Genomic DNA, 71741 nt, shown 5'->3' with positions numbered 1-71741 from the left:
GCCTGTCCATGACTCCAGTCACAGCCAGGCAGATGCTCAGGCATCTTACAGTGCTCTGCTTGGGCGGGTTTCTTGGCTGCTCTTGCCATGGGTGGGTCTCCCACAGTGTACACCATCAAGGGCTGCAGCACCTCCCAGCAGCACTGTGGGCCACCGCGAGGTCGGCCACCTGCAGCCTCTGGTTTAGTCATCATGACCACTACCACATCGGATATTTAAGAAGGGGACATGAATTCAGACTTTTGCTTATTTATTTTCCAGTGATACTGACTTTAAATCTCATCCAATTGAAGGGAGAAACAGACACAATATCCAGGTTTATCTACCTGTAACAGACTGCCTGTGGCGTCCGTTCCCTCATTTCACCTGCACTTTCATTACTGATGAAGACCTTAGGGTTTATTATTCAATTTTAGGCAAGGTTCCCATCCCCACCTGATGTTTCCTTTTTTACTCTCAGGCCAGTGCCTCGGACAAGGACACAGATAACAGATTGATTGGGCAGCAGCTCTACGTTAACATCAAGGTAAGCCTTACTCAAGGAGTCTGCTCTTTACATCTCTGCAGCACTCATTGATCTCTTGCTTTGATTTAACATGATCTTTTGCTTTCACATGTAGGAAAACAACCGCTGCTACCTGATGAAGAGGGTTGTGGAGATTGTGGTAAAAGATGTTCTCCTCACTGAGGTCAAGAATCAGTACCCATATGTTGAGGAGGTTGCACAGTTCTTGGCATCCCTGACCTCGGAGCTGAGCAGATGCGTGAGTAACATTGGGTTTCTTTCCCTGCGAGTGTTGACTCTTGTTGCTGCTCCTGAATCTCAGAATGTTACAAACAGTGGCAAAAGGCAGTGATACGAAAGGAAACCTCAGATCAAAGATATGAAATTCAGAGTTGATAGAAAGGTGTGAAAAAGAAAAAAAACCAACAAGCACGTTGTTGCGTACAGCTGTCAATCTTATGTCTGGATGTTTTCTTTTTTTAGAAATTCTCAGGAAACAGAGAACACATTGAAAAGAACCTGGAACAAATGAAGAACAAAATGGAACAGGTACATTTTTTCCCAAACATTTAAAAAGAGCAGTTTCAAACCCCAATCATTTAGTTGGATTGAGTCTGACCTAACTATGAAGCAAACTCTGGAGATTATTTAGGAGGTGAAGCTTGCAGGGGCATTAAGGAGGGGATTATTAACATTTCCCCTTCCAACACTCCTTCGCTTGTCCTGGTAACTCTGCACATGTTATGGTAATTTAAACCTTAAGAAGTTATGTTGCAGGAACTGTATATGCTAGTCTAGATTTGAACAAGCTAGTTTTTATCTTATGGCATAATGACTAACAGAACTATGTGAGAGAATTAGGAAAGTTAAGTTCTTGATTCAGTTTCTGTGACAATCCTAATTTCAATTTTCTGAGAAATAATGAGTTGCTAAGACTTACATTCTGCTCTTTTCTAGTTGGGAGAAAATGGAAAGACTAAAGCCATTGGAGAATTGGATTTACTGTTTGACTACATGGAAAATGCCTGCACTGGTATCGCAAAGAAGGGAGGGAACAAGGAGAAAAACTGAGAAAATTTCAGATCGGGCTTGAAGAGATGTCTCTGAAAATCTCTTGTGATAACTCAAACTGATTAGCTGTTACAGCAACTACACCCATTCCCCCAAGATGCAATATGTTTTCCATTTGTGTCAAAACTAGCAAACTAAGTGGGCAGAGACAGGATGCATATTGCTGCCTTCTTTGAAAATGAAAACTCCAGGACACTGCAGCTCCATTTAAATACAGGCCATTAGTTATTTTCAAAGGCATGCTCCTGTCCTCCCCATCTCCATAGGAATGAGGCAACTGTTTCTGTCTTTTATATGTTGAAATTTGACACCTATGGATCAGCTTTGATCAAGGTAGGCAGTTAAAGGTAGCCAGGAAGTTTTGAGCCTCTTACCTGGAAGTCTATCTTGAATATGTTGTTCCTCTTCTGACCTTTGCCTGAAAAGCTGGTATTTCAGACTAATTCAGAAATATTTTTTGTCGTTTGTATTTAATGGTAACTTATTTTAAAGTAATAATTATACAATACTTTTATTTATATAGATTAGTTGAAAAATATTCAAGGAAATATATTTATGAAACTGTACCAGAAGGTTTTAGGTGAACTATGAAAGTAACACTGCTGTGTGATATTTATATGCAAATTGAATATTTTATAAATGCTTGCACTTTAATTTATTATAATAAATATTTTAGTCCTCAAACATTGCCATTTGCAGAGCTTTTATCTTTTCTTGAGACACAAGGGATATGATACACATTACGCCTGTGGTGTTGCTGGACTAATGGCTGTACTTTTGTATCTACAAAGCGTGCAACCTCCGTTTGGGGACATGCTTCTTTTCCATAAGGCTACAATTTCAACTTATCACAGGCCAGGGCTTAGTGAGGAGCATGTCAATCAGCCTTTCTTGTAGGGGGCAGTGGGAAAAACAACATCACTCCTAAGAGTCATTGGTTTGGTTCATTGGTCTGCCTCAGAATGCCCAGAGAAAAGATCCCATCTTGAATAGCTGCTGGTGAAAGGTCCCAAACTGTCCCTCTGGGTCAGATGAAATGGAGACAGTCAGGAAGCAGTTGCTAGTGAAAACTCTAGGATGCTGCATTCTCACTGATCTATCCATAGGCACGCTGAGCACAAACGGTGTTCTACAGCATTAGGGATTTGAAAGTCCTTCAGAAGAGAATGTTTGATACCTACTCTTGACACAAGCTCCAAGACAGAAAACGGCCCAAGTCACTGAAGAGCAGTTTAATCTGTCATTATCATGTCCTTCAGCAACGTCTCCTGGGCAAAGACAGAAGAGTTGCTCTAGTGCAGCTGGAGATATTGGTGACTGGACCAAGGTTAAGGTTTGAAAAGCATCCAAATAGTCAGAAAGCCAGAGGAGATATGTAATAGCAGATTTTCAGCAACTGCTGAAGTGTTCTTGAGCAAGGCCTTACCATTTATTCATCAGGGCAACAGATATTCTGTCCACATTTAAAAATTGCTGCTCCTGAGCCAGGGCAATTTAAAGATGCATCTAAAAGCATCCATCCATACCTATTTTGAACAAGGTTTATGTGAACTGAAATCGTAACACTTTCTTGTAGGAAATCACATATTAGACTGGCATATGATCCATTTGAGTGATGGATACCTGTCAAATTAGATGCATTCAACGTGGTTTACTTTTCTCCATACACTCTCATTTGCATCTCACAATGTATGATTTACGTGCCTGTTCACAGTCAAGGCAGAAGTGACCCAACAGAGACAGCCAGCCAAGATTTGGTACCACATGACAGTGTCAGAGGTTTAACCTTTTGCTGTATTCAGTGGAATACATATTTCCTTTCTTGTGGAATATGCAGTGATGTTGTCAAGAGCTATTGGCCAACATTCCTTTCTCTTATCACTCAAGCTTGTGTCAGCTGACAGCAAAGCGAGGGAATTTAGACATCAAATGAGCAGTTCACTTCACTGACCTTTGAAATACACTGTCTTTCCCCAGACTATGCCTGTCTCTCTTTATAGTCAGTGGAAGGTAAGAGGAATTATTCAGATGTCATTCCTCTGGTCTACATTAGAGGCTTACAAAGATTGTGACTTTTGACAGCATAGCATGACTTTGCCCTAAAAGTACCTGTTTTCTTCCTTAATTATAAATAGAGACTAGATCATGAACCACACACGGGCTATTCCTCCATGATATAATTGCTTCACAGATGGATAAATAACTTATTTCCCTGTTCTACTTCCTCTAGGCCTCTTCTACACTTTCCTTGTTGAGCTGCCCTACCCAGAAATTCCAAATCAATCTCTCAAGTTTTTCAATGCTTCATTTGGGCTAAACCCAAATGAAAACCCATTTGTCCACAAAAGTGTAAAAATGAAGTAAACTAATTCTTAACTTCTCTACCCTAAAACCACAACTGGAAGACTCTACCATGGAAACCTTATGAGCTGGTGCCCTGGAAATGCCACAGAGCAAATTTTGCAGAATTTCCTTCATAGGTTTTCTTGCAGAGTACGTGTGACTTGTGGGTGTGTGAAGGGTGGTGGTGATGGTCAGTTGAACAGATGAAGGAAGTAGAAGTAGGAGGAGGTTTCCCTTACAACAGGGGGAAATATCTGGGACAAAAAATTACTGACTAAAAGAAAATAAAAACATAGTTTCAGGAAAGCTGGGTTTCAATTCAGTTAATAGTTACAGCTCAAAAAAGGAAAATCATGCTGAAATGTTTCGTTTTGGACATTTTCTAAATAAATAGTGTTTGGTTTAGAATTTTATGTGCATTTCTTTCAAGGTTGAAAAGAGATTTGAAAGCAAAATGAGCTGTTCATTTTGAGTTGAACAAGTGCTTTGGGCTGACCCAAAATGAATTTCTGGTTTAATTTTTCAGTTGGGTCACCAAAAAGAAACTCCATTATTCATGCAATTCTAATTTCCATTGCCTTATTTTCCTTTCCATTCTCTACCTCCCAGTCATGAACTATTTGTAATTCCAAGAGGTCCTTGACCTAGCGCTGGTAGGGAAAGCACCTGATCCACATCCTTCACCGAGGACACCTCCACTGGAGAGGCTGGAGAACCTCTTCCCTAGCAAAAATTGACAGACCACCCTACTGTCAAATTTGCATTTTGTTGGCTCTTCTTCCCCTTTCTTACATTAGGTGACCAGAACAGGCACTTTTTTTGCTACACAGATAATCATAAAACATTTAAACTGCCTCTGAAACTTCATATCGTGAAGAGAGAGGAACCCAAAGCATGAACAGAAGTTGCCACATCCTGCTGAGTAAGTATTGGTGACAGTTTAAGAAACGCCTCTTAAATACGTTGCATGGAGTGTTATTCAGTTATGAGATTTACATATTCAGTGTATGAATGTATACTCCCCGAGTGACCTAGAATAATAAAGCGTTGATATTTCCAATTTGTCACTAGAGGTGTATTCTAGTCAATGTAAAATGCTGAAGCTATCCTGATCAGAAACCAGTGGCGTGTGATTATGTCAGCTTTTGCTTTAAAGTACAATTAGCTAAACAATTAGCTGCTCTGAAGAAGGTATGGACTGCACTGAACAGCAGTAAATGCCTGACAACCTTCTCAGTTGCAGCCATCATCACTATGGATGTTTGTAAAGTCAGTGTAATTAGGAGCAGAACTGGCCTGCTAAAGTGAAGTAAGATTGGCAGAGACATTAGAGTCAATTTCAGGCTCATATCTGATGCTACCAGAAAGAATATAATGACCATGGAAATAAAGAAAAACCTAGAGTGCACTTGTATGGAACCCAGGGCACTTTTGGGTACTACCCAACGATATATTTCACAAAACTGTATATTTAGGACAGAAAATAATGCAGCCTCTCAAGGGATCCAGACCAGGATTCTGAGCCATTCAAGAATATGTTAGGAAGTTGTAGTTGGATGAGGTAAATTACAAAACACAAACTATGCTAAGGTTGATGACATTTCTGGGGCTAAACATGACTCAGCACATATCCATTTGTAACACCTTTTTCTTGGTTAACACACAGCTGCAGATATTATCAGATTAACAGTATGAACTTCACCACTAATAAAAGTGTTAAACAGCTACGTAAGTGAAAAGATTTCTTTTGAAGCCTGGGAAATCACTCTGTTAGCCTTTAAATTCCAAATCCCTGGCTAAATTCACAGATGTCAATTTCTGTAATTTAATCTGGAACTTGCTGACGAATGGCTTAGAAAATATTTCTACTTATTTCCTTCTCTAAGGAAAAATTAAAATAAAAATTATTTTGAGAAGTACCATCCATTTAACTTCAGCAAATTAACCCATGAGACCCAAATGCAAACATTTTTTCAGTATGAAAGATTAAGGCAGAACATTAAATATTTCCAAGATCTGGCCATTTTTCTCCTTTAAATTTGAATTAAAAAAAAGGGCAAATCTAAACTAAAAACATTTTCTGTTTAGTGCAGGGCAACACGGGTCAAACTATTTTGAAAAAACCAGACCAATAAATATGTATTTAACTAAATGTCTTGAAACTGTTGTACAGCTATTTCTGCAAGAACCAGTAAGGTTTTTCAATGGAAATTGTAACCCTGGTTTCAAATCACTGAAAGTGATATGCAAAGGGATATTGTTTTCCAAAAACTGCAAAATTGCACCGATTTAAAGTTCATTTTATTTTACAATTTTCCAAAAGAGAATCACTTCTGAATCTTACAGCACATCTAAAGAATGGTGATGATGTTCATTAAGAAGTGAAAAGAATGGGGTAATTGTGTCTGTGGTAAAGTCTAAAAGCTGTGCAATCATGAAGACTGACTTTCTGATTTGTATTTTGCATTAGGTCTTGGCATGTAAGAACACTCCACTGGATTAGCTTATCCTGTATCTGGTCCTGCTCCACAGAAGATAGAAAGAAAACTCTTATTGACTTCAAAGTGTATAAGGTCAGCCTTGTAGTTTATGTGCTTATCAAGTTGATTATATTACAAAGAAAAAATGGAAGATTTCAACACAGATGCTAAAATGGAAGTGATGGATTGCACTGCTCCAATGAAAGGCTTGTTCCACAAATTCTCTTGTACTGACACTTATTTGGGAAGTAGAGGTCCCAAAATAAAGTTTAGATGCTGCTTGCCATTGCAGTGATCTTTTACTGTTGGTCTAAAACTATCCTGGCCTTGTCTTAGGTTAATAAATTTTATCAAACCCTTCTATAAAATTTCTGGTTTGACCAACTTCTCCTTTAGTAGTTATGCTTTATACTGTGACTCCTGGCAGTCTTGAATAGGAGAAGAAATTTCAGATTCTCTCTTTTTAATACTCTATCACCAAAGAAAATTGGATAGCTGAGGTTTTAGGTAGATATTCCCAGATTTAGAGATTATCAACTTGGATGCATTTTTTACTTCGATAACTCAAAAATGGAGAATGCCTCTTTGTCAAGCACATTTGACAAAAAATATGACTATGACTATATATAACTGTTTTGTAGTTATGAACATGTTAACATCAACGCAGTGATCATTTCTCCTGCATGTAACAGAGATTCCATTAAGTTTAGGAAAGTATCTTGCTTGGTTTGACGGGACCCATAAGTGGCTCAGAAAATGCAAGTCTTGCACATGGAATAGCTAGTTTAACTTGACATGTTAGGTTGAAGCTCCTAAACAGGGAGCTGCTCAAAATATTCATCATGCTCTCATTTTAGTGTCTGCCAATGCTTCAGTTGTTACATGACAGTGATTTCTGCGCAGATATTGGGAACAGAAGAGAAACCAGTGACCGGGACTCTGATCCTGCAAATTGCCAAAACACCACATATTTCCCTCATCTTGATGGTAGCCTGTATCAGTCATCTGCCCCAGCTTTGATGCCAGAAAATCAGATAGCAAACGCTGAGGTGCTGCCCACGAGCTCTCACAGAGCCCGTCTCTTAGCCCTGCCACCAACAAGGAGGTTGGGCAGGTGAGGGGAGGTGTTCTCTGAGGGCCTGATTCCCTCCATCAGCCCTGGGTAATCAGCACAGACTCAGGCATCCAACTTCTAGTGGTCTATTGTTGGGTGTTACAAATTCCAGGCATAGACTTCAGGGTGTTGTGTTGCTCATGGGTCAACCTACCAGCAAGTGAAAGAAGTAAAACCAAGCAGATTTGTGTCATTTTACTTTGGAAACCTTTTGGCAGTAAGAATGTAACTGCGTTGGATTTCGATTTTAATTTCTTAGCTGTTTTCCACTGGTACTTGCAATTATGGGCTTCACTTTCTGTTGGTGACCCACTGATGTCAGAAATGAATAAATACTAGAGAATATTTTTTAGGTGAGGTGAACATGTGAGGTTTCTCTGAAAATAGGAAGACAGGAGCAACTCATTTTTTCTGCACTTCTGAAAAGTAAACTGGAGAATTTCTTAGACCTGAAGTATGAAGTTTTGACTGGCAGGGTGAGGTTTATGCTGTAACATCATTATCAGAACTGAGATAAGAGAGAGGTGGCAGATTGGTAAATTATCTCCTGTTCCTTGCTCTGTGGTTACAAGAGTATATGTAAAAAGTTTGCTTTTCCGAAGTGACAGGTTAGTAAAAATAAACCTTAGTATATTCAAAGATTTGGGCAAACATTTCAGACCTAGGGTACTTTACAGGGCTTGCCTGAGAGTTTTGGAACATGTTGGCTGAAGATCAAGGCAAAAAAATGTGATTTTTATGGAGCTGCTAAGCTGAATGAAGGGAAATATGCTACAAAAGTGCCTTTTCTCAAGAAAAAGAGTTCTCATGTGTAAAAACTTGCTTTCAAATAATCTAATCTAAACTTGGAAATCTGAGGAAACTTTTTACAACCCCTGAAGAATGTACCTGGAGACTGATAAAAGCTTCTTCTGAAATGGGTACAAGTAATTGACAGTTTTTCTTAGAGATGGGAAAAAAGTAATTAAAATCAAGGCTGCCATGTGATTTTTCCAGCCCACACAGTGCCCTATGGAATGAGCCTCTTTCTGGTGATCCAAGAATACAAATAATCAGAAAAATTATGGCAAACAATTTTTTTTGGTAGGAAATGAAGCTTTAAATAAGACTGAAGGGTATTTTTTACTGGATTTTTTTTTATGTTTTTACTGCTTTTCTACATAAGTATGATTTTCTCCTGGAAATTCAAAAAATGAAAAGCCCAGTACTGATATTAAATTGTAAAGAAAAAAAGGTTTCCATTGGTTGTTCATAGGAAACTACACTTAAAAAAAATTTGAAGTATCTATTTTCTTATGGAGAACATCAAGAACTTACTCATTAGTTTTGCTTCACTCCTAGAAGCATATTAGATGATTTAAACTTCTATCACAGTTACAAAATTTATTGCATGTATGGGAATTTGTAAACTCAATGCTCAGGTCTCTATTTGTAGTTTTCACGTAAGAATTCCCTGAAAACCTTACTAAATCTACAAATATTAAGAGATGGAATATTTCTGTTTTGTTTAGGAAGCTCTAAAAGAAGATGTTTTTTAAAGCATTTACATAATTTCAAATGTGCATGTTTTTGCATATTGTGCTACAAATTAAGTGAAAAGTAAACCCTAAAAATAGACTAAAGATAATAAGCAATGCTGCCTTTTAGATGGTAACCTAAAGTTTCCCCATTGTTCTAATTGTAAAAAAACCTCAAAATTTTCCTGATCTGAAGTGAGAATCTCAATGCATATTTGACATCTCTGGCATCTGTTCTTCCTTTCTAGTTATATTTTGTGATATTTTATTTTTCTATTACTTTTATGAGTCTTTACAATACAATCTCTATTTTATAAATACTGCAAACATGAAACTCAGGTTTTACAGCATCATCAGGTACTTCTCTAGTGGCTTGTGCCATAGCATTTAACATGCTTTGGAATCTCTCGTAAGTAAAACATTATTTGGCTCCTATATAATTTCTAGGAAAAAGTGTCAGATGTGACCATATCTGATAACTAAATAATAAATTTCCCCCCCAAAATGCCCTACTGATGAGGTTCATTGAAAGCCCCACTTTACAAAGAAGGAAGATACACAGTGGGAAGCGGAGAAATCTGGAGACGTGAAGGCATTATTGAATGAAAGCTGGGGAGATGGCCCCATGGCAGCAATCTTCGACTGAAGGTCACAGACTATTCAGAGCTCAAGGACTGCTTATGAGGGAAAGATAACAGAGGGAAACACATTTATTGCCAAAAGGTTTAAGTTCATTGGAAGCAGAATGGCACTTCCAATGGAAAAACACTCTGGAAAATCGTTTTGTTGCCTACCGCACTGTTGTTTCTCTTGCTTTTGTTCTTGGTGCTACCATTGGAGAATCAAGGCTGCAGCCATTCTGCAGCAGTCAGACCAGCAGCATCCAGGATTTTGGTACAAATCTCACTTGTAAGAAAGCTGTCCCAAGAGATGACTTGGCAAGTATTTCACATTTGCCTGTGCAGGAGGTTTTTTTGGTGTTCAAAGTTGGAAGGCTAAAGCTAAGACTCAGCTTTCACTGAACAGAAAAGCTTTAGCTCCTAATGAAATGGATGACTTCAATTCTTTATTGAAACTATGGAAATACACTGCAAGCAAACATTTTTCTGCATAGTTTTTGGTTTGGTTTGGGGTTTTTTTGAGGAAAGACTATTTTTTCCAATAAAGATCAACTATAATGATTTTCTTAATATAGTTCAATTTCTTGCCTGTCATGTCAGCTGAAAAATTCAGTGCCAGTATTGTTCACCAATGTCTGGTTAGGTTACTTATACCTCTGTATGTCCTAACGTATCACTGTAGTTTCTGAACATCGTCCAGAAATTCTATTAAATTACTCTTTTAAATTACATTTCAAATTTGTTCTTACAGGAGACAGTTGCCTCTGAACAGTCTGCTCAGTTCATGTCTTAAATAATGTTCTTTTCCAACACCAAGAAATCTTTCCAGGATTTGGACTGTAGTTTCTGTAGCTTCACAGTCTCCCAGTTGATGTTGCTCATAGAGCTGCATGGGCAGCCTGTGTTGGCATTGCCAAGATGCTCAGGGATGTCCTGGGTTAAAAGAACAGAGAGGGAAAAAAATCCTTTAAACAAAACTGAAAAGAGAAGCAAGAAAAAAATCCTTTAAACAAAACTGGAAAGAGAAGCAAATCGTGAGGAGAGAGAAAACCAAAAAATGGTGCACAAAGGTAGAAGGAGAGAGAACTTTCCAGTATAGGAGTGGTGCCATGCAAACTGACATACTTCTACCAGCCTAGCAGCTGTGGACATCCTCCTCCCCCAGAACTGAGCCCAGATTTTTGTGTGGTTGGCTTTTTCCTTTCCTAATTTTAGTACAACCCTTTTATAAAGCCATGACGACATCACAAGAGAAATCAGGTCACAGACTCTTGAACACCCTGTACATCACAAGAGATTGGAGTTTGGAATAGCCACCTGCCTACGCTGGGTAAGCTGAGCTGTCTGTTGTTGCTGAACACATCTGTACACTCTGTAGTAATACTGCTGTACAGGGAGTGAGTTTGGTGGTGGCAGATGAATGTTTTCTGAAGAGTTTGGGGACTGAATCACTGTAGCTAAGTGAGATCACTTGACTGGTTAATAGGAACAATGTGAACGTGCTCAAACACTTTCATATCTGTTTCTTTCATGATCTCTCTTCTCAAATATAAGTCTACAAGAATGTGAATAGTAAAAGCTGTATACAGAAGGGTTTTATGTCAAATTCATCTCCTTGTCTAGCCATGATGGCTAATTTTTAACTACATAACTGGACATTTGAAAAGTATCTTGAATTATACTGGTGGTGCTGCACATTCTTTCAAAGCCATTAATTGCTGGCCATAAAAAGTGCTAATGCTTAGAGAACTTGAACTGTTGTCTATTTCTGTGCACAGAGGCAAAATTTTAGTATCTTGGTGTTTTCAAACTGGACTCTGAGTATTCTGTAATCTGTCTCTGAAAAAACTGAATGTACTAAACCTTCCTATCAGATGTCTGAAGTAAAAGTATCTTGACAGACAATTTATGACCACCTATCATCAAACTGAAACAACACAGCAGGCCAGTAGCACTGGGAAATCCACCACTTGAATCAGTCTGTGCTTTTTCTTGAGGATGAGAGCAGATAGACAGTATGCTTTACACCAACTCACATTTGAAGCTTACTCAAAAGTTGTTATTAATAAAGTGCGAAGAAATGCAAATGCCCAGAAGAAATGTAATTGGGTTTGGTTTTTTTATTTGCTTTGGTATGGGTTGGTTTGGTTTGTCTTCTTCATCTGAGTTTGAATCTGATTTCTGCTTTACTTAATACCTTAAAATTTTTATGAAGCTTGTCTAAGGCATAGAGTGAAAAAATTCCAAGTACCTTAGATATGTAATTAAATATTAGATGGTGAAGTAGCACAGAGATAAATAAGGGACTGGACTATCTGTTATCTGAGGTGAGGCAGTGAGAGATGGGACTATTCCACTTGGGGTAGAGTCAGGGAGATCTTACAATGCGCATAAATACCTGAGAATGGAAAGTAATGAAGAGAGACAATCTCCTCTCAGTGGTGCCCAGTGACAGGACAAGAGGCAATAGGCACAAATTAAAATCCATGAAAATCCATCTGAACATGGTAAGACAGTTTTATGCTGTGAAGGTGACCAAAAATTGGCACAGATTGACCAGAGAAGTTGTGGAATCTTATCTTTGGAGGTATTCAAACCCTAATTGGACACATTTCAAGGCAAACAACTGTAGGTGGCCCTTCTTGAATAGGAGTGTTGGACAAGATGACCTCCAGAGGTCACTTCTGACCCAAACCTTTGTTGCTCCTCAGCAAAGGCAGTTGAGGAGCACCTAGACAGGCACAATGTAATGTAGGTGTGTCATGAGAACAAACATAGGGATTTTGTGTTTAAGAATGGGAAAGGCACCAGACTGACATCCAGTCCTAGGCATTCAAAGTTTTTAGTTTTCTTTGCAACGTCCCAATTTCATATATATGGGGTTTTTTTCCTAACCAGAGCAGTGTATGTATAATATGTAAGCTGGAGCTGCTAATACCATCTGTTTGCGTTATTCTGTTCTTCCTCTGACTTTTATGACTATTGAAGCTGCTGGCAGTGAATTGTCAGGTGTCTATGTGCTGAGTTTGCATGGGTAATTTAGGAACCTTTGTCTGAAAAATTGGCTTATAATTGTTCTGTAATTGTACAAAGTCTATAGCAGCTCCAAAGGTTCCTATTATACTAATAGAAGGTTACAAGAAGCAGAGGTTAAACACTGGTGGGTATGGAAGGCTTACCTACATGCCTATATTCATACAACCATTTCAGAAAATTGCAGAATCAGTTTTGAATGCTGGGAGCTTCTCTGATCCAAACTTCTCTCTCCAATGGAGGCACTATGGTATCTCAATTTTCTTATGTCCTAACAGTGGTGTTGTCATGCTCAGTTTTTGTAAAATCTCACTAAACTTATTTTTTACTTATCAAATCACATTTCTGAAGACAAATACTACAGCTCTTCATGTAGACCTCTTTTTTTCAGAAGACCAAAGTGAATCAAACAGGATAAGCGAACAATACAAATAGTAGAGAATAGTCTTAAGAGACAGCACAACATTAACAGCAGCTAAGCAAATATGAGTAATATTTATAGGAAGTACACGACTAATTTAGTCCTAGTTATACTAACAGGAAATGAAATAAACACAAAATGTGAAAAATGAGAAGATTCTTAAGTAAGAAACTAGACTGGGCTTTTATGTATGGAGATTAGGAAGCCGTTTAAGTTGCAAAACAACCAGCAGATATGATTGTTACCTTAAATGGACTAATGGAACTTTGCAGCAGTGGTAGATGTATCTGTTCATTCTACATAAATCAAGAGAATTTAATATTAATAATATCTACTTGGAGTCATGTAGATCAAGACAATTCCATGGTTCACAATAAGACAGCGAAGAAAGGATCTTCTTCAGCTGGTGGTCTCACGCACTCATGTGGAGCATAGGTCATCATAGTCTTCTTTGGAACTTAATCGTTACCCAGGGTAAATCAGGCAAGATTTTCTTATTAATAAGGTGACTGCTCTGTTAGTTTTTCTTATTCTTTTTTCTTAGTTATTTTCTTTCTCTTTCATTCTCATGATTATTAGCTTTACACATTTTGTATAAACATAACACATGAACTTTGCTTGTGTTATCAGTATTGAATTGTTCCTTGACTACTTGTTGATACTGTACATCTAAAATTTTCCATATGAGAGAGAGCCCATTTTCTCCGGGGCAGGCTCCTTGAACTTCCAGCCCAGGTCTGGAAGCCAACTTGCTTTGTGATGTGCTTTGCTGTTGTCTCAGACTATCTCTGGATACATCAGTTCCACTGCATATGCAAAGCTTTGGAGGTATTTTCTGTCTTCATTGCTAAAAGGGTTGGTCCCTGAATTTGTTTCTTCTTCTGCTTCTTATAACTTTAAAATACTGAGTAATATGGGTTCTTTGGTATTCTATATAATTTATACCATAACTATGTCTGAGTGCCTACGTGGCAGTAAAACACAGTGTACAAAGTGCTACACAAGACCCAGAAAGACAAAACCATCTTTGTTCTGAACAAATAACATATGAAAAACTTGAAGAATATTGGCTATTTTTTGACCAGAAATTAAATCAGTATATCAAAAATTGTGGTTATTAAATACTATCCACCATTCTTTTATGAAAGGAAAGATGGGAAAGTCCTATTTCCTTTTTATTTATTAATTTTTTTAAGTAAGGTCTCCATGCAATTTCATCCTTTTACACCACTCTGTTGAAAAGTTTACTAATTCAGTAATATGTGTACTGTTTCACGTGCAGAGGTGTCTAGAGCCCAATGCAAGTGTCACTGCTCCAGCCACGTGAGCATGGTGGTACGAGTTCAAAGAAGAGACAAAATGAAACTTGTGGGCTCAAGGGTTTTCAGCAATATCAGAAGTTTCAGAGATGTTGAAAATTATTGATTTTCTTATGAAAAGCTATTACAGACTATTTACATGACCCATTTATTCCATTTAGAGGAAAAGTGTTGACTGAGGAGTACCACACCTTGAGAAACCCAAGACAGTTTTGCATTCTAACTCTACTGTTTTCACCCAAGATCCTCTTCTATGAAGGAATTAGGAGTAAGTGGCTAATCTTCTGTCCATATACCAGGTGAGGTTTACTGCACCTCACCTGGCAAGCCTTACCGGCACTCAGAGAATTTAAATACAGACCACAGTTCACACAAGCACTAAAATGCACATAGAGCCTCAGGTCTCCATCAACTTCACTTTCCAAAATCTCTTTTCCCCTTGTTGGTTCTTTTTGTCCATCGACCCCCTCAGAACTTCACTGCTGGTGAAGTTACTATGATGTGTAGATGGTTCTATGGAAAAATGCATTTCCCAGAGCTGTTACAGGTGGGATCCTTGAAGCTGAATGTGAGTCAAGCTTGGCCTGGAGGATGCATGCATGCTTGTTTGTGTAAATGGTCAATGGGATCAAGGCTGGAGTGAGTTCATTACCCAGCTTGTCTCACTCTTCTTCCTTCCAGAGCTGACAATGTCCCTGGCACTGGTACACCAGTGGTGCCATATAGGGACATACAGCTCTGCCACTGGATCTAGCAAATCATGGTCCCTTTGAGTCATTTCAGTTGCAGTTGAAACTATTTTCTCTGATCTCTTTAAGGCCTTCTATGTTGCTCTTAAAACATAAAAGGAGTAAAAAACTCTGTCCTTGGTGAACATTTCAAGGGCTTGTTTTTGCTTCCAAAAAAAATGGTATCAGGGAAGTATTGTTGTGCTAGACCAAAACCTACTTTCTTCCTCTTCTTGCGTAAACCTCAGTCAGTTTCGGGGATCTTGACATTTGGCTTACAACCCTCCTTGGCTTTAACAGCCTCACATTGGTGGTGTTACTTTGTGATTTCCAAGTCTATCCTTGGAGTGATGTCTGAGAATCCCTCAGCATTTTGCTATCTTGGAAACAGGCCAGAGACATAGACTGTCCAATCTCTGTTTAGCACCTCTGTAGAAGAGTGATCATCTGGTTCTATGGTTTTACTTTTACCATCTCTGTGATGGGTATGCTGGGATCTTGCACTGGAATTATTTCCCAATGCCTATGTCTCTCAGTGGGCTTTTAAAGTGACTTGATAGCCAGGGGTGCTCTGGCCCTTGCACAGAGCCCTCCCTGGAGCCCTCACTTTCACATTAAACAGCCTACTGCTCCTACTGGGCCAAATCCTGCCCTGGCAAAAAGTTAATTACAGATATTAAAACAGGCAGCAAACACCCTTACTGTTACCTACAGTGCCCCTGAAAAAATGCTTCTCAAAAACTGAACAATGAAGTTTTAAAGGCAGTGCAGTCCAGCTTCCTTATAGATAACAGATTTTCTAATGCTTTTCAGAGTAAATTAACAAAGATATTTTTTTTCTCTTTGGACCATTACCATTCAGAAAAGTGCTGCCATAATGTTTCGTGGGAAAATAAAAAAAATCTCAAAAATACGCATTTGGTATATTTTGTTATGAAACCAAACTAACACTCAACTACCTTTTCCTCACCTGACCACCACTTAAATGAAAGAAGGTTTATCACATGATAGGGAAGTTCTTCTTTCTTGGAAACCTTGACCCTGCTGCTGGTAAATATGGAGATACCGTTTAGAAAAACGTCATAGATGATTGTGGTCAAATTTATTGAAAGTGGAGCAAGATGTATAAAAAAGCGCAGCAAGAGCACTGATCAGCCACCACATGTGCAATAGGTTATCTACGTGAGCATCTTGGTGCAGAAGCTGCTTTGAGGGTTAACAAAATTAGGTTAACCTCTGTCATCTAAGAGTCTGGCTGTGTCACATATGCTGCTGTGACTGTAGAGGCACGAAGATTTGGGAGCAAAGATGAAAATATGTTCTATTTTCAGATCTGGGCATTTTTTATTTCTGCTTTGTCTTTTCACTGTGGAAGGCAAAAAGTCACCTACAGGAAAGCATACTGCCGAAAAGAACTCCTCTCCCAGGTGACAGAGAACCTGTATATCAAGGCAACTAGTTTAAAATCATCTGTTCCTGTAAGTTGATCCCACTAGTCAAAAAGTTTATTTTATTTATAGATGCTTCTTTACCAGTTTCATTACTGAACTCCTGGAAAACTTTAAGAAGTTGAATGACCTCTAACAGTCCTAAGAGACATGGTAATGTAGCTACTTCTTTTGTAAAGCCGAGAAAAAATGATGCATAGAAGATGCATAGAGAGGTTGGATGAGTTTACCATGGAAGAAGTTTGTAGCTAGGCTAGGATTGGAACACAGATTTACTGAGTCCTCATCCTGATGAAGGATGATGATTATTATTATTACTACTAAGTTTTGTACAAACCAGACTTGAAATTCTGTCTCCCTTCTTCTGCTCAGGTTAATTAATACTAGCACATTGTATTTTACAGAAGGATCTCATCAAGACCACAAGACTGCTTAAAAAATCTACAAAAATGCTGTTTATGGTAAGATTTATACTGGTTTTCCAGTTTCTTATTTTGGTTTTCCTTTTATCAATAGGGACAGGATATGTCATCAAAGGAATTACAGGTGATGCAAAATTGCTTGTGTGTAATTAGATGGACATTTATGAAAGCCATATGCTTAATGAAGTCCTCTGCTTAGAGGAAGAATGTTATTTCTATACCACATATTCTCACATGAGGGGACAGTTGATCACAGTACAGGGAGAAAGAGGTGAATTTGGAAAGCCTACCTGGAGGCACTTTTTTCTAGGTAGTTGCAGTGGTGCAGAGTATTTGTTGTGTCAGGTAGGAGTGTGTGCTCATGGTAGCATTTGCTCCTCCTGTGAGCCCCTGGCTGCACACCAGCCTCCCCAGCAATGCTCTCAAGCACCAGCCCATTCACATGAGGGCCAGGGCCACAGCCACCGTCCCGGCAGCTTTCTGTTGAGGTCATGCAGTACCATGGATAGCCAGGGGATGCTGCAGAGAGTCAGGATACCCAAGGAACTGCTTTGAGCTTAGATCTCTGCAGGTGCACTGGAAGAGAGAGATCAGAGTTCCCAGGAAGACTCAGCAAGGGAGTGAGGAACAAACTGTGGGGTGTGTAATTGTAGGTGACTACAAGTGTATGAGATATTTTAGTTTTCTTCATGCGGAGATCTAGTCAGCAGGGCCAACTGAGTAAGTTTATCCTTAAGTACAGACCGACTGGTCTTCAGTGTCCCTTGGATTTCACTGATTACCTTGGAAGTTAAGGCTCCTCACCTGGCTGTGGGACCTACATGTGGGACATCTACATTTGGGTGGTGTAATATGCAGTTGCATTACCCTTCTGATGGGAATTTCACACCTGATACTTGGTTCTATTGCCAAAAAAATAGGGCATGTATCAATCTGAATTAACTTTGGGTGCCCAAGAGAACCGCTGGGCCAGGCAGTTGTGACACAGGGTTGACAGGATGACTAGTCTCTTCTGGAGTAGCAGTTGGGGGTGGGCAGGATACCCTACAGCATATCAAATGGCATTGGACATGATGTGGAGGAATGGAACGATGATACCCACAATGACTACTACAATTTGAACAAGATGGTCTAACTTAACTTCTCAATTCATCTTCCATTTATTCTTTGTGTGTTAAGTACATTTTTTGCTGTCATTTCTGTTCATGGTTGGTCATACCAATACTTCTGTGCCTGCCAGCACAATACCCTCCTGTCTTTCTTTCAGAAACTACAACTAGATTGAGCTAGTTGTAGCTCAAAAAGGAAGCAGTACAAGGGGATACTACAGTACATAAAAATGGTTTTATTCACTGCACGCTTTCCAAACATGCATATTTTTGTGAGGCTGAAATTTTCAGCTGAAGTTGACTTGTGAGGTTTTCATTTGGAAACTCATCACTTGATTCGTTTTCAGACAAACTGCAGTGTTCGAGATCAGCTCCTCTCCTTCTATGTGAAAAACGTTTTCAGTCGTCTTGAGGTAGGAAGAGACAAGTTGTACATTATTAATGCCTTCCAGGTCCTGCAAGTGAACATGGATGCCTGTGTGAGTATATTCCAGAGAGCTGAACTAACTTTGTCCATCTGAAAAGTTAGAGAAGGGCTCCCTGTCAGTTTTTCAGCAGATAGGTGATTCAGAGTCATGGTGTGTCCCACACCACAGAGGGCCCAAATTCACGAGGGCTTCCCCACTGAGGCCAGGGAAGTTTAACACTGCTGATTTCTTCCCAGAGTGAGCCTGTGGGGAGTGGTCAAGGTGGTGGAGATCCTATGGAAGAAAGCCATTTCCCTACTGATTATATCACCTTGTGCTACCCTCTCATCACCAAAGCTGCAAAGAGGAAGGGTGATCACAGAGAGAGATGTGGCTCCTCAAGTTTCCATGATGTAACACTGGTGATGTTTTCCTTCTTCAACAGCGTACTCACTGGAAGTGTGCAACCTTTACTCATATGTCCTCTCTGCTCCTCCACACTGAATTTTGAAAGAACTGGTGGTGTCTCTCATGAGTAAGCAGGAATCACAATTAGGAAGCACATTGGAGCATTTCCCCTGTGCCCAGTTGGAGCAGGTTTTCAGGAAGTGATGCTGCCCACTGGCAAAATGTCCCCAGAGTGGACCAGGTGCAGTTAAAAGACAATTTGCCTACACAAATATACATACTAGGTAGGATGCTAAGATGACCCCAATACTTGTCAATCATTTCTCATCTTATTTTTAATGGTAGACCAATAACAACGGAGTGTGTCTTCAACTTACATATCCTATGGATGTTTCTTTAATTCCCTAAACCTGTAATCCTCACAAGTCACAGTGTCCCAAAAAGTGTAGCATGACTTAGGGTGAAATATAGCCATGGATATCCAGGCAAATGTCTATAGTGATTTTAAAAAGTGAGACCAGAATGAGAAGTCAATGAATTAGTGAAGTTTATGAATTAAAAGAATTTAAACTTTGTCTAATCTGAATTGTATGGTAGCATGAAAGAAAAGGACATTGATTCTATGCTCACACAAATATTTGCTATGCAAGAATAAACAGCTTCAGAGATCTCTTTGCAGAGTTGTAGCTCAGAAGCCAACTGGGATATTTGTATAATGTAAAAAGATTCAAATCCCAATGGGAGAAAACTTTACCAGTTTTCAGGTTCTACATTTAAAACCATGCTAAACAGTTACAATTTCCAGCCATTATTCACAGCATTTATCATACTGCTGTGGTTATCTGTGTCTGTCAAAATTCCAGATAATGCTGTACTATAACTCCAGAATGCTATAATATAATATAATTCCAGATGCTATAATATACTTACAGAGATTTCATTCTTGTCTGGAAAAGCAATTACACTCCATGCAACTGCCAGTACACACTGAGGAATTTAGACTGTCAACTGTGACTGAATTCAGAATATCAGTTATTCTAAAATACCACCAATGACTGTAGCTTGCTGGACAGCTTAGTAATACATTTGTTTCTGTGCTGTATGGAGACAAAATGATGCAGATTTCTCAGAGTTCTTTTGTTCTTTTTCATAATTAGTACCAGTGTTTTACCCAACACAAGTCTAAACATAATAACTTATGTTTCTGAATCTAAGAAAGTACTGGCTGGAGAGATAAGTCTTCCCCTGGTAGTAGAAAAACAGTAGCTCTTTGAGAAATGATGGCTTGCCTTGATTTTCTAGGAGACATCTCATTTCTGGAAACTAACACTTGAGTTCTTTGTATTAATTTATTTTAATTTAAACCCAACAATAAAAAAACCATGTGAAAGAATAATAGAAACTGTGAATGGAATTAAAGTACTAGATCCTTTGCTAACACCAAGCTTGAGATTTCTCTATCATATTATTCCTCAATAAATTAGCACTCATTCACCCACCTACATAAGCTTTTTAATGGTTTTTTATGTAGTTGAGTTATAAGATTTTTATCTGAAGGGATTTCCACCCTGACAACATACTTATGTAATGAATTTGTTACCTTTCAAGGATAAAGTTCTCTACATAATGAAGCATAACAGTGATATCTTTGTATATATATATCCACCCTACACTCTTTCACAAACTCAGGCTGTAATTCAGCCAGCTAGAGACATGCATGCTATTTAAATATCTTAACAATATTTGTCTCCAAACCACTTTCAAATACCTTATACTACAATGTTATGATTCTCACCCTGGTAGACATTTTGTCCGGACAAAGAAGCTTTAGTATTTTCCAATGATACAGGGACCCTAGCTCTGTTTTTAAAAAATACATAGACTTTAAAATCTCTGAACCCATTTTCTGCAGCGAAATCAGACTCTTTCATTTAGTGTAAGACTACATGGCAAAGGGAACAGGCATTTTTCCTTGGATACTGGGAGTATCCACATGTAGCATCACTAACCTCTTGGCTCCAGTGCCCTACTCAGCATTGCTGAGAACAGTATGGAGTTGCTTTGGAGGTCAGACTTATGTGACTACATCAGTAGTGGATTATGGAAGTGTTTTCTCATATTTGGGTGGAGTGTAGAAAGACAATATGTTCCCTGCAGTATCTTAAATAATTTCTCTTTCATTGTTGTAGACCTTGAGCAGATATTGAGTATTGTTTGCAGTAGTTAAGCTAGCTTACCAGTTCACTTATTTACCTGTTTATGCAGGAAGAATAGAGTTTGTAATATGTATCACCACTAAAGCTAGCACAGTCATTAAAAGTGAGTTTTGCTACCAATCTTTTTTTTTTGTGGAAATCTGCATCCTACAAGCTGACTTTAAAAAAAATAATCAAGAAAAAAAAAAGCCCCAAGTCAGAAAGAACTGTCCTGGTTAGAAAATTTTTAAAAATTTACTTCTATTTACATTTTTTTAAATGTTTGCTTTTATTTTCACTTTCATCATGTGACATGCCTTTAGGAAGCACAAAAGGTACCTTGAAAATGTTTCTGCTCCTTTTTAAAGTACTATGTGTGAGATAGAAAGGTCTGACCATCCATTTCAGTGGAGTCATCTCCTTCCATATGAGTTGAGGACCTTTGCCTTTTTCTTTTTCAAACATGTTGTCCTTGTTTGTAGACTGGAAAACACCTGGTTTTTCCAATTTTTTCCCCCTGGAAGAAAGTATCTTCCTCTTTGAAAACCCACTCATATTACCAATTTTTTGTGTTGTGAACTCAACTTGGCAGGAAGCATGCAGTTAAAAGAATACATTTGAAGTAGAGGGAGAAGTGGAAATGATGCTGAGTTCACACATTTTACTGGTAGTCCCATAGTGCCACACTGTGGGTTCAATTCTTCTTCACCACTATTTCTTTACATCAGCATCTTTGGATTTCTTTTCATCCTTCAGCTTCCATGTGCTCCATCCACAAGGTTAACTTCTGCAGTCAAAAAATTAAGGAGAATGTTTTTTAAGGTAAGAACAGGAGGCACTGGCTCCCCTCTGTGCTGTTCCAGGGCTGTAGGTAGTTTCTTTTCTAATACCTTTATCTTCTCAACAGCTCGGAAATAAGGGAATCTACAAGGCCATACATGAGCTGGACATTCTCCTTCCCTGGATTCAGGCCTACATACAAACCATCGTATGAAGAATGAGGAGGTGACAGACAACATGCTGCTGCTGTGCTAAAAACAGATCCTTACCCAAAAGGTCTGAAAATGAATCAAGAGTCAGACGTGTAATGTGTCTGTCAGTAACTGCGTCCCATGGAAGGAGATTGTAACACGGCAGCATAAAGAGGGATTTTCATGAATTTTCGCAGTTAGCCTGGCATAGCAACTATGCCTGCTCTGCCTCTGGAGCAGCTACAGCATGCTGCTGTCCTTCTCATCCTGCATGCCTGCCTACCAGCTGCCACACAGGCAGCGCCCGAACACATCACGCCAGCTTAAGTTGGAATCTGCTACCCTAAGGATCAGACACAATGTCCCATGTGCCATGGGCATGATCTAGACATGCCTTGTGTCACCTTGTGTGAATACAGTTCAAATAAATGAGGAACAGTTTTGAAAATCTCTCCCCTAAGCTATATTTCTTTTGGTTTTTTTTGTTGTAGATATATAACAGTATACCCAAGCCATTCTATATAACAATATAGATAGACACTGCTTATCTTTATTATTAATTTAAGACAATAATTGTTCCCTAATAAACATACACCAATTAATGTAAAAACTTTGGTCGAGGTTTTGTGCATGGCCTTCAAATGTCACATGATCTACATGAGATCAGACATGCAGAAAACACAATAAATGGATTGATTTGACTAGGATTGTAAAAAGGTTTAAGAGAGATTTATGGAAGCTGATGGTAGTGGTTTCCAAAATGTCTCTCATATAGTATAGAATGAAGATGGATTTCTAATTTTCTCACATTTTTGAATATTTACCAGGATTATGAACATATTCCCAAATCTATATGTTTGGCACTCCCATGGGGCTGAGATTCTGCAAAATTTCGAATCTCATAGTTCTATTATGTAAGGAGAATTGAATACGTACATCAGTGTGCTGACATCAACAAATCTGAGCAAGTTCCTCTTCTGCATTGTGGCCTTCTGCAGTCAAGGAGTGTTGGCTGATTTCTGACAGGTGGTCTTTTGATTCCAAGGTCCAATTAAATGTGCTCCCTAACTGGGCAACGATCAGCACACCTTTGTTTTCATTCCTTCAGGGACCATTCAGAAACTCTCTGCGGTTGACGCACCTGTGGTAGCTACAGCAGTAGGAGACAGCCTAGCTATTCCCACTCCTGAACTCCTGGAAGGGCCACCACTGCTGCCAATGGGCTGTTGATTTTCATCCACATGAGTTGTTAGTGGTTGGTGAGGGTTTACAAGAGAGAAGAACATCATCTCTTATTTAAACTGGCAAATCGCTGCCCAGTGTCCTGGAGGGGAGAAAGGGGAAAGCTGTGAGTAAATCCAGCTTATGACCTGCTTCTGTCGCCAGCCTGTATTCTAGTAGCTCCTTACAACCCCACCTCACCTCTCCTTGTCTGCAAACTGTGTGTGACTTGTCCTTTCTGATGCCTCATAAACTGCTTCAGGTTACTTTAACGTCAAAGAATCATATTAGTTACATGTTGAAATATAGGACAAAGTACAATGGTGGATGCTCTTTGGAAATGCTTTCTGACTGACTGTGGTACTGGGACAAGCAAAACCAGTGTGCACTTCATGTGCTCAGCGTATTCCAGAGTTCAGCAGTCAGTGCCGTGGCACTTGTACACATCTTTTGCAGGGGCCCCTTGATGTCTCTGTGTTGATTTCAGTCATCACATATTAAATATCTCAGTTCAGGGGACCTGACTAGACGCACCTGTTAATGCATTGGGATAAACACTGGAGGTGGTTTGGTTTAACACTTATATAAAGAAATGTACATAGATGCTAGTTTCTATTTGTTGAACATTTTCTTCTTTTACCATGTTTTCACCTGATTGTGTATATCCCACAGGTCTGATAAAAAAAAGGGCTGACTCGAACTCTAGAAGGAGGAAAACATCATACAATCTCTGATATAGACAATTCTCAAGTAAATTCCACTGCTTGTTGCACTTCTGAAGCTGGGAAATCAGTTATGCAGACAAAAGGAAATAGGATGCATGAATAAACCAATGTTACACCTCACATAACGAGTCAGATAGTGACTGAAATCTTCTCTATGCAGAGTTCATATTTTTTTTAGCTATATGATTTTCACATCCTCTTTGATCTCCATGTTCCTCAGACACTGACTTAAAAGAACAGAGCTTGGGAATAGACTGCCCAGGTTCCCATGGCAGAAGTAGAAAAGAAGAGCAAGAATATTTTGTCAGATAAATTCAGTTGTAAACTCTCCTATAAAAACTAGTCAGTAAATAATTCACAAAACCCCCACAATTAAAAGAAAAAAGATAAAGGAACCTAATCAAAGAGTAACATATAATCTACTAAAATTGTTCCTTGGCACTAAAAATTTAAACCTTCTCCTTTTGAAGGATAGTAGAGATGCCTAACAAAAATGTTCTTATGCATATATGTTCTTACTCCCTGAGACAACAAACGTAATGTCTCGCCCTACCAGTGATTTTTAAATTTTAGAGGGACCTGCCAATCTACAACATACACAGACTAATATATAAAAGGCACAGGTGAGGAGATAAAAATACCAGCTCCAACTCAATGCCTCGCATGTTTAGCAATGGGACACCCTTTAGCAATGAGGCATTATTTGTATTTTATTACTAGAGGGAGCTGCAGTATATGGCACATTAGGTTTTGTTGCAGTACCTTACCAGGCAACTGTACTTTATTTGAACAAACTATACTATAAACAAAAGTCTGAACATAACATTCCTGGCTCTGAGGAATCATTTCCAAATTATTTAGATCTTATTGCATTTCCTTTTTTTGGTAATTTGAAATTCTCTCCTTTACACAGGAAGATGAGACCTAGGAGACTAACAAGACCAAAACACATTTCTGACTCACTCTTCTAGAATTCATGAAGCTGATTTTTGCCAAAATAGCACATTCAGGGAGAAGAAACAGAAAAGGCTGGCCCACTGCTTTAATTAACAGGAGACTGCCGAGACAGACCTTGGCACATACAGGACACCACTGCCCTAAAGCGAAGGGCCCATCCTGGCCACACATGGCTGGAGCAGGAGCCCAAATGTTTCCCGTGGTGTGACGGTTGTTCCATGGTGAGCTGGGCAGCAGGAAAGGAAGATATGGCTGCCTGAGTGTATATTCACCTGCTCACCCCTAAGAGCATAACTCCATGATTTCAAATGTTTGTCCTGCAGACAAACAACTACATTGTAGTCCCACTGTCCTGTGGAGTCAATATTCAACATCAGCTTGTAAATGTCAGGGTAAATGTCTAACTAATAGAAGGAGATTGCTATACAAAATAATTTTTTCGATTGAAAACAAAATGGTTAATTAGATAGACAGTGATAAAGATTATACATTTAATGTCATGGTCTTTTTTGAGCATGTAATTTAATTTTCAATCAATGTCCTTTTTCATGGATTTATTCACACAACTTACCCATTTGTTTGTGAAGTTTAAGTCTGCTCTTGGTTTTAATGGTTTTTGTTAAAACTCTGGTGTATGGAAGAGAAAATTGACCATGGGTATGGTTTCACCAGCCTTCATCAGACATCACTGTCCGGTCATTGCCACTGTCAGTGAGCAGTAGCTGGGATCTGGGGGCCCCTATGGCTGAAGGCACTGCTCCTTCTCTGTCACAGAAGAGAGCCAGTGACTCCTGCAAACAGGAAAAACTGCCACATTTAATTGAGAGGGTCCATGGGCAATGGTTTCCAGTGATTTAGGTTGCCAAAGATTTTTCTTGTGGAAATTTTGCTGAGCTACCACATCCAGTCAGTGGGTGACACACGAAGAGACAGATGAACTTTGAAAAGGGCAAGTAACAACTTCTTCACCACTGTGCTGCATGCATGGATGTCAGCCCTGTAGTGAGCATGGGCAATCAGCAGACCTCCTGCAGCAGGGTTTGAGGTCAGGCTGCAGCAAGGCTCAGACCAGTTACCTCCACTCATCTGACAAAGAAATCAAGTTATTTTATGACATGAAAGCTCAGGACTTGTGTATTTTAGCCCTCGTTTTCCATATGGCTTAGGACACTTTCCACTCTTAGTCGCCTTGTCTGTAAAACGAGAACACTTCTGGACATGATACATCCCTTCATGCAGTAATGAAAATCACATTTCCAAACCAATTAAACATGCCTGAATGAAAGGCAAAAATAGCATCTGCAAAACAAAATTCTTGCGATAAGTGACACGTGCCATATGCAGGCTACCTAGCAACAAATACTGTGTTGCATCTTCGCAAGAACACAGGAAAATAATTCCTATTAAAGACCTTTAACAGACAAGTCAAAGTCATAAGTGTGGAAGAAACTGCTTTTTAAAACTGGACAAGTGAAGGAGCACATTTTAATTCTACTGATGAGACTCTAGGTGTCACTCTTCGAAAACAAGACTCATGTTGGTCTCAGTTTACTTCTGACTTCAGTTGATGGAGAAAGTGTTAGAGCATATTTCATAGGTAGATTCCTTGGACAGAAACTGAGATTAGAAAGAGTTGGATTAGAAAGATTGAATTATTTAAATTCAATTCCCACAAATACAGAATTGAAATTAAAAATGAAGGGGAAGAAAGATGGGCATACAGCCAAAGACTAGGTTTATAAACCAGCTATGAATTCAGTCTATAGTTTTACTGCAGAATTCTGACCACAGACGAGTTCCTTTATTAAAGTACTGTTCTCCTTTGGAAAATAGAAAAACTGTCTATCAATTTATAGCCCAAGGTAATTTATCTTTGCTTAGCATACAGAAATCCTTAGAAGGAAATTAATGCCCATGTAGTGTTATTTGTTGTCACTTTTGCTTAATGTGGCTTGTCTTATCACAGTGTTTTGGTCTTTTTGAAGCAGTGATTCTTAGTACATGGAAAAAAAAGGTATTTCATGACTGTTACTGCAAAAGCAAGCATGAAAAACGTGTCTGTGTATTGAAATTGTCACTAGATCACGATTTCTTGAAAAACACTGATCTAGTGGAAAGTAGCAGCTGCACATGTAATTCTGGTGTTATGTAAATAATACAGGAACAGTCAGCAAAGACAAGAATTTCCATCATAGACAAGCAGATAGTTTTCTGCTTTCTCTGAAGTGTTTTTTCTTTTTTTCTCTGAAGTGCAAAATATTCAGACCAGAGATTATCACTCAATAAGTAATTTTTGCTGTAACGTTAACCACGTACAGCAAATTCCTGATCTCAGCTGGAGTCCTGAGGTGATGTTATAATGTAGTCATAGATTCATGGAATTACAACATCATAGAATAATTTAGGTTGGAAAAGACCTTTCAGATCACTGAGTCCAACCATTAACCCAGCACTGCCAAGTCCATCACTAAACCATGTCCCCAGATGCCACATCTACAAGTCTTTTAAATACCTCCAGGGATGACAACTCAACCACTTCCCTGGGCAACCTGTTACAGTGCTTGATAACCCTATTTGGAGAAGAAATTTTTTCTAATATCCAACCTAAACCTCTCCTGACAAACATTGGGATCTCTTCTCTCAGAAAGCACTAGAAGAATTAGAAGATTAGATGAGAAGACTTTTTCCTAAAACTTGGAAATAAGAATGAGATTTGGACAACGATATAACTTATGTTGGATGTGGCCATTTCATCCCTGTTTCTTTGTGCAACATGTGCCGGTTTCTAAAGACTGCAGTAGCGGGCTCTTTACTGCAAAGATGCTTGGCCAAAGGGGAAACATGCAGACTTTTGATCTAGTTATTATTAAGATGCTTCCCCAGCAGCAATTTTGGGGCTCTGAAGAGAAGAGGTGCCTGGGCAGGCAGTGCTGTTACAGGAATGGAAGTGTTACAGCAGGACTTACCATTGCAGTGGTCACCTTAGAGTGTATCCCATCTCTAGCCAAGCTTCTTCATATTGCAAATAATGACTGCCACTGGGGTATCACCTCCTAAAAACTACTGGGAGCTGCTGAGCTGTAGAATACTCACTCTCCAAGAACAAGTGTAGAGAATGGTTTTACCTTAATTCAGTTTTCATTTAAAAATAAATATTTAGATTGACATTAATATTCTGTTGGCTCCAGTGGAAGAGAGATTTGGAAATGTAAAGGCAGTTAGTAGGTCTACGAGGAGCATTGCCAGAGGGAAAAGGAAGGTAATGGAATTATAATACCATTGAGTGAAGGTGGAGACTATTGTGGAGTCTGGTGCTGGTGACATATCAGGAGTAGGTTTGAATTGCAAAACATTATGGATAACATTTTTCCAGCCCTTTGGTTGGAGGGAAATGCATCTTTGAAAGGTAGAAATGATTAGAAAGCCACAGGGTCCACAGGGTAAATGAGGCTGACTAGGGCCTCTGGAGGCTTCTGGTCTGACCTCCTGCTCAAATCAGGGCACACCAGGAGATCAGACCAGGCTGCACAGGGCTTTATATCATTGGGTCTTGAAAAATCTCTGATAGGAGCCACAGAAGGCTGACTTTGAAGGACTATTGCATCATTCCTGGTCAGGGTAAAGTGTTACAGAGCTGAATGGAGCCACAGCTGAAGGGCAAGGGGCTTTGTGTCCATAGTAGAAAGGAGAACAAGGAGCAACTGTCCGATCACAAAATGTTTGTGTGAGGTGAATGACAAGCTGCAGGCAAATGTCAAATCCTGTGAGAGGAAAGGGTTGAATGAATTTTAAAACAGAATTAAGACAGATGAAAAGTCACAGATGCTTCACTTTTGGTAAATTATTTCTGAAGGTTGCAGGTCCCTTGCAAGTGATACTGAGGCTTTTGGTCCAAGGCCCTGGGGGTGGAAACCAGCCCAATCCTGATCTTGCTCCTACTCCTCTCCTTGCAGGATGGGGATTGCCAGAGAGGTTTTTCGTGTGTGGCCCATAAAAGGGTCACACAGATCTCCCTTATCCTTGGCCATTGACTCTGAATGGCCCCAAAGTGCCTGCTGTTCTCACCCTAAGTTATGGTGCCCTTTTCAGAGATGTGTTGGCTTCTGGTGGGGGAAAACCAGTTTTCTTTGTCAGCAAACTGGCATAGCAGCAGAAGAACATGTCATGTTAAGATGTTTAAGTAATATCAGCTATCTGATTGTGGTTTCCTGATTTTTGAATAGTCAGAGGTAGAAACCAGAGAAAATCTAAATTTAATATGGTTTAGTGAAAGAGGATGTATAGAGGTAGAGGGAATCAGAGGAAGAAGAGTGTAGAAGAGGAGTGATGATGGGTCAGTAGGGGAGCCTGGGGTGTTTGGCTTTTATCTGTAACTTCAGCATGTTGCTGTATTTTGCACATAAAAAAAAATCTACTTAAAGATGGTACAAAGTAAAGTTTCTAGCAGCTGGAGTTGCAGAGAAAAGAATGGAACTCGAACAGAGATTATGAATGAGGTTGTATTTAGATACTAGAGATGTATGTAGGTGCTATAGATACTAATATATTGAAATGTGGACAGGTTTTGCTTTTCAAACTGCCCTTTTATCAATTATCATATTTTTCTTCTACTTAAGACCTCAAAAAGACGTTCACACTTGACATAACAGAGTTTGGGGTCATTAGCGTGCATCACTTTTTCATGTTAACTGATAGATACTTTTCCTTCCACTTTCTCCCAGTGCTGCTTATTCAGCCATACTTTCAACCGAGCTGATGAGAAGGAAACAACTTCCTTGAAGTAGCCATGGTGCAGAGAGGGGTTTTGTTTGCTTGTTTCTCCTAAAGGTTCAATGAGTAGTAGTTAACAGCAGAATATACGGTGATGGTTTTATTGTCTTAGGTGAAGCTTGTAGCCCACGTCCATCGTTAATAAAGCATCACCAATTATTTCCTGTTTTCTCCCTCACAGCTTGAAAGATGAAGTGGTTTGTGCCAGCCCAGCACATTGCCCCTAACCACATGCGAAGAACCCACTGACGTCTCCTAGACAAATTTTGTCATGTCAGTATAAATGTTTTCTCTGTTCCTGTATAGCGATTAAGGAATAACTAGCAGCACTTTCCAAGTGATGAAGAAAGCTCACAGAGATAAACCACAGGTACCTTAAATTAGTCATTTGATAAAACTATTTACAAGCGAGCCTCCTAGATGTGAGGAAAAAAATTCTTTGTGAATGAGAAACCGCAGGCTGTCAGTGGAAAAGACAATTTGTTTTCTACCCACAGTAGGGGAAAGAGTGCTTCATATACAACGATACCCATGAGGGCTTGCAGATGTGAATCCCAAGCCAGAGGACAACTGAGGTGGGGAAGGAGAAGGGCAGCCCATGCCAACCATCAATTTGGAGTCTCTTGGGCAGGTACCATGTGTTGACCTTGCTCCACAGAGGCTCCCCTGTTCTCTCCTTCCTTTCCTGCATGCAAGAGGGCCACGACATGAACAAAAACAGGATGACCATGCTTCTTAGTTTCAGGCTGTTCCTGAAGTCTTGGGGCAAGCTTGAGGTCTGTGTGGGAATGGAGGATGGTTTCTCACTCTATGAAACGTTGAGGCTTTTTTTACAAAAATTTCCCACTCCACTTAAGCATAACCAAGAGCATTCAAAGTTTGGAGAAATTGCAGGGTTGCAAAAGGACACAAAAAGGGGGTGTAGCATCAGGTGCAGAGCTGCAATCTGAGTCAGTGAATTCGCCTCACTGAGACCAGTGGGCTTGCATGCCCTGTACTCCTGAAAAGGTCTGCTGATACCAAAGGGTAATTGAGGCAAACATCTTTCTGACATGAACCATACTCAACTGATAGATATGTTCAGCACAATCTGATTTCAGACCATGGGAAGCAAGATTCTGGTGCTTATTCTTCTGCATAGAGAAAAAACAAGTGACTCTTTGGGGGAGGTTTTACAGAAGGAAGGGAGGAGGCCACACTAATGTACTGGATAACTGCAATCTATTAAAGTGTTTCCCAGACCTCGACTCCAGAATAAGTGTTTCACTGAGTGTAAAAAAACTGAATTGTTATAAACTGCATATGTTGTAGTATGGCAAATAAAGTGAACATAGGTGCTCAACTCACCCATGAGTGACGACTACTGAGAGGAAACAGAGTGCAGTAATTTCTGCATGTGGTTTCACTATTGATATTCTGCTCCAGCTTTTCATTTCTTTGAAATATTGGAATATTGCAAAGGATTTAAGGAAAAGTCATAAGAAAATGTACCCTCTGGTACAAGACACTAAACAGATCAGTTCAATCCCACTTATGAGAGGGAAGATAAAAAAAATCAACCAGATTGTAGTTCATCTACAGAACTGACTTCATAAGATACACTAAGACAGAAGAAAGCACAGCAAAGTTATACTCTTCAGTATTAAAATCAGGAAATTCAATTAGCCTGAAACTAGCTAACTAGCTGAAATAAGACAGCCATTCACCAGACCAACTGGTACAAATGATCACTTTTAAGACTGTAAATGAAATGTCTAAGTTTCTTTATAAGTTGGTATCTGCAACCCTGTGCAGATACCGAGCACAGGGTTGGAACGAGGCGATTTGAAGTTTTGTACCTATGAACCCTTCTTTGTTTTTTTGGAAAGGCTGTTGCAAAGCTTCACACTTATTGCCAGAAGTCTTTAATTTCTGGTCTAAATTTTCTCACAGACAGTTTATAGACATTTTCTCTAATATCAGTTTATTCTGTTATCTTACATCACTTACTGAATTTGCTGTTTACCCACTCTAATGTAGTTCAGATAACAATTAGATTTTTTCTCAGCCTTTATTTATCTGAAGTTGAACAAGGCAGACTCTTCTAGACTTCTTTTATGAAACAGGAGCTTTCTACTTGTTTTCTGGACCATTTCTTGCTTGAACTAATCTGTAGCACTGGGTTAACACACAACTGTACATTGGCATTGCTCCCTTCCTCAATCTTCTGGAAACACCTTGCCCAGTTAACATTCATAGCATCCATTTCTATTGCAGCATTGCCTGGGTGGTGCCTGGGATGAGTGATGGCACCATGGAGTTGTTATCCTTCTCCAAAGGGTGTCCTCCCAACTTCTTCTGACTATAAGCCACACACCCTGACTGACACACAATCATGTATCTCCCTATTTTATTAATTCCATCCTTGAGTAAACCAAATTCTTCTCACTTCAGTTTGCCTTTGATTGAACCCACGCTTTCCCCTCCTTGTCTTTAATGGTTCATTATTTCATAATTTGTTCTAAAACTTTGCACATCACTCTTGTCAGACAACATATCTGTTTCTGCCTTGCTTGTAATTTCTCCCTTTCTTAGTGACAGCTATTACACTTTGTGTTCTCCAATCTGAAATGCTACCAATCTTCAATGGATGGATTAAAATTTCTCTCTAATGCAACTGCAATTTTATGCGCCCGTTTGTTCCGTTTGTTTCCTTGATGGGAGAACCTTTAACTCTACCTTCCTGCTCATGCTTTTGCCTTAGAGGAGATTGTTTCCATTCCTGTTGCCCTCAGTCATCTTGAATTTACTTCTGTGTTTTATTTCAGTAAATCTCAAAATAATCTTTCTCACCTATTACATTCACCAATGCTTCTTAATGTCCCTGTTCTTATTAAAAATTGACATGAATTCTCTATTTAATTTGGGGTTTGAACGCATACAAACATCCAGCCCACTCTTAATCTGCATCAACCTCACTTCTTTCCTTATGCTCCTCTTGTTTTCATTATGATTACTTCTGTTTTTAAATGGGCTGATTTGTTGTGAATTTGGGAAGTTAGTTCATGCCCCTTTTTGACACCTGAGAGGCATTTGTCACTGCTGATCAGGCCTCTTCTCCGTCCTTCAGGGTCCTTCTATCCTGTTGTGGTTCTTGAGGAAGTGGTTGGGTTGGCTGCTCTCATCAGAATAGTATCACAGAAAAGCCTAGGAGCCCTGGAGATACCTGGTCCAACCTTCTGCTGTGAGTGGATTAAGTTACCTAAGGACCCTATCAAACCCAGTGTTGAATACTTGAAACTGAGTTTTGCCACTTCTTTGGGAAACCCACTCTGACATTTACTTTTTCTTATGCTGAAGATCCTCCTGAGGCAACTTGAGCCTGTTGCACCCTGTCCATTCATCGCGCATCTGTGTGAAAAGAATACCTCCATCTTCTTTGTAACTACCCTTTGGGTAGTAGAAAACTGTAATTAGATACCCCTGAACCTTCTTGTCTTGTGGTCAGACAAACACAATTCCTTCAGTCTTTCTTCATAAGCAGAGATCTTCAACCCTCTAATCACATTAGAGGCCATTGGTAGAACCTTCTTCCACTTTTCAGTGTCTCTCTTGAGCTGGGGAGACTATACTGGGTGAGTCTCTACTGGGGAGACTAAGCTGGGTGCACTAGACCATTCATGTTGGGTTCTTAAACATTTCAGATAAGATTAGGAATTGTTGCAAGATAACTTACGTTTTCATTAGCAAAATGCGCAATACTATAGGAGCAGATTAGTAAGTTAAAAAAATTGGCATTGAGGACCCAACTTCCAGATTGTGTTTGAGATTATTTTGAACTAGCTCTACTCTGGTCCTGTGCCCTGAGCTCATGTTAACAATTGGAGAACACCAAGAGAGTTTCTGAAAACATTTACCAGATTTATTTTATCTGAAAGGAACTAATTTTTGGAGACTCCAAGCGTGCTCCCAAATGCAACTCAAATTTCAGTGAGTGGTGATCAGGAGACTTGTTTTAAGTTGCCATGTGTAGAACAATTGGCATACTAACGTAGAGTATCTCACTGATATGTCATTTTAACTTATATGGGCAGGAAAAAAATTATAAGCCAGTCTGAAACGTCTTTGGTAATTTTTTTTTAGCAACTATTGTACCAGAATTGCTGGTTTTCCAAAAGGAAATTCTCTTATGGAAAGGCAAGAGCAGTTCAAGTGCACTGATGGAAACCAGAGTTGGTGTGCCTGAATTCTGAGCCCTTTGAAGTTGAAACTCAACTTGTATATTTACTTATGCAAAGCTGTGAAAGGGCTGTTGTACTTTACCTGTGCACATGGAGGCAGAGGTAGACCACCACAGCTAAAACCTGGTGTGTCACGGCTCCTCTGCTACAGATATCCACACTAACTAGATTAGAATAAACCAACAATAGTGTCGTGACACATATACAGTTTCTCCTTCAATTTTACTGCACAGAAATACACAGAATAGGCTGATGTGGCAAACCAGACATATAGAAGAAGGATGAAGTAAGAGTCTAGAGCCCTTTACACATTAATATGAAACAGTAAGATTAGTTTAAGTGGGAGGGGAAAGTTCCTTTCACAACTCTTTTTCGTAAGTTTTGGAAGTTTTTCATAATTGCCATATAGACTTTCCTAGATATTAATAACTCTCAAATAATAGATAAAATTAATACTCTTTCACAACAACCAAACAGTGGTGCTAGGAAACCTATTCCCCCCTTTATGGTAACTGACTCATATAGAATTTAAAATACGAACACATGGCCCATTGCAGTGAATGAATCCATGCTGAGACAGACTTTGTCCAGGCAGAACTAACTTGTAACTTTATTACCCCATATATATACAGAATACGAGTCTGAGCTATCAAGCCAGGCCAGGTGTTTGTTATCCCCACACTTACTACACAAGCCCACGCGACTGCTTTCAGTCACAAAGAACATGCTTCAAGCAGCTTTCCAGCTTGATCTTGTCATTCTTTTCATATGCACTATTCTTAGCTCTGGCTCGCTCAGGACCACAACATTTTTACTTCAGTATTTTATTTTTCTTCTTTTATCATCCAAGTGGCCAGTGCTGTCTGTCCAGATGCTTGTACAGCCCCTCATCAGTAGAGCAATCTTGCTGTTGCTTAGCTGTCAAATTTAATGAAGGTGGCAGGAGTTTAATTAGCTCTGAGACTTTTGAGCCTCTCGAATTCAAAAGAAATACCTGACTTTGCTCAGAAGTTACTGACAAGGAAGGAATTAACATCTAATAAAACTGCCTAAGTCTCATTTCCTTAGGAAAAAAGATTAGCAACCCAACCTGCCACAGTACCTACATTTTGACTACTTTAAAGTATGCTACTTGAGATTGTATTTTGTTATTTTTGAAAATAATGCTTTTGTAGTTTTGGAAACAAAATATTTGTTTGCTTCACTATCTTTTTAAAAACTTGCTTTATCTTAGTTTGGGGTCAGATACTCATTAGACTCTTAAAAAAAGCAACGGAAATGTAGTTCTCTCCTTTCTTGTTTTTGTGTTTTTGGTTTGGTTTGGTTCGGGTTTTTGTTTGCTTTTTTGTTTTTTCATTTAAAAATAGTTATTACTAGCTAGTTCAGTCTTTACATTGCCTTAAGAGGATTAGTGGGTGTTCATTCAGAGCACTTCACAGTTGTTAGTCCAGGCCTTTGAAAAAGGAAGATACACAACTTTAAAATAAAGTGCATCTGCACTTGACTCACAGTAGCTTTTCTATAGGCAGACTTATTTCCTGTGGAGATGAAGAGGAAATGTTCTTAGGGTGTGAAGTACCTTCTTCATTTTTTAACTACTAAAAAGCAAAGGTCTTGCGTATTTCTTCTTTCACTTTAAATTTGGAATCTAACTGGAAAGTCTTCGCAAGCAGACTCCTCTCATGAAGTTCTGTTCTAAGTAAAATGTTATCCATCGATGAATTTCTTGTATGCCTGACTTTCTGGTGTTCTCGTACGTGTTCTGGAGGCTGGATGAAAACAGGTAGGACCAAACCTGTGATCTGATTTGCTTTTTTTCTGTGAGTAGAAATGACTAGCTTGCTTAGTCACACAATTATGAATGGCACTAAAGAGAATGGTGGGTAAGGGGAATCCCCACCAAACTGTCTCTTGGACTGTTTTAGAAGAGAAGATTGCACCACGCAGTAGATTTCTTCTAGGAAATGTCCTATGCATGTTTCCAAATGGTTGTGGCAGAAAATGCCCACTCTGTAGGCTGGTTTCAAACACTTAATGGATATTTTCTTACTGATGCTTCAAACACATCATTGACTTACCCACCAACATGTGCCCACACCCACACACTTGTGTTTGCACATATATATGTTATAATTATTATAAATTTTGTAGGGAATAACATGAAAATTATCAGATTCCCCCCCATGATCACATTTCAACTTGAAATATTCAATAAGAAATTAAAGCATCACTGCATTGCTCTCACATCTGTTTTCTTCCAAATTTAAATACAAATATTAATTTCTAACAATAAATGTCTGTATGATAAAGTACTTAAACTGTGAAAACAAATGCAACTGTAAAATGGAAACTCGAATGGCACTTCAATTCCTTGCTAAAAACTAGACCAAAAAGCTCCAATGCAAATAAAAGCCAACAGCACAGAAAATCTGTGTAAGGAGAAGGAATGAATCACAAAACCCAATAAGTGGAGAAAATTCTACAAACATAATGAGAGTAATATGAGCAGGGCTGGCTCACTGACAGGTTGACGGTCTGAAAAGTACCATTTTGATTTAGTATTGACAATGTATGCGAAGTATTAGGTTGATTGAGGGCTATGATTTCCAATGTTATCAATCTGCAATGAATTGTCAGCAGAGTTTGTGCTATTTCATGAGGTTGCATGCTGGCCTCTGATGAGGTCAACGGACTGACCTAGCACATATAGAAATCAACAGCTGATCCAAGATCCAGCATCCTTTGGTCTTGTCTCTTTAAAAATCTTTTGAAAAAGAGACATGGGGTATTATCACACATACTTGGATAGAGAAGTTCAGATGGCTTCTTGCTTCTTTCAGAGGTGGATCTGATCCTTTGAAAATGAAACCGAATAGTAGACCTTTGTGTGAAAACACCAGAGGTCTCGGTATGGAGAGTTACTAAAGTATAGAGGAAAATTTACACTCATTTACCAGGAATTGGGGAAAGACACTGTGAGCAATACATGTGATATTTTTTCTATCTATTAATATACAGCAAACATAGACATATGCATATATATTCACAGGAAACATCAGAAAGTCAGAACCACAGACAATATACCAAGTTACAGTGGAATTGTTTTCTTAATGAATTAACTCTCTCAAAGTGCATTAAAATATTACCTTAAAACTCATGGAAATATTTGTGGAAAAGGTTATGGAAATACTAGCATGCTTGTCTTATGAAGAGTAGGGCTATTATGGAATCATAGAATATGCAGAGTTTGAAAAATTAGAAAATGTATTTCAAAGGTCTTATGAAAGAACACTGAAACAATTATGTTTAAATCATATCTTTTTCTATTTACCTTATTCTGCTTTTAGAAATTCTTGTTTTCCCTGTTTTTCCTGCAACCATGATGATTAAAAAGTGATTAGGAAAAAATCCCAACACCAAAACTCTAAAATAAACCCTGCGATTCATGAAATCACTTAAGACAAGAAGCTGAGGTTTTAAAGTGGAAAAAATACTGTAAGATCCATAATATAATGCTCAGAATCAGCAGTACCTTCAAAGGATATTATGGTGCTGAAAGAAGAAAACTATCAAGAGTATTTTACTCCTCATGAGTATTTTACTCCTCATGGAAAAATGAAGAAGATCTTGTGAAAATGGAAGATTTTATGCAGAAAAACCTGTAGACACTCTGTGATTATAGCACAGGTGGTATGTTTTATAATACCAGCCATACTTCGGGTTGCTGCTGTGCCAACAGTTGTGCTGCTTTTCCATTGGCATGGACTCAAACTAAATATGAATAAGATTTGGAATTTTATCTATTTTATGGGCAATAGATTTTAATCAGGAGTTGGATACGTGGACAGATTCTAAACAGTAGAATCCTAGAGTAAAAACACACACCATGTTTGTCCATCACTGTCTTCTACAATGCCATCATTATTTTCCATACTTTACTACAAAAAAAATAGTATTTCAGAATTGCACCTGCCTTTCTCATGGTTAGCTCCCACTATTAGCTTATAGTTCCTATAACATTCATACATGCAGACTGTGTATTTTTTGAGATCTGGAAAACCTGTTTGTACCAATCTGAAATATGGCACAAGAAATAAGAAGGAATATTTGGTCTCCATTACATGTTGCATTCCATACACAATCAGCAATGAGAAAATGTATGTTACAGGTCCCTCTTTCCAGATTCATAATATGTCAGTTGAACAGTCTTTCAAGGAAAGGAATAGAAGGCAGCATTATGCTGATTTTATAAACAGGGACATTAACAGCTATTAATAAGGACAGATGTTCTGAGAAAAATATTTGTTATCATCTCTATACTCTCCAGAAAATTATTTTAACATGTGTCCTGAATATTCATAATATGCTATTTCTGGAGTCTCTTGACAATAGAGAGCTGATAGTCGTACAGTTAAGAATTACCAAAAAGTCCACAATGGTGTTGGAGAAAGGCCTGCCCGGAACAACTATTCATGGTTATCCTCTTGTTCTTGAGCAAAGTAAAAGCTTAAAGTCCTACTTACAGGATGGATGAGTACCCAGACCATGAGGGGGTGAGTTAGTTCCTCTTGATAATTCAGAAATGAATAATTAGTGTTTGATGGGGAAAGGTTTCCCCAATCTATATACTTCTTTCCATCCTGCATGAGTTTTACCAAATTAAAAAACTTAAGGGAACTACAAAACAGATGGCTTGTGTCACTCAAGGTACCATGATTTTAATAATTTTGAACTTTCACTCCAATCACTTTGCACCCATCAGCTCATTACCTATCTGGAAATCTGTCTAACATCACTGAGTGTTAGTTTCCTCTTCCCTTTCGTTGTAAGACTCAACAGTTAATGTGTGTGAGCAATTTTGTTATTGGAAAGAGGGATCAATAATACGCATTTTCACATTGCCAGTTGCATGCAGACGGGAGTATGTAATGGAGACCAAAGGGTCTTCCTTGTGTCACATTTCAGGTGGTACAAACTGGTTTTTCAATTCTCTGAAACAATAGAATCTCCAAAAAGTCCTTGGAATGGGCAAAATACAGTGTTTTGTTTAGAAAATTGTCAAAACAGGTAATTTTGAGCATTTCAGCGCTTCCCTTTGCCCTGGAAGCTTATTCTTACAAGACACAGTAGATGTTTTCTGCCAACATTATCCCTACTGATCATTGGAAACATCCTTTAAATCACAGAGATTCAGTGGTCACAAGGAATAGATAACTACATTCTTCATGATGTGTAACATTGATGAAGCATATAATTATTTGTAGGAGAGTGGTGGGTTGCTTTTTTTTTATTTTTATTTTTAGTTTGGTTGTTGGTAGTGGTGGTGATGGTGTTTGTTTTTGTTGTTTTGGGGGGATTTTGTGTTTTTGTGGGGGGAGTTTTTTGTTAATTTGTTTTTTTCTTTTTGCTGTAGGAAAAATGGGAAAATGACAGTATTACAATGTGTTTACAAGGGTCAGTTGCAAAGTCATAGAATAATAAAATGATTTGGGTTGGAAGGGATCTTAAAGATCATCTAGTTCCAACCCTTATGCCATGGGCAGGGAACCTTACACTAGACCACGTTGTTCAGAGACCCATCTAACCTGGTCTTGAATATTTCCAGGGATGGGGAATCCACAACTTCTCTGGCCCACATGTTACAGTATCTCACCACCCTCACAGTAAAGAATTTCATCCTAATACCTAGTATAAACCTTCCCTCTGTCACTTTGAAGGCATTTCCCCTTGTCCTATGACTACATGCTCTTGCAAAAAGTCCCTTGCTGGCTTTCTTGTAAGTCCCCTTAGTCCCCCCTAGTCATGAAGCCTGATTATCAAGGCTTTGCAGAAAATAGTAACATGAATAACAATGCTTAGTAATTACATAGCACTGGTACAAGGTGTAGGCAAGGTTTACATCGCTTAACACCCTCAAGTGTGTCAACACCTGCCCTTCACCCCTCCTCCCCAGCACTGTGAAGGAGGAACCAAAGGAGTTTGTTGCTTTATGAGAAAAGGAGACTAAGAGGTGAAGTGTGATATAAAGTCAGAACAACTCAGAGAGGGTTTTCCAACCATGAGCTGCTTCCTTTGGGCAGTGGTAATAGAGGAAGTCACTAAATTTTAGAGAAATAAAAGTCTGGTGGGGTTCTGCTGAACTAGCATGGGCAGTTGCTTACTAACCACTCTGCCAGCACCCTGAGGAGTATGCATAAAACAAAAAATGAAAGGGAAAAAGCTGTAATCAGTGGTCATGGTGAAATTTGACATGACTTTGCAGGGCCATCATTGGGTATTTGGTTTAAGGTGTTGTATGAACAGAAGGGTGTGAAACCTCTGCTTTGCATGAAGAGTCAGATGACTTCCAGGTAGAAAAATGAAAAAATGCCTTAGTTTCATTTCATGCTGTGTTTGGAAGAGATGATGGTCCAGCTGTGACCACGGAGTCATACATGAGGACCACGTCAATTCTATGCAACACAGGACTTTTCAATAGCATTCAGACATCTCTTTCAGCTAGATTAGGAGTAGTGCTCAGACAAAGAGCTTGTGTTGGTGCTGGGTGTTCAATCCTCTCCAGCATGCACTCAGTAGATATCTGCCAAGAAGCACAAATAAAATATTGGAAACTCTTACACCCTTGACTTTGTGTCATAAAGGGCAGATATTTTCAGGATCCTCCCCTGTGTGGTTTTTAACCCCACTTATTCTCAGGAAAGGCAGAGCAGAGGAGCCATCTAAACCTGGGCCTTCTCTTCAATCTGACACTTCACAGTTCTTGGGCAACAAAACATACACTGGGCAATGGTGACCTGGTTTATCACTTCTGGGTGGAATAGATAACAAAACAGGATTGGAAGATACATAGGACCAGTAGGACTCAAGGACTCTCATGTTCTGACCGTCTGCTCTAGGCCGTTGCCTAATTTCAAAATGATTTGCAGAGATGTGCTATTGTATGTCAACAGGAGAGAACCTTATGGGACAAATATGTCAACATTAACATGACACCATTTATTCAAATGTAAGGGATTTGGAAAAGGGATCCTAAATTTCTCTATTAAAATACATTTCTGTCCAACTGATGATTTATCGCAGAACATTCAATACTTTATGTGATAATTTGAATGTGGAGATAAGTAAAAGGCCTAAATGTAGCCTCTACAGGCAGGAGAGCGTACCTAGAAGTCAGACCCGCACTCAGAAGATAGTGTGACAGAGCTTGATGTCATGGCTTTCTTTGTTCTTTGCTTAATTTCTTGCCTCAGTTTATGATACAATACTTGTAGCACTGCAGAGTAGGTAAAGGACCAGAATGGGACTGGGACACCCTATTTTGTTCCTAGATTTACCTTTCCTAGATGCTGAATGATCATGAATGATACCATTGCTCTGTCCTTCTATTTTCTTACCTGCAAAATTGGATGCATGGCAGTGGCCTCCTGAAATGTGAGGAGATTTAGTGATCAAATTAGCCATATAACCCCCCAAAACTCAGCATCTACAAAAGCTGAGTTGGAAAAATAATTTCTTTCTGATACTTCACCCCCCATTTATTCTTAGAAGTTTAGTAGCAGTGTCAGATGAAAGAGGGGTCACTTGGGAGATACAGCCTGCTCTGGATGAGATGCATGTCTGACAGATTTAGCAGGGCAGTCTAATCCAGCACAGTCACTCTGGGCGAATAGTTCTCTGTAGAGGGCAGTATTACTGACTTAATATATCAGTTCCTGGAATCTTCTGCCTGGCTGGGTAATTACAGCAATTCATTGCGTTCAGTTGTGTTGTGTTTTGTCCTCAACATGTTAAGAAGATCAAAGTGTTTAAGTAATGAATCTCTTCCCAAACTCCCTGCTTGCAGCTCTTCTTTACACACTCTCCAGTAATTCAACAGAAAAGCACTGCTCAAATTAAGCCCTTTTTGCCAAATTAGGCAAAAATTTGGATTGATGACCCAGTCTACCTTCTAGCCGTGTGTTTCTGACAGCATAAAGAGTGCCGTATGTGACTAGAATCAGTTTCCCTCTGCCTCTTAACGTGTCTCTTCCAGCACTTTGCCAAAGAATTGCTCTATAGACTCGTGGCCAGTCACTGAACCTCAGTATGTGCCCCATCTTGTAAAATATGCTTTATTTTCCTGTATGTATGAAACTACATGTAGCTGTGCCATAATATGTCATTTGACTCTGCTTGCCTTGCATAGCAATCCAGATGTTTCAACATTACCTGTTCAGTGTGCTGTTCATAGGTCTGTTCATAGATCTGTTCAGTGTGCTGATGTTCGTGAGTTCAATTTGAACTGTAAGTCCACTTTGAATCTTGGTGGGACCACCATTCTTGCCAAGCCATCCAATACCTCCAAGCCATCCTTGGAGGTATTTAAAAGACATATAGATGTGGTGCTTGGGAACTTGGTTTAGTGATGGACTTAGTAGTGCTAGATTAGCAATTGCACTCAATGATTTAAGGGTCTTTTCCAAACTAAATGATTCTATGATTCTGATTTCTTGCATAGAATTATAAAATCAAAATGGTTTGGGTTGGAAGGGACTTTTGAAGATCATCTATTTCAACCCCTCTGCCATGGGTGGGCATGTTAACTTTGCATTTATTTACAGATCTTTGAAGCATCCTTGAATTATCACCTTACCTTCATGTCAACACTTCCAGCAATCAAGTTATTGTTTAATCAGTTTTAACTTCTTAAACTAAAACCAAGATGTGTGTTGCATAGTGCTACTATCCCAAGCAGATTACAGCCCTAATTGTTGTGCAGTACCACTGTACCTGTTGTGAGGTGTGTCCCATCTGTTTATGCTGCTGTTCCCAGAGAGATGTAGCATTCAGCTTTTGGGCCTGCGATTGTTGGTGAAATTTGCTTCTTGTGCCTGTAAAATGGCAATTCCCTGTTTGCAATGGTTCTAGTAGCCTAGATCTCTTCCACAGATGATCAAACTGCAGATGAAAAATATTTAGTGGTATTAGTGGTCATTTGCTGAAATAGGAGGAGTTGCTGGGGAACAGCAGAGCTTCTTGCAAGGAATACCTAAGAGCCATGTAGAGCTGTGCTGAAGAGTTCAAATATATCTGTTGGGGGCCAGTTTAATTCTCATCTGTTTCTTACGAACTACAGATATCTTTCACTTCACCTGTATGAACTGAGCCTGCAAGTGCCCTCTTCCTGGTCTACTTTCTTTTCTTTTTCCCTGTAGGCTCCTTCTTTCTTTCCCTTTTATGCTCCTGCCTACCCTGCATTAATATACTACAGCCTAAAATTATCTGATTTGTTCATAAGACTCTTCAGAGTAAGCTCTTATCTGATTATATCCATCAAAGCAGCATTTAAACATATAAAAACATTTTCCTCAGCTGTCATTAATACAGTTGTTTCAGGGTTCTGTATGCACGAGGAGATTATCCTGTCTGTCTTCTTCACCTGGGCTTATTTCTTCCATGTCTTTCATATCCTACACACATTAGTGTAAATGAATGGGAAGGTGGGGAACTTTATTATTGCCAAGCAGAAATTAATGCCTTAAGTACTAAATATTCTCCCAGAGTAGACAACCATAGAGGAATTTAATGTGACACATAATTTCATCCATGCTAGAACTTCATTTCCCCTGAGTTTATTTTGAATCTGGAGGTAAAGAATGAGAAAACAGCAGAAATACTTTTTAGACCATGGAAAGAATGCAAACAGTGTTTCCAAAAGGACAACAGTAGGAAGAGTGTTTAAATCTCTAAGTGACTCTGAAGAATGCCATGGCAATCTCAGTGGTTACTTTAAAAGAATACCAGAAATGAGTTGACTGTTATACTGACCCTTTAACCACAAAATACGATTTTTTTTTTTCAGATAGCATGTATGAATATGCTTGAGCCACAATGCATACCACTCTATCAGTACCATAATTTTCCCCCTTTCCCCAACCACGTGTAAAAGAAACTTCAGAATCTGCCACGTAAATGTTACCCATTGACGAACCACTGAAATTTTTTCCAGGACCATGCTTTAACAAAGATGCTTTCGAGGGATTCCCTTGTTCAGCCAAAAATGAAGGGTTCTTATCTAACACTATCTGGTCTAAATATACACAGCCTGTGATGACGAAATAAAAAAATTTCTAGACCAGGTATAAATACCACTGACAGGCAGATGAAGTTCATTCGTCTACTTTCTTCTAATAGAAGGCTTAACTATTAGAAGTTGAAGTACACTGCTCTTAGAACTGACATCTCCCAGAACTTATCTGAGCCATTTAACTGAACCATCACCAAGAAAATGACTTTCCAAACCTACAGCTTGTTTGTTCTGTCTATCATCATGATTTATTCTGGACGTGTTGAAAATAGATTAAATCTGCTTCAACTTCAAGATGATATAGACAAACTGAAAGCTGATTTTGTAAGTATAGTTTTCCACTGCATTTCTCTTCTCCTTCTGCTTGTGCTTTACATATCATCTGAACTTGAGCACTGCTTGACATACTCAGTATGTCCCAATAGAGGGTAATAATTGATTATATGGAATATTTTATAGCAAGAAATCTTAATGCAATGTTTGGAGAATGTATGAATATTTCTTTAATTCAAACTAGATGTAATTTATTGACTTTAAATTTTATGTTAGTAATGTTATTGGGGGGTTTAGTATTAGTTAGCAATATAAAAAAAATGGAGATGAACTTTTGCTTTAACAAATGCACTTTTGTTGCTTATTATTAGTAGCAGTAGTGTATTGCCCAAAGGTGGTTCCTACTTCTTATTCTTTTGCATCTTCCAGTCATTCCAATTCCACATCTGTGACTATGATCTGGCATAGGAATGTGATCTGGCATAGGAATGTAATCTGGCATGATATTCTTTCTTTTCAGGTAGAGTTTTCGTAACTTGATAACTGTAATGTTAATTCACCAGCCTTCATCTAGGAGGCATTAAAGTAGTTCACAGTTCAATTCAGCTGGGATTAGTCATAGAGATAGCAGATCTATAACGGAGTTACTTCTAATTAACAGCTTTTATTCTCCATATATTTTTGTTGTTTTTTTTCCTTAAATGCATGAAAGCAACTGCAACAGTCTGCTGCTATTTTCAGTTATGATTTTGTCATAATTTTGTGCAAACAACAGTTGAAATTCAGTAGTCAAAGAACCACTCTGAAGTGGTGAAGACTAGCGTGATACTTCAGTGTTTGCAGGTTGGTCGGAAAGTGGATGTAAAATTTATAATATCTTAAATTTGTTATTAGCAAAGACCAGAGAGAGTCTCACTAGGATATATATATCTCTGTTGAAGACATCCTGAGCTGTGGTGAGGTTTTTGCACTGACATTAAAACTCTGGTTCACAGCAGGTGCTCGCCACCTTTCAGAAGAACAAAACAAAGTTTGGCAGTGTGGTCAGCATGGGGAGCCAATCAGGCTAGAAGGTTTCTGTCAGCCTGCAAGTTTTCCCTTTGCACTCACTGTATTTAAATTACTAAGCAGACAAAAGAAGGAAATAGTCACTGTTGTATACAAAAAGGAAAAAAAAGAAAAGACACAGAAGAGGAAGTGATTCAATTTGCCTTTCCTTTGTAGGAGAATTGTATTGCTCTTTGTTTCCTAGAATCTGACACAGTGTGTGGCTAACATCGGATGGTTAAACGCTGTCCCTATGAGCTTCTCAGTAGCCCACTAATCTTGCATATGCTCATGCCTGATTGGGGGCTACTGGCCTATTCACCAGTTCTATAAACTATAGTTTTGTAGCAAAATTAGTTTGTTCTTTTTTCATATGAGATTTTACTAAGACTGGATGAATTTAAGGCCACAGATGACTACATACTGCTGGACTTTGACTTACCAGAAGACATGCCAAGTTCAGGCCTAATGATTCTCTAGCCAGTTGCTGTGTTTATGAGCTTTTATTTTCATCTGTCAATAGCAAAAGCATTTGGGAAAATAGATGTGTTCCACATCTCTATTTAGGTAAGCTATAGCAGAAGAAGCATTGAAAAGCAGACTAATGCCATTTTTGATACTAGACAGCCATGCAATGGGATTTGGTGCTTAGAGAAGTGAAAGCATTGTGATAGCTATAGGCCAGTGGTACAAAAATCTGGATTTTACTACTTATTTGATTAGAGAACAGAAATTTGCCTAGTGATAAGTATTGTTTGTATAACAGATATGTTTGTTCTTTGTTGCAGAACTCAAGCCGTTCAGATGTAGGTGATGGTGGATCTATCTTTACGGAGAAATTGTCAAACTGGACAGAAGTGAGTCAGAAACAGATATGAAAAAGCATCTTAGGCACTTTGCAGGGTTCTTTTGGTACAAAGCAGCTCCTAGAACCAGTATAATTAGCTGCGGTAGAATGAGCATGAGCAGAGTTCCCTTTGGTAATTTGGAAATGAGAAAAAAATCCCCATAAAAATGCTTCCTATAAGGGTCAAGGTGCTTTGTAGTGCACCATGAAATGATCTGCGATACAGACAAGCCTGGGGGTGATTTACATCTTCTTTATCATCTTGTTTCAAGTGGCAGTGAGAACCCCTGCATGCTATGTTTTATCTTCATTCATTTTCCTACTGATGAGCACTCACAGACCTTTCCTTCTGATTGTATTTTTCAACAGAGAAATGAAAAAAGGATCATCCTGAGTCAGATTGTTTCCATGTACTTGAAAATCCTTGAAACCACTGACAAGTCAAAGGCACATGTCAGGAACATATCTGAGGAGCTCTACACTTTGAAAGAAAGCCTTTCTGATGGCTCAAAGAAGATGGAATATCTCAAGAACCTGACAGAGCTTCAGGTAAGGCTCTTCCTTTGCCTCCAAGGCTCATCATGTTATATTTTCCAGTTGTGATTTGAGTTTGATTCAAGTCAATAGTGCTTCAGCAACCCATATGGTAACGCTTGTCTAGCTCACTTCACACTGGGAAACCTAATGTTTCCAGCTTCAAGGGCTGCTGCATGTCTACAGTGTGGGGTAGATCCCTGAGCCTTGCTGGAGTTTGGCAGAAAGGTGCTGACAGCACCTCCACTCAGTCTGCATGCCAGAGCTGACACTGACAGAGCCTTTGTGGTTTAGAAATTGGGTGGGAAAGTTGTGCCCAGCTAGGGCATGCTCTATGGCTTTGGAAGCACTTGGCTTATTGAGCGAGTGCCAATGGCACAAACCACTGACCTCTGCAGAGGTCTGCAGACAATACCCCAGTGGAGTTAGCTGCTTGTAACTACAGAGTAGCTCTGTTTCGCAGAATATGGCTGGTCTGTGGCATGTTGCAAGGTAGCACAGAAAGTGAAAACCAAAAATTTGTGACAAAGTGGCTCTTTGCTGTAGGAATTAGATAGAAGAGTAATTGAAAACTGCAGATGTCCATCGGTTTTACTCCAGTGGCAGGGTAGCCTGTGGGATGTGATCAGTAAAGATTATAGTTCTTGATATAACTTTCATTCCATTTGTTTTTTACTTTTAACAGGTGAATGACTCGAAAATTCAACGTAAAGCTGTGAATGAGCTCTTCAGTGTCTTACAAAAACTGGGGGATACTACAAGTTCTTCCGGAAGAAAAAGAAGACTGGTTCAGAGGCAGTGCAAATGCTAATGCCATCTTATGTTCTTTTGTACTGAGTTACTGTGCAAATCTTTTTGTAACACACCTTTTTTTATTTTAAGGTTTCTATTGAATTTTTATACATTTATTTATTAATATTTAAGTATTTTAAATAATTATTTATAAAGAAATACTGATCAAAGTATTTATATGCCCTACTATTATGTAAGAAATAACTTTGTCTTAAAATTCTGTCTATTTGTTACATGTTTGTTGACCTGAAAATACAGAATGAGACAATACTTACCCAGTTTCCATATGGAAATCTTGAAATGACATGATACGGTACCCAGCTTTCCATCTGGTGCTGTCTTTAGAGAGGGTTGTTACAAGATCAGTCTTATCATTCGTCTATTTGGCATGCAGATACAAGCATCAATAGGGGGAAGTTACTGTACTCAGAAAAACATATTCATGTCTGTTTACTACTAAACATGTCTAAATCTAAATCAAGCAAATAAACATGTTTAAAGATAAGCAAATGCTGACGCACGTTTCTGAAGGAGAGTATTGATGATTAATTGCTGGTATTTACTATTGTTATGCACTGAAGTTACCAGGATGCCAGTCTACTTAACACCGCAAGGGATTGTGACTAACTGTACTGCACTGACTTAACTTCAACTCTCAGATTAAAAAACATGCTGTTTTTTTTTTTATACTGAATAATTTAAATGTGTCTGATTTAATTTTATTTATTTGGAGGTAGTAGTATGGAAGTTTTTATCCTAAGGACTATATTTTTGTACTGGAGTATTATTAAAAACTTTGGATTTCTCAATAGAAACTTCCTGAAATTTGGATTTTAAATAATGAAAGAATAAATACATATATATATATAAAAATAATTAAAGTGTGCTTGCATGTTTGTTCACCATAATCTCTGTGAAAAGTAAAATGCTAATCTTGCTCTACATTGTCACAAAAGATGGTCCTGCCCAGATATATAAAGCACATTTTGTTTCCTCCTGCCTGTCCAAGATTTGGGAATGGATAATGTTTTAAAAGAAATCTGGCAGAAGGGTCTCAAATTCCCAAGTTTTACTTGTATCTGGATAAGGAAATATCATTTTGCTTATAAGAAGGCATTGATCATTTGAAATTTGTTGCTACTCTGATGTAAAATAAAAGACACTTCCAAATTTCTCTGCAAGTCAAAGGTGTGGAGCCTAGTCTGAGATCAACCCTTATACCAGGCTCTTTGAGAGTGGTACAAGCTGGGGCTGCTTGGAATTTGGCCACTCTCACAGGCTTGGGTTTGGGCTTCCAAATCCTCAGGTCATCAGGGATTTACCAGGCAAATTATCTGGGGCAGACTGGCTGGGCTGACTGGGAATGGGGCAGATTTTCCTTGACATTCCTGCCAACATGAGACTTCCAACTACCTCCCGAACTTGAATCAGCAAATTCCAGAAATAGCACCCTATCAAGCCCAAGTTTAGTAAGAGTAAGTCCAACAAGTTTAGTTGTAATTGTTGCAGCCCTTCTTACTCCCATGGGCCCAGCTGTCTCCCTTGTTGTAAGATACCTTCATTCAAATTCTCATTTGACAGTTGTAACAAAGTGACTCAGTAACCCTGGAGACTTGAACTGGTTTTGAAGGAAACAGCTGTTCTTGTTCATGTTCATCACAGACATGCATGTGAGATGCAAGTGAGATAACTCTGTGGGATTTCTCCTCTTCCAGGACTAACCATGAGAAGCTTCAGTAAGCATTTAACATAAGCAAGGTGTCCTTCTGTGCTCATGCTCTTTCATGAGGTATTAAGAGACTAACTGTCCTCTGGGGACACACAGCCAGCTGTAGCAAATTCTGTTGAAAAAAAAATATAAAAATATAAAAAGAAAAGAAAGAAAATGAAGAAGAAGTGAAAGAAAAAACAAGAAAGAGAAAGGGAAAGGGAAGGTTTAGGAAGGGAAGGTTTAGGAAGGTTTGGGAAGGGAAGGTTTGGGAAGGGCAGGGCAGGGCAGGGCAGGGTAGGGCCCTGGCTCAAAACAGCAACTGTTTTGAGGGGGAGTTTATTGCTCAGTCACACAATTTCCCAGCTTCCTCTCATGCTAGTCCTTGGTAGCAGAGAAGTAGGGAAGGAATGAGCAGTGCAGAGGTGGACTGGCAGCTGGTACTGCTGACAAAATGTGTTTGTACACTCTCAGTAGTTTTTTGGTTTGGTTTTTTTTTGTTTGTTTAGTTGATTGGTTGGATATTTTCTTCTTTTCCTCCAAAGAATCCTTCTTTCCAACTGGAATTTTTTTTAAGCATCTTTAAACCTTTCGTGTTAAACCTGACACCAGACAGTGCAGATTCACCAGTGCTGCCCCAGTCAACCAATCATTCAAAGAAATCTAAATAGTTAGTTTCTTATATTGACCTGACTTTTCTCTACCCAGTGTAAGTCTGTGCAACCTATTTCTACAGGGTGCTTAAGATTAACTGCTGAACATTTCTCACTTTGCTCCATTACTGTGACAACAGTGCTAGAGAAGAATATCATAAAAATCAACCTCCACAAGACCACATTTTTCCATCCCCTCCCCTCTCCTTGCTTCCCCTCCCCTCTCCTTGCTTCCCCTCCCCTTCCCTCCTCTCCCACCCTCCCCTTGCCTCCCCATCCTATCCTGTCCCTTTCCCATCCCATCCCCATCCCCATCCCCTCCCCTCTCCCCATCCCATCCCACCCCACCCCATCCTATTCCTTCCCCATCCTTTGCTCTCCCCTTCCCTCCCATCCCGTACCTTTTCTGTATGATATACAGTTGTACACCATACAAATTAGGCAAATCACTTGTAACGTGAAAACTTGTCATGTCTTCTCTCACTTTCACCAGGGTCCTGGATCTCATTTTGTGTGCCATTCCTCACTATATCCAAGTGAGGAAGGCACTTGCAGCTAAGCTAAATTTAAGTGTGAAAAGAATTTTAATGGCTACCATAAATATTTACAAGGAAAAACATAGCAGAGGCTTTGGACATTTTTTACTGAAGGTCAGCACAATATTTTCCAGCTACGCAATCTGAGAGGGTTAATAAATGCACATGCTAGGGAGTGAAAAGATATTATCTCCCACTTAGTAGTTAAAACTAGAAAGTGGAAAATTCAAAAGGAAAGACAGAATTGTCTGAGCATGCCACTGTGTTTTACGCATCACTTGTGCAGCAAATTGATTCTGTCCTTACTCTCTATTCCTCCATATTATCAGGACTGATTTTAATCTGCCATTTTATCACCTTGTCACTCTATATTTCAAAGTCCTTAAATAGTTCTTTGCAGGTGGATCTCTTCTCTGTATCCTGCATAACTTAGTACGTCAGTAAACTTGGTTATGAATATTAATAACTCATATATATAATCAGCAAACTTTATTGTGAATATGAATAATATTAACTTAGTACTTCAGCAACTTTAATTATTTCACAGCTTTCCCTTTTTCTCAAATTGCTGATGTCTACATTTTAAATCACAGAAAAGACATGTTAACCCATCACCACTGTGTTCACCCCTAAACCATATTCCCAAGTGACACATCCACATGCCTTTGGAAAGGTTCCAAGGATGGTGATCCCACCATCCTGTGTAGCCTATTCCAATGCCTGACCAATGGCACAGGCCACAGGCAAGCCCTTTCATGACTGAACCCACTTAACTGCAGAAACTATTAACTGTTCTTTTTTTCTTATATTTTAACCAGTTGCATATTTATGTGAGGAATTCCTGATAATGTAATAGCCTAACTTCTTTTGTAGCTTTACAGTGAGACTCATCAGAGACTCTTTCGGAGCTTCAAAGACATGGTAGTGTTTTGGCTCCCCCTTGTCTGTATTCATCGACTCTTCAGTAAACTCTTGTGTAACAAAAAAGTGTGGTATATCCTGTCACAAATGCCATATTTATTATTTTCTTTTGCACCACGTTTATCCATGGACCCAATCTGTCTGGGAATTGTGTGATAGGGATGTCAGCATTACTGGTTTGCAGTTTTCTGAGGTTCCTCTGGGGCCTTTCAGAAAATTAAGAGCCAATAAGCCTACTTTGTGCATCCCTCATGGAGGGGCAAACTCAAGAGCAGGTGGTATCACGCACTCCTCAAAGTCTCTACTTTGTCTATTTTGCCCTTGAGTCCTGTAAGACTCCAGGGTGAAGGTTGTCAGCTTAAATCTGTCCTTGCCATTATCTTCCTCCACTAGTCCAGGAGTGACCATGGGATTATTTTTTGTCAACGGGAATCCGGAATAATAAAAAAGTCTACAAAGGTCTGGAGGTGGAAAAATCTAAACCTGTCAGACAAGTGCAGGGTTTTCAGCCCAAAATAGCAAATAATACAAAAAACTCTCACCTCTTTGCTGTCTTGTATGGGGCATAGAAGTGACAACAGCAACTTCTGCAATGCATGGGATTCAGGAGGCTGCTGAAGTAGGTGAGGAGCAGCACGATGGCCTAGCAACAGCAACAAATATGACTTCTGGGTGTGTTATGTAGCAGTTGGCCCTGATGCAAGATAGCAAAAGAAGGCCAACTGTCTTCCAGCTTCCTCTTTCACTCTTTTCTTACCAGAGTGTCCACCCACAGTAAGCAAAGTCTTCCTAACAAGCAATAAGGAAGACGTATGCCAAAATGTTACCTGCAGAAATAAACAGAGTAATCTCTTGATCCATGGCAAAATCAGTTGTGTCTGTATGGTGGTCACATCATCCAGAGGGAAACTAAAACCAAAGAGGGCTCCATTTCCTGTCACACAAAGAGGAAAGGAACCTCCTGCATCACTCCATGCTCACTGCTACCTCTCAAGCAAATGTGCAATTTGCGAGATTTCCCCCTAAATCACTGGTCAGAGATGACCTTGACCTTACAAAACAGAAAGGTACCAGTCAGATAAACCTGGTCTCTAAGTCAATTCAGGGTTGTGAGTTTAACAGGAATAAGTGACACTCAGTACTTCTTCACAGGTTGGATTTATGTTATCAAACAAGATTCAATAAAATATATCTATATGCATAACCGCTTCTATTCTTGAGAAGTGTATCGTCATATACAGTAAACCCAAAGCCAATGACACCGAAGGAAAGTCATTCCACAATTCACAATTTTATTTTATCCTCAGACTGTTAATGTCACTAGAGGTAAGGAAATTCCGCTTCCCCCCCCTTCCTCCCACCTTTCTCATAGGCTCCTGAAGGTCAAACAACAGACGTTGCTCACTGGTAGCTCTCCCTCTGGGGCATGCACAACTGTCCTCGGTCCACTTCGTGTCTCCCTGCGTTGTCGTCCTGTGTCCTCCACCACAGATTTCTGGTTGCATCCTTAAAAACTGTAGATGTCAATGATTTATGTTCTTACAAGAACAAATTTAGACTTTCCATTTTAGCTTCACCTTTAGAAGGACCATTGAACAGAAACATTATGCAAATTATGCTGTTCAATCAACTAACATTTATTTCCTCGCCACCTGAACTGTATTTACATGACTACACTATTTCAATGAACCATGATGCTAAATTGAGTTTGAAATACCCACACTGAAAATTTGGCTACCAGGCTAAACAAATGCTAAAGAACTCAGTCTTACCCAATTTGTTGCAATAATCATGTGCAGTTCTTTATTGCAGTATATAATTCCTTGTGCAGCTGGTGCTGCTTGAGGTTTTTGTTAAAGGTTGATTGATTAAAAAATTGACAAAAGTCAATGGAAAGATTGCTTTTGATTTAAAAGTGAATTGCATTGGGAAACTTGATTCTGGATATCAATATAAAGTGCTTTAAAAAAAAAAATTCATATCTTTAGTGGTGTGCCCAGACAAATGACTCTAACAAATGAAAAAGTATAGAAAAGGTTGAGAATTTAGAATAGAGCCTGCACTTTCATGAATTTGTATAAAAAACAACTATCAGTGTTCACATTATTTGCTGAGAATATTCTTATCTTCCCTAAATGGTCTCAAAATTCCTTCACATTTGAACCTGATATGCAACCTCGGGAAGTATGAAGAATGTGAGTTATTTCACATCATCAGAAACCTTCCACACACCATAGGCTCTACTTAGTTTGGATAGTCCACCCTTACAGACTTTTGGTTCCTGAACCATGCTTCGCTTTTGGTCAGATACTCAGGGAACATCTTTCACTCAATGAGAGAAAGATTTGATTACTCACTGTAAAGCTAAACTGTTTTGGTTTTGATTACAAATAAATGCGCTAAAGTCCTTTCCCACATTTAGCCCAGCAGAATATGTGGAATAAAATGGCTGTGAATTTATAGAAAGGTCATAATTTATTGATAAATGACAAAATTCTCAAATTACATCAAATACCAGTAAACTATTAATTTAAAATACATACAGTACTTTTCAGAGATTTGTAGAAAATACATAAAATGCTGTCAACTACCCTATGTCATTCATGTGCTTGTTCTCTTTGTAGATCAATAGAGCAGTTTAATAAAAATCATGAATGAATAAAAAATTGTTGAGATTTTTTTATCTGAAGCAAACACACAGTGATGAAAGTCCAGCTGGTGAGCTTCATGTTACCTGTCTAACAACTGGGGTTTTTTTTGCCATAGACTTTGTAAAAATCATTTGCTTATTGAATGCTGCAAAACATGATGTGGTTTTCAGATGGTGTTTATCACAGGTGGCTAGTTGCAAGGATATAAATGGAAAAAATTATTAATTTTAAAACTTTGAACTGATCTTAGTAAGCTAGCTCTTCATTTTCAGACAGTTCTTATGAATTCTAAAATTATGTGTAGACCAACTGCACAAATGCTACATGAACACACTGTAGGGAAAGAATAGCAATTAAAAGAAGAAATTCTCATGCATTTGTGTCTCTATCTCCAAAATAAGCTACACACAGATGGACAAAATAGGTATCTTTTAACCTGCACAGAGAAAAACAAAGTCTTAGATGAAGAGTAAAAGTCACTTCAGCTAAAGTAGTTTCTGTCCAGTGATAGAAGTTGCTCCTCAATAAGCATGTCACATGCCATTAAAACAAACAAACAAACCAACCAACCTTAAAAAAAAGAAGTTGCAACCACAAATATAATTCCATTTGCACTTTTTACAAAAATGGTATTTGACTACTCATGGAAGCCACTCACTAAAAGCTCTGTTTCAAACCAGAGGCACTTTTGGAGGGCATGAGAAGAGACATCTGGTCTCTAGACTCTGACTAAACTTAAGGAATAGCTCTAATCTGAAGGTCTGTCCTTCTTCCACAATTTTTAATAGCTCTAGGCACACTTTTAAATCCATATAGCACTCATTTCACATTTTTTAAATTTTCTTAGACCATGTACAGCATCAATTCACAGATTCTCAATTTTGCTTGGCCATTTTCTGTTTTAAAGAGGCTTTACTGATAACTTTCTGAACTTGTGAGAAGATGACTGACAATAGAGAAGCAGAATTTTCAAGAGGATGCTTTTAATGTTGGATAGACTTCTTTTTTACTTATTTGTGAGCGTGATCTATCATTTCCACGACAGAGAGCTTGTATGTATTTCTCTGAGGGGCATTTCTGAAAGCGCAATACAGTGATGTGGCAGGGATCTTGGGAATACTGAGTCAGAATCTCAGTCTGAGTCAGCACTTTCCTCTGGGTGAGACAAAATATGAAACACATCTGCCCTGACCTTCTTGCCATATAGATAGTTCTCCTCCTGGTACCTGGGTTTCCTTGTATCTTCTCTGGTTTTATATTCAGAGTAAATAAGCTACAGGTGAGCATTTGCTTAGCAGTTCAGACAGGAAAATGAGCAAGGCTTTGGAATGGTTTTATCCTTTCTCCTCAACCTTGTTTCTGTTTCAAATTTCCTTTGCTTTCCTGTGTTTTCTTTGTAACCAGACACTTTTCTTTCTGGTCACCTGTCTCTCTCTTTCTCCCACTCCCAGTAAAGTTCTCTGATTTTTTTTACCCTGTTTGGCCCTTCCCAGAGCCCAGCCCTCATCAGTCAATGAATAGGGTCCAAACTCATACTTTCTTATGGATCTCTTTCAAGGCCTACTGCTTCCCATGAGATGTGATCCAAATAATGATGGCTGAGTACAAAGGAAATCTCTATGTCTTTTTGTACTAATACATACATGTCTATTATCAGAAAAGTCCAAACCACCCTTTCTCCACCTTCAACCCCTCCATATCTTAGGAGGACATGCTTTAGCTGTTTCTAAAAACAATTATTTGACTTTATTATGACTCTCCTAATCTTTTCTCTGTTCTTTATTGTATTTTATCACACTCACTTGCATCCTGGGTTTATGAAACTTATTAGCACCCTGTGAGTTCCTATCAAATATTGGTTGCTTACTCAGTTGAGCTGACACTGTAATGCTCTGTCTCTTTCATCTTTTGTGGTATCCATCAATTGGAGAGATTATTACTCACATAAGAAATAATGAGTCTAACATATCAGTGTGGGAGTTCTAGTTCTTGTCTGGCTCTTTCTTACCTGTAGCTATTCTGTTTAATCTTCAGAGGAAAGTGTGTGGGTTTTGTTCCTTTTTACTGTTATTGTTTTATTCCTTGTAGTTATTCTCAGTTTGTCTCTGTTTGAGCTAGAAGAGACCTTCTGTACCTCTTCAGCCACAAGAATATGCAAACACATGTATAACAAATTCAGCATCAAAGTAGCTTTTGCTATTCTGACATACCAGCATGAGCACAGTTACTGTTTTTCACCTCCAAGAAGGAGTGAGAGGGGATAGATGGTCTGGAGTTTAAAAATGTCTGACTGAGAGTTAGCCCAAGAAGAAAGATAATTTTCTGCAGCAGGATTTATTAATTTATACTTAGTACCTGGAGTACACACTCAAGTTAAATCATTAAATAGAATTATTGAAGAGGAAATACTAGCTTTCTTGTGCTTGAGAAGGTTGTGGTGAAAGTCTGCAACAAAATTCAGGAGAAAAGGTCCCAGGCAGTATGACCATCTGATAACCTGGTTTTGTATCACCACACCTATCTCAGAGTGCCAGAGGCAAGCCATATTTTCTTTTCACCAGACACACAATTTTAAGAATTACTGAGCTGTATGGACAGAAATTCACCTCTGGGCTGAGCGGCAAAGCACCTGCCAGGAGCACTACATGCATTTCACCTCCAACCCCCACCCACCTTCAGCTTGTAGGGTGGCTAAACCAACAGAAAACCAAATCATAGACCTCATGAAATGGAGGGTAACTGCTATATAGCTCACAGCTAGTATTGCTCAAAGGAACCATGGATTCCCTGAATGTGTCTAATATATAGCATTACATACCTGCTCTTGTTGGAACCCTTGCAAGTAGAGATGGTCTAGCTGACTGTAACAATTTTGAGGTGAACAAACTTCTAATAAGAAGAGGAATGAATCCCACTGTGATCTTACTCAGTTGTGGTCAAAGCTAAGCGGTGAGCACAGTTTGCAGCAAAGGAGTAAAGACTTCAAATGCAACACATTAAAGTATCACTGAAACAATCTTATTAAGGTGCTCTTTGGTGCAGCTGTTTGTAGAAACAAAGGCACTAAATTAGTCATAGGGCTATTGAACAAGTTGTCTGGCTGACTCATAAAAGCAAAGAGACAACAAAGTAATTAAAAATACAGGCAACAACAACCACTTTATGGTTACTTTTCCAAGATAGTAAAGAAAACAGTAGAGAGGAGTGGCTAATGTCAAGTCAAGGGTGATTATTATTACAAGGACATGGAGGCTGTGTCGCCTAATAACGGATAATGTTTTACAGGAAAAAATTCATGTTCATATTCTTTAAAAATCTGATTATAAAATAATATATTAAAAGGGTAATTAAAAATTGCTTAGACACATCTGTATTGCAAACGCAGAAAGGCAGGGCAATCAAACATCATGGAAACAGGTTCTCTTAGCTGAAGAATGAGAAGGCAAATGTGGCTGGAGTTAAATGGGTTTTGATTTAAAGTGTTTGTGAGTGTTCACCTCACAGCTGTGATCATCTTTAATGCTCAGGTGAATAACCATTTCCAGAGCCAAGGGGTAAATCAACACAGATTCAGAGGTTGCCACTAAGGATGGGAGGTTGTATGTGTGTATGTGTGTGTGTAGTGATATAGCATCCACATTGCTACCTCAGGACAGGCTGAATTCATTGAATGTTTCCATCTAGCTCCTCAAGCCTTTGTCTCCTACCCCCACCCGTTTTCCAGGGGAGATAACATTTTTCCATTAGTGGAGACCTATATGTATTGATTTATCCATGTTTGATATCTTACACTAACAAAGGGATTTAGTATGTAATTTCATTAATTCTGTATTTTGTAGGCTGTTTTGCTTTACTCATTTGCTATTAAGCTGGAGCAGTAATTACATGAATGACTTCAGGTGGAAATGACTCATGTTCGTATTCTTCAACAATTGTCCCTGCAGTGTTAATGATGCCATCCTATATTAAACCTATTTGCTGAACAAACAGGATTCCCAAGAGATGGCAAACTGAACTGCAGAAGCTATGGGAATAATTTCATTACTTCTGTAGAATTTTTGAATATATTAATTTACATTTTATAAAGGCTAAATTTTGTGCCAGACCTTACCTAGAAAGGTAAAACATTTACTTTTGTTTAAGATGGAATTTGGAGATTCCCAGCTGTAACCCTGCGTTACAAGGTTTCATTGGGATCATTTTTTTGGAAGGACAAGAATAAAAAGGGAGTTTTTTTCTTACTTTTTGTTTCAAGATGCTTATGCATTCAGGTTAGATATTTGATGTTTCACTCATATTCCTCTCAAGACAAGGGAGATAAGGTAGTTATCCTAAAGTGAAGAGAACAAGGCTGCAAGATAGTTTACAAGAGAAATTCATAGCTACAGTGAGAACCTTGGGAGATTTGCATTTCATTTCTCGACTTCCCTGCTAATAAAAAAGTTGTAGAAAATACCCCAGATTTACTAAATTGGTTATTTCTGTTGGCTAGAAAATGTCTATTTGATTTTGGAGTCCAGAGGCAAATGGGCTGACCTTGTGTTCTCCACTTTTAGACACAGGACGTTTCAGCTAGAAGCTGTTAAATCTTCTGGTATTTTGCCTCTGCCTTATGCTGTTGGGAAACATGATTAGGGTGTGCCATATGAGGCTAACCAATTTCCCCACAGCAGAGGCTACAGTTCTGTGAGGGGGTTTTCTGCTACAAAAAGTGTCTAGTGAAACCACAGGCTGCTCCTGAGTCTTGTGTATACAGTAAGCTGTGGCCTCAAAGCAGGCCAGTACTGACTTCATATTATTGGCACAACTGCCTCAAGTAAGTGAACTCTTTATCCAGGGAGTTGTTATCAAAAAGGTCAAGACAATATATAAAAATTGGTAGGTCTGGTAGGTCTCACCAGTTTGTGTACACACATTTGTTTCATTAGCTTTTGACTGAAACATGGTAGCACCAAGTTTAGGATACCAATTTGAAACTTGTGTCAAACCATGACACCATGATACAGTTCAATGTGTGAAGGAGCAATAAAATGGCCTCAGGATAGAAGACTTCTCTACAGCACACAGAAGATGAGAAGATGAAAGGGAGGGTAAAAGGCCACGCCAATGCATACAGGTAGATTTTGGCACAAAGGAGAAAGGGAAATCTGCTGAGGGATGCGAAGAGAATGGCAACCTGGTTAATGTAGCACATGGAGAATGCTTAGATTGAAACATCTTGAAGCAACATAAACAATAAGATGCATTGCTGAAGGCCAGAAAAAGGGTGCTGGAGCAGAATAAGAATGAAAATGAAGAGACAGCTAAAATCTGGCTCTTAATTTATAGCTGATGGATGTATTGGATTTGCATGGCAAGGTTTTGGTAGTCAGGGGCAACAGGGGTGGCTTCTGTGAGAAGTTGCTGGAAGTTTCCAGGACGGACCCACCACTGTCCAAGGCTGAGCCAACCAGGAATGATGGTAACGCCTCTGTGATAACGTATTTAAAAACGGGTGAAAAAAAGTTATTAGGCAGTTGAAATTGCAGCCAGAAAAGTTGAAATTGCAGCCAGAGAAGAGTGGAGTGAGAATGTGTGAACTACTCTGCAGACACCAAGGTCAGTGGAGAAGGAGGAGGAGGTGCTCCAGGTGCTGGAGCTGAGGTTCCCCTGAATCCTGTGGTCCCGCTGCAGCTCATGGAGGAGATCCACACCAGAGCAGGTGGATGCCCAAAGGAGGCTGTCATCCTGTGGGATTCCCATGCTGGAGCAGGATCCAGGCAGGGACCTGCTGACCTGTGGAGGGAAAGCCCACCCTACACTGGACCAGGTTTTCAGGTAGGACTTGTGTTCCTGTGAGGGACTCATGCTGGAGCAGCCTGTGCCTAAAGGACTGCACCCTGTGGAAAAGTGACACATGTTGCAGCAGTTTGTGAAGAACTTTGTGTTGCCTGTGGGATGGACTCACGCTGGGGAAGTTCACGGAGGACTGTCTCCTGTAGGAGGCATCTCATGCTGGAGCAGAGGGGAAGGACCCCTCTCCCTGAACAGTGGCAGGAACAACCTCTAACGAACTGACTGTAACCCCCATTCCCATCTCTCTGCACCACTAGGGTAGGAGGTAGAACTTGGAAAGGAGGGAGGGGTGACGAGAACGTGTTTTTAAGGTTTATTTTACTTCTCATTCTCCTACTCTGATTCTGTTAAATTTAATTAATATCTCTACTTCTAGTCTGTTTTGCCTATGATGGTGATTGGTGAGTGATCTCTCCAGGGCCTTTCTTATGTCAACCCATGAACTCTTTGTTATATTTTCTCTCCTCTGTTCAGTTGCAGAGGGGAGTGATAGAGTGGCTTTAGCAAGTACCTGGCATCCAGCCAGGGTCAACTCACTACAATGGAAATAGTGTTGTGTTTAGTGGCAGTGTATTTGTGCATTCTGTAGAACTTGCAAGACTCAGTGACAACTGGGATATGAGGACTCATAAACAGTTGACCTGAAAGAAATATCTGACTTGTAAGCCTGAGGAAAGGTTGCTAGCCTGGATCTAGAAGGAAGTATGACTCCATTTGACCGTACTGAACTGAAGTTGGTGTTAGTCATTCAGACAGAGCACAGCAACAAGTTGTGAAGTGCAGTGGAAGATCCTCAGCCTAAACAAACAGATGATGCTTTGGTTAGGGCAAGGGAAGTATCACAAAAGTCAAGATACTGAGACAAAAAATGGCAGTTAACTGTTGCATGTATCAGTATACTGATTATGAGTCTGGCCAGGGTGAAGTTAGGAAAGACTGAGAACACTAATGCAGTGGAATACAAGAAGAAAAAGATATATCTATAATTTGGAAAGGTGGATATTTTAAAAGCAAACCAGTGGTTGTATATGTGGATAGGATTATCTCTTTCCATGTCTTTTCATGATGAACTGAGGCCAAGTTTATTAACCCCTGAATCTAACTGATATAGCATGAAACAACATGAAAAGTATGATTAAAGAAATATCAGATCAAGAGAATCTAAGAATTGATTATAAACATCAGCTGAGGTGAGTGAAAATGAAAGCTAAATCAAGAAGGATAAAATAATTGAAATTCAGAACAGGTGAAGTTAGATTTCATATGTGTTAATTCCCCATAAATGTCAGTCTGAAATTGCACATTTAACATGTGGTACAAGGACTTGACCTTGGACTAAGTTCTTCTAAATTGTAGTTGTACATGCAAACTACAGAGCTGTACTTTCCAATTAAATGCCAAGTACTAAATTGTATTTAGTGGAAGGTTTTGATGTGGTATGAAACCATTTGTGCATTTCTTTGAGACTTGAGAAAGTGGAATGCAAATCACATATGCACTCCAGGCTTCACTAAGTCCTTTTTACATTTGTGTACTGAATGCTGGAAAAGGGACCACTGAACTCTTCCCTATATGGTGTTCTATAGTCTCCACTGACTTTGGGGGCCAATGGACAGCTATCAGCTCTCACCCCTGCTTACAGACCACTCTGCCACTCTGCTTTTAGTGTGATGCATCTTCTACTTCACCTGCTGAGGCCAGGTCCCCCTGGCCTCATGTATGTACATGACATACTGTCATGTACAGTATGACCTTCTGAAAGTACTCTAACCTAGTTTATCTTGCACACTGAGTTTGTCCGAAGTCCCTCCTCCCTTCTCCCCAAAAAAATAATAGTCTTCAAGTTAATTCTACACTGAGAAGTCACACACTGTGATAAGGAAAGCAAAGAGTCTGCAGCTGAGGCAGACCTTGGAGGCAGATCTATCCTCACCCAAGCCAGGTTACAACTTTGGCTTCACTCCATTACTATTACTGGAACACAGCACAGTCAGGAATTTTGAAATCGCATCCAAAAACCTCCCACTTACAGAGTCTGGGATGAGTCTGGGCTACCCATATATGCCCATATGTGCATGGATATTTGCATGATGACTTTATCTTTGGGATTTTAGCCCTACAGCTATGCTATAAAAGGCTTCTACCATAAAAATCTCTTTGTTGCATATGGTTTCTGTGACACTGCAGTGAAGAAACCCACTTTCTTGGGAAGCTTTTTCCCCTATGCACAAGGACGGCACTACCAGATCCATGTGACTAAGTTAAAAGCACTATGGCACCAATTAACACCAAGCCTTTGGGTACACCCCTTTATGAATGTGTTCCCCGCAACATGCAAATATAACATCAGGAATCAAGATAGCGAGCTCTTCTGTGGTTTCTCATACAGTTAGGATGCAGAAAATGGCTATGAAAAGGTGTGCACTCCGGGTCATATGGAAGGGAAAAGCTTGCAGTGCCATGCACCAGGAAGAAGAGCTGCTGGGATGTCTCAGAGCCACCTCATCCTGGCACAGCTGCACACCATATGCTGCCCTTTATGGCAAAGAGCCCTTTGCTGACTGATCTAACCCAGGGCATGGGACACTGAGATGTCATACCTAGCAGCTGGGAACTCCTGGCAGATGATGAAGTCGTTTGTCACTGAATGAATTCAAAACATAGGCCCATACTAGTAATTGTGAAAAAAATTAACTCTACCTCAGCCAAAACCAGCACACGTGGTCACAGCCTCTACACTAGCTCCAACGAGGGTGCGTAAAGCCCCACCACATCCCAGCAGTGGGTCAGCCCCTGGCACACATCTGGGAAGAGTATGAGCATGGCTGGCATGGTGCAAGTGTGATGGTTTTATGCCACTGAGCTCTGCATATCTACTCCCACCCCTCACTGCCTCACATTGCTGATCTCGCTGTGTGTGGGATGTGTAAATAGATTGTTTTCAAAAGGTCAAGTTGGAAAAATATCTAAAACATGAGCAAATACATGCAAGTAGTTTTTGAAAGCCTGTTTTTGAAAGCCTGTTCGAAAGGTCACCAGTGCCTTCACCGCACAACTTTCTGCTATCCTAGCCCAGAACCCACCACCCTTTCAAGAGAACGTGCAGCGTTCCTAATACTTTTTCACTGCAGAAGCAACTTCCTCCAAGCAAAAGCAAACTGTTCAGCAGAGATGTGGAACTATATAGCACCATGCAGCTTGTTTCTACACCTACCTATGCAATTCCAAGGTAAAGCTCCCATACGTGATTACTGAACAAGCCCACACCACACGATTTGTCCAAGCACGGCACAAATGGTGGATCCTCAAATCCCTTTACATCACCCAGCTGAGCACAAACTGAGTCAAGGTAGTGGTATCTGGATTCAGCCTTCCGCGCAGGCAAAGTGCTCAGCTAGCCCAGTGGCTGCAAGGTTCAGTAGTCTCTGCCTCCCTCCTGGATCAGCACAGTGCCTGATCGTGAAAGATCAACTTGAGGAAAGCGTGTCATCTGAGAAAAAAAGATTTTGCACATTTCCTGGTGTCTGTAGTCAATGGAGAGCAAAGAGCTGAACAAACTGAATCCTCCTCTCTTCTGGACGGTGAACATGGGGACATAGGAAAGAATTTCACAAATATGGATGCTGCTAGTTCTGATCACCTCCTTTTTTCCCTTGGAAAGGAGAAAACCCATAATTTTCATTACCAGCATTATTCATTGTATGTGCCTCACTAGGAAATCTCTAGTCACAGTTGAAGCCTTACAGAATGTTTCAGCTACATATACTACTTACTACTTATAGATACTTTACACAACATATACTTAATGGCACCCATCACTTCATTTAAGTCATGTTGGCCCTGGGGACCATGCCTCTAGGAGCTGCACACGTTAATGTGAGATAACAAGTAAGAAAACATGATGTTCTTGTTCTTATGCACAGCTTAGAATGTTACATAGAGTAAAACAGATCTTTCGCAAGCTCCTAGACTGTTCACTAGAAACATCCCCACCCATAAGTCCCCGCAGAGTATCAAGGTTTATTGTGACAGAGAACAATGTCCTAAAATTGTTATTTGCAATAGGCTTTTTCTGTCCCTATCACAAGTTGTAGTATGACAGCAGTCAGTCCAGATACTGTTATGAAAAAACAAACAAAATAAACCAAATAAAATAATATTTCTCATTTGTTAGAACATGCTTGCTTAGTTTCATTTTATATTTCTAGCCCACAGAAGGCTTACAGGAAATTTCAACTGGTAAAATGTAAATTTACCGTAATTGTCTAGTAGTACCAGATGCAGCTGACCACAAGTTATGTGCTTCAGAAAAAAAAAAAAAGGTGTTCGTACTAGCAGGGTAATAAATGACAGGAAACAAAATTGCCTGATGCTAACACAGGTTTTTGAGCCTGTGCCTCTCAGAAAAAAATGTATACCATATCTCCAAAGAATGCCATTCGTTCTACTGAAATTCCCACAAGGAAAAAGACATAGTGGAAAAAGTTAAACTGCAGAAAAAAATTAAGCTTTTGGTTTGTTACCTTATAGCATGCTGCTCTGAGGGTTAGTGGGACTACTAGCACAAAGCAAAAAGCTGAACCAGGGGCATTTCTTCTCCTCTGGCAGGACAAAGAGGTGCTCTTCCATGTGAACCTCATCCAAAAGCCATAAGCAGAGCTCTTAGAGCTAGAAAAACTCTATTTTCTGACTTTAGGATATGATGCCAACACTGGATGCAGATATTAAACAGAGGTCCTCTTGATTCTTCAGGACAGGCATAAGCTTTGAGCATTCCAGGTGGTCACTGAAGCTGAAGATCCCATTGCTCTGCTGTGGAAACACTCCTCTGCCAGTGCTGTGGCTGGCTGCTGTCCACCTCAGCCGCAAGTGGAAGAGGACAAGGAGTCCTCATGACTCTCTTTTTTCACAGGTTCCTTCTTCCAGCCTTAACTACACTGCCCTTGACCACTCCAATGCTCTTTGTGCTACTTTTTCCTCCTCACACCATCTTCTGTGTCTAACATTATTTGTCTTCATATGTACCAAGTGCTTGGTGTCCTCTCATATGCTCCTCAGATTAATTTCTTTCATTATTGTTTTTTGGTCTCTGGCCTCTCTCCAGTCACACACGGTTGCAAACCCCTGGGGTAAAGTGTATATTTTATTACAGGCTGCTCAGTAGGTGCTTCGTGACTACTGTCCACCTCCTTCTACCTGACCATTTCTCCCTTTTCTGGCTCACCCATTCATTTTTCCCTTCTCACCCCTCCCTCACTTGTGTCACACTATGCTCAGGCTGTGTCCCCACAGACGCGGGAAGCCCACAGGAAACAAAGTCTATTAGTACATTGGCCAGGTTACTCCTGGGGCCTTCGACTTGCTACAATGAAACAACCCTGTGAGACTACTTTGCCGGGAAATGAGCTCACCTAGCTCCAGGGGCCCCTTTTGGAGGCACAAACACTACAACATCCCACTTACATATATGTATACAAAGATACACAGTTGTCAGTGTTCCAGGTCATGTTGTCCATATGTGCCCACTTTCCTATTTGGCTGTGTCCATCCCCATGTGTTTTTCCCTAGTAACACTAAGGGAAAGTCTTTGGGGTAGAGAGCTTCTCTTACTGTTTTGGCATGATGGCCTTGGTGATTTGAATAATACAAACTGATGTTATAAACTGAGTCAGAAAGGGGAGGTAGGTAGACCATGTGTGTACAGCTTTCAAATCTCACAATCTATACAGGGTCCCTGAAGACCTGATCCTGAGTTAGAAAAGTCACATGTGCTTGTGAAGCTGAGCTACAGAGTTGTAACCAGCCGCTTTCAGAGGAGTGAAAAGTACAAGCTGAACACCCTGAGCACGTAAGTCTCCTAACGGAAAATTCTGGGAGGGAATGAGGTACAAAACCAAATCACCTATTATTTGTCCTTAAAAATTGCTAGTTTGCTTACTTCTGCAGTGTTGGCCTTCAGGAGCTCAGTAAACAATATTTTGGGATTTTGTGATGCGAATATTTATGAAGGCAAACATTATTAATTCAGTTTGAAAAGTAAAAAACAAACAAACTACCTGAACCGCACAAATACCCAGTTAAGGATGTTATAGAAAAAAAATTAGCTTAAGTTACTCCCAAATGAAATCGATACTAGATGTTGCAAAACTGACCCAATCCAGTTCACCTGCTTACTAAGTTTTTGAAGCATTTTTCCACTGGCTTTATGGAAAAGAAGGCCTTAATGAGCTGAGGAGCAACAGCAGGCTTGACCTCGGCAAAAACTACAGCTACCACCTGATCACAAGAACAGGCTTTGCCAGCCAAAGGGGACGAGAAATGCTAAGGGTGACATTTTCTAAAATGGCCATGTCTTTGGGCATCTTCCCCGATCATTTATGATTTTCTTCTACTTTGCAAGTGACTTTAGCATTGCTGTCTACTAAATACCTGAATATATCTAAATGTAAATACATAAAAGCCCATAAAGCCATTTGAGACAGCTCATATACACAGAAAGAATTAGAATGCAATTACTTTGCCTTTTCAAATGGTCAAATAGTGGTACCAGCAACTGAGTTTTTTTCTCACTGTTTACTAGTATGAGGCAGTGCATTGTACTATACATATAATATTTATGCTTCATTGGAGCAGAGCAGTTCAGTTGCAAATAAGGGATAATTTCTCAACCACAGGAGGAAACTTCCTGTGTTCTTTGGCTGCTATGGGCAAGTTAACTGTAGCAGGAAAACCTCATCCAGTGTCTTCAGGTAGAGTTTCAAGATACAATACAGGAACTCATTTGTGAAAGAGAGTAAAAACCCCAAGACTTCGCCTCCAGCAAACTTTGTGGCAGCAAGAGTATGTGCTAATTAACCACAAAAAGGCATATATGGCAGCTACTTAGGTTTGCTAAACATTATAAAAAAGTTTTATATCTCTGTTAAATGTACTAGGGACCAATCCAATATTTCCTGATTTCAGTGGATAGAAATCCTTTAGTGAAGTTTGAATCATGGCCAGAATGGAGATGCAACAGTGACTTTAAGATAGTAAAATGGAAAAGAAATTGACTTCTTATTTTTAAATTTAAAAGATGTGTTACTTGTGTCACAGACATAGGGTATAATAAACTTCATACCCAGATTTATAAATTGCTTCTCTCCAGTCAAGTAAAGCAATATGGTTTTGGGCAATGTGTTGTTTTCTTCTTAGGATTTCACTTTCATGAGAGAAATATACTCTGTAGTGAATCAAATGTAAATAAAATCTTAACAGCACAAACCATAGGTTTACAGAGAGCAAACCCTGCCAGACAAATCAAGACTTCAAGTATATTTCTCAGATTATTGCCAGTGTTTCATAATACTTTTTCAATAATTCTCCATAACACCTTAATTCCAGACATATATGTAAAGTATACAAATTCCACTTGTGACAGGGCACTCAAGTCCCATAACCTCCTTTCAAACCTTTTTTAAAACTCCCCAGCTGATTTTGCAGCATACAAAGCCACAACAGACTAATAGGAAATTGTCTAAAAGTCACCGTGAATGACTATAGGCTCGATCAACACTTGCATAAATCAGGCGATTTCAACAGGAAAGGTAAGCATTCGAAGCCTATCTTTTTTTCAGAAGAAGGTGTGAAGATTCTCATAGAGAGTTTAGTAGGTTCATAGTTCATCCCTGAAAGAGGAAGTGTACGACTGCCTTATTCAAGAAACCTAAAAGTGTGGTTGATTTTACTGCCAATTCATTTCTTTCAAGGTGAACCACAATAAAATTCCAGAGACTTTTGACCATTCTTTACCAGATGCTAAATCTTCAGCACCTTACATATGGGATTTTCTTTAACAGACATGCTCTAGGATATAGAATCTTCTCATCCAAACACTGCAGTTTGATTTGCCAGGTTTTACAGCATTTTACAGGAGATGGTAGGGACTATTACTTTTGTCTTTAGAAGAAGAAATAGAAAGAAAAAAATATTAGATAATTGGCAAAAGTCATAGAGGAAAACACAGAGCAAGTGAGTAGGTTTGCTGATGTTACCACCGTCACAATAAATATTGTTAATATTTTTATTAGCCTTCTTCAGGTTTACCCTCAGTTAGATGTCTATATTAATGAAAATCAAGATCTCCACCAGAATAGCAGAAGAAAATTAATTGCTCAGGATACAGATGTATAACACTAGTAAACAAATTGGCTTCATATTATTTTTTAAGAAGCTCAATTTCAAATTAAGGGAAGAACTGAAAATCTATTAAGTTCATCCTAGAAGGCCAAGGTGGGTTCAACTCTGGTATGTACTGCTACCACCAGTCTTCTGCCTACAATTAAAAAGATACCTGTACACATCAGAGTCAAATCTCTTGGAAATGACCCTTTTGTTTGTCCCAGTGCTGTCACTTTCTTTTGAGAAACAGGAATTAGAAGGGATTTCTGATGTAATTTTATCTATAGCCTTTTTTGTGGTAGAAACCACACATATCTTCTTCATACACAATGCTATTTGATTTTTGAAGTAATGATGTTCTTGTCTTTCCTCTTCAGCTTGAGGCTGCTCTAATTTTTAGGAGTAATTCTTAATGTGGTATATTTAAAGACAATTCCTATTCATCTGTTCTTCATCTAGGACTTTTCTTACCTTAAATAATATTTTTCACATACAATAAGCGATGTATGTAGATTGTTGTTCTCTGATCATATTCCAATTTCATAGAATCATAGAATGGCCTGGGTTGAGAGGGACCTTAGAGATCATCTAGTTCCAATTCTCCTGCTGTGGACAGGGATGCACTTCACTAGACCAGGTGAGAGCTCCATCCAACCAGGCCTTGTATGCTTCCAGGCGTGGGGCATCCATAACTTGTCTGGGCAACCCATTCCAGTGCCTCACCACCCTCACAGTAAAGAATTTTTTCCTAATCTAATCAAAACCTACTCTTTTTCAGTTTGAAGCCCTCTTGTCCTGTCACTGAGTGTCCTTGTAAAAAGTTTTTCTGCATCTTTCTTGTAGGCTCCCTTCAGGTCCTGGAAGGTCACAATTATGTCACCCCAAAACCTTCTCTTTTCCAGGCTGACCAAACCCAATTCTCTCATCCTTTTCATGTAGAAGAGGTACTCCATTCCTCTAATCAGCTTGGTGGCCATCACCTGGACTCACTCCAACAAGTCGATGCTGGGGACCCCAGAGCTGGATGTAGTGCTCCAAATGGGGTCTCACAAGAGCAGAGGGGCACAATTCCCTCACTCAACCTGTTGGCCACGCTGCTTTTGATGCAGCCCAGGACATGACTGGCTTTCTGGGCTGCAAGTGCACGTTGCTGGCTTATGTCCAGCCTCTCATCCACCAGCATCCCCAAGTCTCTCTCAGCAGGGCTGCTCTCAATCTGTTCATCCCCCAGCCTGCAGGCAACCAGAAGTTGCCCTGACCCAGGTGCAACATCTTGCACTTGGCCTTGTTAAAGCTCTTAAGATTCCCGTGGGCCCACTTCTCAAGCTTGTCCAGGTCCCTCTGGATGACATTCCATCCTTCAGGTGTGTCAACAGCACCACTCAGCTTGGTGTGACTTGCAAACTTGCTGAGGGTGCACTTGATCCCTTCCTCTATGTCATTAATGAAGATACTAAATAACACTTGTCCCCTGAGGGACACCACTTGTCACTGATGTGCATTGGGACTCTGAGCTGTTGACCACTGGATGTGACCGCCTAACCACTTTCATATCCGTCTCACAGTCCACACATTGAATCCACTTCTCTCCGATTTAGAGAGAAGGATGTTGTGGGGGACCGTGTCAAAGGCTTTACAGAAGTCCAGATAATACAACATTTGTAGCCCTTCCCTTGTCCACAGATGTAGTCAGTCCATCATAGAAAGCCATTGGATCGGTCAATTTCAATATACCTTTCTCAGAATTGCACGATCCAAACTATATATAATGTCAATAATGTTATAATTATAATGTATATAATGTTTATATATATGTATGTATATGTGTATATAATAATATATAAGCTGACACCTCAGAGACTTGGAGTTATTGAGGTGTGCGTGAGCAGTGACATTATAATGTATATAATGTTTATATATATGTATGTATATGTGTATATAATAATATATAAGCTGACACCTCAGAGACTTGGAGTTATTGAGGTGTGCGTGAGCAGTGACATTACTGCAGAAATACAGCATCTGACCTTCAATGTCATTGTGGGAATAGTGGCATGGCATTTAGGAAAACTTCCCTTGTTTTTATTTACTATTTTTAAGATATAAAATACATACAAAATAGCTACAGTAAACCACATATACCACATTTAAGTCAAACCCAGAGATGAAGCAAACATCTATTAATTAGGTTTTTTCTGTTAGCACTTTGCCACTCACATTTTTTTTTCTGACAACCTAAAATTTGATTAAAGGAATCACTGGATGCAAGTGGATCCTGTTAAAAATATTTTAGAAAATTAATTGAATTAATGGTTTGCAGCTAATTATGAGATTAGTTGAAAAAAACCTAAACCTCAAAATAAAAAAACAACCAATGAAACAAACAAACAAAAAAAACCCTAAAAAACTCCATCCAGTTTTCTAGCTCCCTCTTTAGGAGAGGAAGGGAAAGCTGGAAAAGTATCCCACCTGCTGCATTACTTTCATTTTAAGCTCTCTGGCTCCTCCAGAAGGAAAACAAGTGAAGAGATCTCTTCCTGCTGCCAGGTGTAACTTATTTGCTTCTGCAAAATTTCATCAGGCTTTGGGGGAGATTTTTCTCATATGATTTTATAGAGGGTATCTTAGGGAAGAAGAACAGATTAAAAGCTGCTTTTAAACTGAACTGCTAAAGACAAGTGCAGAGGGAAATTCATCTAGAAATATGTGAAAAAGCTTTGAAGGAACTGCTTCAATGCCATTGATCAGTGTTCTGCAGGTGCAGAGCTTGGGTGTGCAGAGAGCCAAGCACAGGCAAGCTTAAAATGGACAATGACCATATTTTCCTTTAAAAAAACCAATAATGGTGCAAAAATGTGGGGGTTAAAAATAATTTTCTTCTGCAACTTTCCCATGTTGCTAGTCTGTGTATTGTCAAATGCTTTCACTTCTGTTAAAACAATAGCAGAGGAATAAGCAAGAAGCTGAACCAAACTGAAGACACAAAGCAGGGGCTGTGCCTTCCATGACCATTCTACTGGGTTGGGATTTCTTATTTCTTCTTTACTGTAAAAGAAAACCTACTGAAAAGTCTGAAAACCCCCTGGTTTCCCTTGTGCATCCCTTTTTTGTAGAGCTGCTCAGGAGCAGAAGGAATAAACTCTTAACATGAAATGGGGTGCTCGCTTCCTGTGGTTATGCATTTCTCTTTGTTGAGAAGCCCAGCAAAGTCATTTATACCTCTGCGGCTGCACTGGGTCATGTTTGACTGAGGTGTTTCCTTGAAAACTGCCTTGTTTCAGCTTACTCATCATCTGTTTCACTGAAAACTAGTTCCTGCCTCATCATCATAATAAAATTACTCACCATAAATTCAAAGGCTTTGGACCAAAGCTGCCCACAGGTTAGCAGATGCAGAAGTCACCTTTGCAGAAAGACAGTAGTTTACTGCAAACCGAAAATATCCTGATAGTTCCTGTTGTTGTCACCACCTTTATTGTTGTTATTTTTAAATGACTCTGCCTGAATTCTCCTGTTTCGCTTTTAGTAGGGGCATGATGTGCCCTGTGGACAGCACTGCTTTCTAACTTATTGTACAACCTTTTATCTGTAGGGACATGGAGGCATCTTGCGTGCAGGAGGCCCATCCATTGCCTGAATATTCTCTTCTGACTCTGATGGCATTAGTACACCAAGAATCAAAAACTGTGCAAAAATTAATAGGCTGAAACTCAT

At 39.3% G+C, this 71741-nt stretch overlaps 3 protein-coding genes and 1 long non-coding RNA gene across 9 annotated transcripts in view; 3 read left to right on the top strand and 1 right to left on the bottom strand.

The window, feature by feature from the left end:
* IL22 (interleukin 22) overlaps positions 1-2072 on the top strand; it is a 2823-nt gene extending 751 nt beyond the window's left edge. The window contains exons 3-6 of the mRNA XM_032688795.1: positions 461-526; positions 621-764; positions 989-1054; positions 1463-2072. Coding sequence (XP_032544686.1) covers positions 461-526; positions 621-764; positions 989-1054; positions 1463-1576 — 390 coding nt within the window. The 3' untranslated portion in view covers positions 1577-2072. The remainder of the gene's footprint in view (positions 1-460; positions 527-620; positions 765-988; positions 1055-1462) is intronic.
* Positions 2073-10952: 8880 nt separating this feature from the next.
* IL26 (interleukin 26) lies at positions 10953-22444 on the top strand. 3 transcript variants are annotated; one of them, XM_032689080.1, is made up of 7 exons: positions 10953-10980; positions 14585-14691; positions 16672-16752; positions 17004-17060; positions 18478-18543; positions 21897-21962; positions 22048-22444. In XM_032689080.1, the coding sequence occupies exons 3-7, from the start codon at positions 16750-16752 to the stop codon at positions 22132-22134; spliced, it is 279 nt and encodes a 92-aa protein (XP_032544971.1). In that variant the 5' UTR covers positions 10953-10980; positions 14585-14691; positions 16672-16749; the 3' UTR covers positions 22135-22444. The 3 variants fall into 3 exon arrangements, 2 of the variants coding, with proteins under 2 accessions (XP_032544971.1, XP_032544972.1); XM_032689081.1 differs by lacking the exon at positions 10953-10980 and adding an exon at positions 13895-13932; XR_004357301.1 differs by lacking the exon at positions 10953-10980 and adding an exon at positions 18983-19186 and having other exon boundaries at positions 14584-14691; positions 18478-18609.
* A 12874-nt stretch (positions 22445-35318) lies between these two features.
* On the bottom strand, positions 35319-64613 carry LOC116787463. 4 transcript variants are annotated; one of them, XR_004357305.1, is made up of 6 exons: positions 64391-64613; positions 63082-63519; positions 52743-52887; positions 50326-52208; positions 47839-49404; positions 35319-35773 (listed from the first exon to the last, which is right to left on the bottom strand). It is a non-coding gene; the product is annotated as an uncharacterized LOC116787463 (long non-coding RNA). The 4 variants fall into 4 exon arrangements; XR_004357302.1 differs by lacking the exon at positions 35319-35773 and having other exon boundaries at positions 48251-49404; positions 52743-52895; XR_004357303.1 differs by lacking the exon at positions 35319-35773 and having other exon boundaries at positions 48251-49404; positions 63082-63357.
* IFNG (interferon gamma) lies at positions 44181-47608 on the top strand. The gene is made up of 4 exons (XM_032689082.1): positions 44181-44394; positions 46179-46247; positions 46607-46786; positions 47457-47608. The coding sequence occupies exons 1-4, from the start codon at positions 44272-44274 to the stop codon at positions 47580-47582; spliced, it is 498 nt and encodes a 165-aa protein (XP_032544973.1). The 5' UTR covers positions 44181-44271; the 3' UTR covers positions 47583-47608.
* Positions 64614-71741: the final 7128 nt, after the last annotated feature.

Source organism: Chiroxiphia lanceolata, chromosome 5 (assembly GCF_009829145.1).
Source record: "Chiroxiphia lanceolata isolate bChiLan1 chromosome 5, bChiLan1.pri, whole genome shotgun sequence".
Classification (NCBI taxonomy): domain Eukaryota; kingdom Metazoa; phylum Chordata; class Aves; order Passeriformes; family Pipridae; genus Chiroxiphia; species Chiroxiphia lanceolata.
Note: the sequence above shows the minus strand (reverse complement) of the source record. Positions and strands in the feature narration are given on the sequence as shown.

What these genes read in the sequence shown, in the direction of transcription:
- IFNG (XM_032689082.1), top strand. Translation starts at nt 44,272, where the DNA reads ATGACTTTCCAAACCTACAGCTTGTTTGTTCTGTCTATCATCATGATT. An exon ending in AATTGTCAAACTGGACAGAA is followed by an intron (nt 46,248 to 46,606) that starts GTGAGTCAGAAA and finishes ATTTTTCAACAG; the next exon opens with AGAAATGAAAAAAGGATCAT. An exon ending in AGAACCTGACAGAGCTTCAG is followed by an intron (nt 46,787 to 47,456) that starts GTAAGGCTCTTC and finishes TACTTTTAACAG; the next exon opens with GTGAATGACTCGAAAATTCA.
- IL26 (XM_032689080.1), top strand. An exon ending in CTACAAAAATGCTGTTTATG is followed by an intron (nt 17,061 to 18,477) that starts GTAAGATTTATA and finishes ATTCGTTTTCAG; the next exon opens with ACAAACTGCAGTGTTCGAGA. An exon ending in ACGTTTTCAGTCGTCTTGAG is followed by an intron (nt 18,544 to 21,896) that starts GTAGGAAGAGAC and finishes TTCATCCTTCAG; the next exon opens with CTTCCATGTGCTCCATCCAC.